The sequence below is a fragment of the Schistocerca nitens genome, chromosome 8 (assembly GCF_023898315.1).
Source record: "Schistocerca nitens isolate TAMUIC-IGC-003100 chromosome 8, iqSchNite1.1, whole genome shotgun sequence".
Lineage (NCBI taxonomy): Eukaryota > Metazoa > Arthropoda > Insecta > Orthoptera > Acrididae > Schistocerca > Schistocerca nitens.
In genome coordinates, this window is record NC_064621.1 from 215,482,095 (window position 1) to 215,554,183 (window position 72,089).

The 72,089-nt window shown below is 38.8% G+C and overlaps 1 protein-coding gene across 2 annotated transcripts; it reads right to left on the bottom strand.

Annotated features, from left to right (window-relative positions):
* Positions 1-4,814: 4,814 nt before the first annotated feature.
* LOC126199072 (uncharacterized) lies at positions 4,815-44,217 on the bottom strand. 2 transcript variants are annotated; one of them, XM_049935789.1, is made up of 8 exons: positions 42,926-44,204; positions 37,271-39,268; positions 30,553-30,679; positions 21,763-21,966; positions 20,804-20,918; positions 10,503-10,653; positions 6,856-6,935; positions 4,815-6,777 (listed from the first exon to the last, which is right to left on the bottom strand). In XM_049935789.1, the coding sequence occupies exons 1-8, from the start codon at positions 44,107-44,109 to the stop codon at positions 5,468-5,470; spliced, it is 5,169 nt and encodes a 1,722-aa protein (XP_049791746.1). In that variant the 5' UTR covers positions 44,110-44,204; the 3' UTR covers positions 4,815-5,467. The 2 variants fall into 2 exon arrangements, with proteins under 2 accessions (XP_049791746.1, XP_049791747.1); XM_049935790.1 differs by lacking the exon at positions 6,856-6,935 and having other exon boundaries at positions 6,633-6,777; positions 42,926-44,217.
* Positions 44,218-72,089: the final 27,872 nt, after the last annotated feature.

Below are 72,089 nucleotides of genomic sequence, written 5' to 3' on the forward strand. Positions count from 1 at the left end.
ATTCTGGCCGATCCAGACAGTAATTTTGCTTCAAACAAACCACTGGAACGGCTCAGAGTAACAGTACAGAGCATATTAGAAATGTCTGAATATTTGTGGAATAAAAGATTCAAACACATATTGACTGCCAATTTCAATCAGGATCCCCTAGAGTGACATTTTGGTATTATTTGATCAGTGACCTGTGATGACCACCCTTCACCAGTAAACTTTCTACATTTAGATATGCTCCAGTCCATACATGTGCCTGTCAAGAAAGTTTTATCTTAGGGAGGGAATTGTGAATGAGGGACAGAACCCGCTCTTACATCCTATGTCAGTCAGGTATGAATCTTGGCAAAGAAGACCAGAAAGGAATATACTGACATCAAAAAATCTGTACTACGGGGTATAGAAGAAAAATTGATTGTCATAAATGCCACTGACAATCATTGTAAGTGGAAAGCCAATAAGCCCTCAAACAGTGTTATTGATAACACAAAAAATAAATAAAAAAACACAACACAGCAGGTTATGTTGTACTTCAGGCCTCAAAAATCACTAAATGTTGTGCCAAAGAATTCTTCAATAGAAAATTGTCCTTTTTCACTTTGCAGTAACTTGAAGGACTATGGTGCTCATCAAGGACAAAGTTATTTACGTTACCGTTCAGAAGCATTGTTAAATGTCTTCCTACAGGCAGAATAAACTTTAAGTACTAATCTTTCTTCTCCATCTGCTTTCTGGAGTGACTTGTTCTATGATTGTTTGGAAAGCATAGCAAAAATACAAATGAAGACTTGTTCTATGATTGTTTGGAAAGCATTGCAAAAATACAAATGAAGATGATGTGATTCGACGATCTTTCAAAATGCCACCATGCAGTTACGCTCGTCCTCTACATGCGGCGCTGTCTGCCAACCATGCAGCAGCAGCGCCACCTAAGCAGCCAGCCAGCCAGCAGCCGCTAGACTTGGACTCGGTTATGATTTGACTGTTAAAGTGTACACACGTCTTACTCTGTTTACTTGATCTGTGATTTTCATGTATTGTGTCGTCCTTGAAATATATTTATTCAACTTGAAGTTATAACAATTGGCGACGAGGTAGTGAATTTTTCTTTTTCATCGTTGACCCAGAGGTTTCCATGGCTACTTTTGAGCAACTCTTGCAAGGTCTCATAGAACAGCAAACGCTTCTCACAATTGCGATTCGTGATTTCGTCGTGGCATCAAATGCCAGGCATCTCTTGTCGTCGTCTCTACCTCTTTTTCCTCCTTACGACGAGATGGCGGAAGACTGGTCTGATTACGAAAAACATCTTCGACAGCACTTCTTGGCATTTCATGTCGCGGACGACCAAACATGTAAGTCTCTTATCCTTTCATGGATTTCACCTCAAATGTATCGGTTGTTGGCGCAATTGGCTCCTTTGAAAGATCCTGCGTCTTTGCCTGCCTCGATCTTGCGCCTCCTTCACCAAGGGCACTGGGGTGTCTCTCGCACAAATCTCTGGTGCGTCGTCATGTGTACTGGCCCGGCATTGACTCTGAAATCGCACACATGGTCGCTGCCTGCGGCCCTTGTGCGTCATAGGCCCCCACCCCGAAGTCATCTTTGTCACTGTGGCCTTCGCCTGAGAAGCCCTGGGAGCGTATTCATGCTGACTTTGCAGGACTTTTTTTTGGGTACTTATTGGCTTCTCGTTATTGACACCTACTCTAACTTTCCTTTCATTGTCCATTGCACGTCGCCTACCACCGCGGCAACCACCAATGCTCTAGCTCGCATTTTCTCTTTGGAAGGCCTTCCCTCTACTCTTGTTACTGATAATGGTCCACAAATTGCCTCTTCCGATTTTGCGGATTTTTGTGCCCGTCACGGCGTCATGCATGTCACGGCCCCTCCATTCCATCCACAGTCAAACTGTGAGGCTGAACGACTGGTCCGCAAATTTAAGGCTCAGATGAGGAAACTCCTGACTTCTTCTGCTGCTGATGATGCACTTCTCCAATTTCAGGCTTCTTACCGTTTCACCCCCATGGGCGACCACAGCCCGTCTGAGCTCTTACATGGCCGACAGCCCCGCACGCTGCTTCATCTTCTGCGGCCTCCCATCTCACGGCCGCGGGTGCCTTCGCTTGTCCGGTTCACCGCCGCCGACCTTGTATGGGTACGGGGATATGACAGGCGGCCAAAATGGAGTCCTGGCCCCATCTTATGACACTGTGGCTGATGCCTGTATGAAATCCAGACGGACATGGGTGTTGCAGTGCATCATTCGGACCAGCTTCGGCCTCGTGTGCCGCCAACACCTGTTCCGGATGCCACTACACCACCTTCGGCTCTACCTGACGCTCGGGATACTGGAATCTCTCATTACTCACAACGCAGTCCTCTCACCATCATATCGGTGCCAGCACAAGAACTGACGCCACCAGGAGACGTGCCCATGCAGGAACCAGATGACCATCATCTGTCAGAGCAACTCTACTCGCTTCCTTCTCCTAAGGATGCCGACACATCGCCCATGTCTCCTGTTATAACAACTGGACTTGCCGCAACAGGCAGATTGGTGCATGGGGCCCCAGCAGATTCGACCCCCACGTCTCCTGTCACCTCGACCCATTATCATCGGGGACACTTCCGTCCATATGGGAAGCCTCCTCCTCGAGACTTTACGGCCAGTCAAACAACACCTATGGACGTTAGCAATCTACAGGCCACCTCCATCAAGACCTGTGCAAAAAATTCAAAGGGGGGGAAAATGTTGTGACTCGCCGATCTTTCTAAGTGCCACCGCGCAGTTACGCACATCCTCTACATGCAGCACTGTCTGCCAGCCATGCAGCAGCAGCGCCACCTAAGTGGCCAGACAGCCAGCGGCCGCTAGACTTGGACTCGGTTATGATTTGACTGTTAAAGTGTACACACGTCTTACTCTGTTTACTTGATCTGTGACTTTCATGTATTGCGTTGTCCTTGAAATATATTTGTTCAACTTCAAGTTATAACAGAAGACTTCCGGCTTGGCTTGTAGTGCAGAACATGCCTTGGAGACTGTACACAAACTAATTTCTCACTACATCAAATGTCAGTTCTGTTTCAAAATGAAAGAATTCAGCACGGAACTTGAGGGAAAAAAAGTAAATCAACAAGGAAACTTTCCAAAGTGTCCAGCAGTTTAAGGTGAGAAAAAATCTAGAAAAAATTTTTAATTTTTTATTTTAGTGTGTAGTAATTTTTATTCGTGGCCTAGTTTTGCTCTATGGTCTGGTAGACCTATGAGAATTTTCTTCTTTTCCACTGTACGCACAATCTATTATGCCACTTTTGGCCAAGCAGCATTTATTTAAAAGTACTCTTGTTGTGCCTTCTGCGCTATAGGTGCTGATACATTTTTGGTTGACTAGTGGCCAAGAAAATCTAAACCCTGACAGAAAGACTGGAGAGTAATAGTTGAAAACACAACATTGGAAGAGGATTAAAGACCGACAATGTTCTGCAATGTATATTACAGAATTGAAAACTTTTCATAAGAAATGACTTGTATTATTATAGCTCTAGATTATTCACAGCATTACTAAAAGCAAATTGCTAATGTGTTATATTTAGTAGTAGATTTCACAATCGTTATTTAGTTGGTCAGCCGTAGAAATACAAAGTTATGTTGTAAGAATAAATATTAGTATTGCCGTATAACATCCAGTGATTCCTTTTTTTCCCTTGCTACTTTAATACACTGACAATCCAAAAATTAATTATTGTGTGCAAAATCATGCAGTTTATGCATTGCCATGTTCTCCTATTTCCATGTCTGAACAATTAAAAAAACCAATTATCAGTATTGAACCAGGGCTTAAATAGTCTAGTTTAAGTATGTTCCCACAGCGCACATGAGAATGGTGACTCTGTAACACATAAAACAAAGGTACAGATGCATGGAAAGAGTAGTGCTAAACTGGAGCTAGTGCCGCCAAGCGGCGAAAAGTTGCTACTAATGAAATCACTTTGTCCAATTGTGATGCTTCAAGAGTAGCATACTTACACCCACAAGTATATGCACACTTTTTAATAGGAGGTTTGAAAAACTTTGTTTCAAGCATGTGAAATATTCTATGCTTAAAAAAATAGTATCCATGGAATCCTGCACTGATAACCTGTTTACAATACCTGAGAAGGAAATTTGCTACTCGCCATATAGCGGAGATGCTGAGTCGCGATAGGCACAATAAAAAGATTCACAAAATCATAGCTTTCGGCCATTGAGGCCTTTGTCAGCAGTAGACACACATACAAACAGGCACACACACACTCACGCAAACACAACTAGCACACACGTCTGCAGTCTCAGAGAGCTGAAACTGCACTGCCAACGTCTGCAGTCTCAGACAGCTGAAACTGAACTGCCATTGTTACATTCCATCCTGGGTTTTCCATTGTTTCATTTTAACCTGTTTACAACATATTTAAATACTTCTTGGAATTATACATTCCCATAAAAAAGCTGTATTACCAAGCAAATGATCCCAATTACATAAAATTATTATGCTGCTTTCAAAGAGCATGTTATTAAAGCCAAAAATCAACAACATTTTGTCCTCTCATTCTGTCAACACTTCTGAAAACAAGTGTGACTAAGATTCAACAAAACATTCATACATATTTTAATGAATTACTTCTACATAATTAAAACAACAAAATGCTTCATCTATTTACTATATGCAATGTTACATAAACATTAATGTTTTAACAAGTTCATAATTTTTGTTTATTATGTACAAAACTGTATACACATAAAATATTTGTAAGTCTCTGTGAATAATTAAATACAAAAATTGAGAAAGTAAAATACTTTGATATTTACAATCTATGTACACCCAAAACACAATTCACTCAAAACAATCTATCCGCACTAGCGAAAATCAGAAATTCACAAGAACTTGTTGCACATTTCCTCTATAAATATTTATGTACAATATCACAAAATTAGAAACAATTTTATCTGCTGAATGGAATAAATAAGATGCAGTTACTACCCTGCCATAAAGAGCAAGACTGTTTAATTACACTATTAAATTAGTTGCTCATGATGCTTCAAAATAAATAAAATTTATGATATACTCTTGCAGTATGTTGATGCCTGTAAATTTGTCTCCTTTGAAAGATACCATGATGGAATAAATTAAAAACAAACACAAGCACAAAATATAAAAAAGGCCAATTCACACAATAACAGGATAATATTCTGAAGCACATAAACATGTGTCTGAACAGATACCTTGAAGAAAAGATTAACAATCAAAATCCATATATTACAGACATCACAAAAATTTTCATTGCAGGTACCACACTGTACCACTTCTCTTTGTCATAGTGTTCACCTACTTGGGAATTGTATTCAACTGCAGCAATTTTGCTGGACAGTAGCATCACACTTCAGAAGAATGACGCAATGTACACAACACTTCAAAAGAAGCAAGATGCATTATTGTCTTTCACTGTGGTTTACAGCATCTGAATTACCAGTTGTAGCCAACATACTATCTGTTGTCCATCCAGCTTGTGCAAAAATAGAACCTTGTACTATTCCAGAACTTAAGGTTGACACACTATTTAAATTGAGATGTGGAAGTGTACTGTTCAACTTTAAACTTGCTGGTGACACAGGTTCACTCCCGGTCTCAGTAGATTTACATATCTGAGGTGAAGTATACACTGGGACAGGGGGTGGACTCAAATACTGTGTATCTGGGGACTGAGGTAATACATTGGACTGGACTGCATCAGATATCACAGGAGATTCACAAGGCACATGCCAGCTTGAAACATTGCTCACAGAAGAAGTTGCTTGGCACACTGTTGAAGATGGCACAAAATTATCATCACGACTTGCACAAGGTACAGAAAGGATTTGTCCATGTGCATCACTGTATGTTGGAGGTGATCCTGAATTATTTAGTGCAGGTGTAACAGTTTCAGGAAGTCTCAGAACAGGTGTTGGTATACTTCCAAACTGTCCTGGAACTATTGGTATTGTTTCTCCAGTTTTACCCTTCACATACAGTTTCCCTCCTTCGATCTTAAATATACACTGCCCAGAAGACCTATCCCGTGAAACACTGACTGGCACAATGGTTGGCGGATTCAAATCTTGCTGTACATCCACACCTGAACTACTGGAGGCAACTATTCCATTTAATAAGGAAGATGGCATTGGCTCACAGTTTACCACATTACTATGTAGTCCCAACGTATTCACTACCGACTTTGTTTGTACATCAGGATAAATTATGATATGCTTTTCTGCACTACTAACATTTGGCACTTCTTTGTGACAGGTTTGGTACGTTTCTGGAGTCACTTCGAGATTAGTGGAACAAGAATTTTTTATATCACCAAAGCCACTTTCCTCATCTGATAGACTGATTACTTCCACACCATTTCTTTGGTCCTGATTTAATGCACTTGGTGAGGTTTTATTTAAGGCACTCTTGATCTTGCTACTAAGATTACTGACACTCAGTGTAGTCTGTTCTAAATCTCCAAGCTTTCTTTCTTTAACACTGCTGGAAGCTTGGTCTATTGTCCTAAGATCTGGAGTGCTGCACTGTCTCTCTAATTTAACACTTATATTTTCTGAACGTGAACTATACAACTGCTGATCTTCACATGCACTAAAAGAGTGAGTTTGGAACTTTCCACTTCCCTTATTTTTGTTTGGATCAGAGTTTTTATTCTGCTCACTTTCATCATTTTGTCCAGTTTCTGGTGTCATCTGATCATCTGACAGGTAATCTGCAAAGAAATAGAAATGCTGTTAATTGTCTTTATATATTTTACATAAATTGTACCTTATAATTTCAAGGTACTAACCATCCAGATCACTGTCACTACTGGCAATGTCAATAACTGCATCATTTCTATCAGTTTTATCTGTTGAGCCTTCAGTATTGCTGATATGGAAGAAAAAGAGAACTTTAATAAATCTGAAGACAGAGAATTTGTATAAACTTGCTAACAACATGGCTCTTAAATCTGTACTTCACATAGAAATAATCACTGAAATTTTCGAAAATAAAATAATTTAGATTAAGCCAATGAGTAAATATGCAGCAAGAAATGCTGTTGTCTTAAACGAGAACAGAAACTTTTCAGATTCCCTTCATTTTCCACATAAATGAAGACACTGAAGATTGTAAAAGCATCTTAGTTTCATGACAAGAATTTTAAAACCTCATTGCAGTTGAAGAAGTATGATACCAGATGAACAACTGATCACCAATGACCTCAGAACTCAAACAGAAAACAATGAATCAAAATGGGTACTGAAGCAGGGATTTAATATCTACAAAGTAAAAATAATATAGATTCAATCCATTTAAAGATTATATTTCACTTATTGTTATTTGATAAATGTAAATATGATTAAGTAAATATTAAGCTAGTGGTATGAAATAAACAGCAGCCACTTAGTGTAACTGAAGCAGAAGCAACATTATTCAATGCAGTGGTTTTCCTGCCAATTTACTACGTTGATTTAGCAAGTGTAAGCACAAACAGTGTCAGCAATTCAGTGTTCCTTTATTGTTGAAACAGTCAACAGCTGCTTCTCTTTGTTAATGTATACTGTGATACATTCACAGGGTGTCCAGCGACTGATAATTTTCACATTAAAGGTTCTTTACAGGTTTCTCAAGACAAATTTTTTTCATGTTACCTTTTTTTTAAATCTGAGACTAAAACATCATTTTTCAAAACATTATATTGATAATTATTACAACATTAAGTTATTTCTTTAGTAGTATAAATTACAAGTAAAAAACTAAAATATTTTTAAAATATTAAATGCTGTATATTGATTTAAAGGCGATAAAAATGAACAAATCATTTCTTTAAATTTTCTATCTCTGCTGAAATCTTTGAGGCTTCACTCTTTTTGAATTCTTTCATTTCATCTTCTTTCGTTTGTTCAATAATCATTCCTCCTTCTCTCTTTCACTTTCCTTCATCTTAATGTTTCATACTGCCTTCATACAAACAACGTGCATTGCAAAAACAGTATATAAGACTTGAAACTGTCAACTCCATTTGCATCTTGCACTGCATCATATAAGTATCTTTGAAAAATAACTTTTTTCTGTTTGAATTTCAACTATAATTTTGAAGTTTGATGAAAAGCCTACATTAAAAAAAGGGGCGGGGGGTGAATACACTAATTACTTAATATCGATAATTGTGCAAATGCTGCAAAATGAGACATGATTATACATGTCTAAAATTTCATTTGTCTTGTCCTGTTTGAATAATTGTTTTACGACCAGCTTGATTTAATTTCATTACTACTCAAGGTTATTACTGCCACTCCGCTCGTCAAAATAGCCAATTTTTCATTACTACTGAAGTTATTATTGCCACTCCACTCATCAAAATGGCCAAGTAAGCATTCACAAGTTACAGATCTACCAACAAAAGATTGCAGATTGTTGTTGTTGTGGTCTTCAGTCCTGTGACTGGTTTGATGCAGCTCTCCATGCTACAGTAAAGCTGCATGCCCTCGGGAAAAATTACGGCTGTAGTTTCCCCTTGCTTTCAGCCGTTCGCAGTACCAGCACAGCAAGGCCATTTTGGTTAATGTTACAAGGCCAGATCAGGCAATCATCCAGACTGTTGCCCCTGCAGCTACTGAAAAGGCTGCTGCCCCTCTTCAGGAACCACATGTTTGTCTGGCCTCTCAACATATACCCCTCCGTTGTGGTTGCACCTACGGTACGGCCATCTGTATCGCTGAGGCGCGCAAGCCTCCCCACCAACGGCAAGGTCCATGGTTCATGGGGGAAGGATTGCAGATTACCCCACGACAAAATCGACGGCTAGCTTTAACTTCTTCACGTATGTCAGTCTGTCACCGTCGAGCAGTTGTTCAGCTACACAGACCTGTTCAATGCTTATCAGTAGAAGTCATTACTCTTTGTGACTATGATATCCTGTTCTCGACTGCTGCCAACTACAGTGATCTAACGGTTGATACAATAAGTGTTACTACAGGCTTAACGTAATTTCAAATATTGTACTTATTACTTCTGTGTATTTCTACAACCGTGGCTGATCTGTACTTTAACCCAGAATTCAAAGCAATGAATTCTCCTATCTCTCCCCACCTCTGACACATCAGCTTCCTTGGATTCCCACCTCATGTGGCAGCTCAACAAATATAAAACAGTTACGAATCACTGTGTAAACATTGGCTCACCAACAGATAGTATGTGCATAACATGTAGACCCCCTTTGAATATTTGAATGCTATTTGAAATATGAGAGACAGTTGAAACCGATAATATATCAATATGTGTATGTACCGAAACTTTTTTAAAATGTCAAAGTATTTAAATAAAATTCAGGTTTTTTGTAGTTTTTTCCAATTTTGAAAATTCTTGGCCTTTTTCGGGTTTTCAAGATTTCAAGGTTGCTGGACACACTGATTCCCTAACCATATTTCACTTTATGATGGTCTTTATGGAATATGTGAATGAGTTTAAATCAACTCTTTTTTAATCGTTAACTGACATCCAAATGATTCTGACAGAGAAGTGTAGGAACATGTTTAAAAAAGTTCTGCATTAAAGATTACACTCTTACGTACTAGATTAATTCTATGGTATTGGTGAACAGGTTTAAAAAACTAAAACAAAAAGTGATGCCGGACCAGAGACCATTAATGAGAGTCTTGGGAGGGATGTTCATGACTAGAGCTTCTTCTAAGTCTAATATAGAACTAAGCTCACAGGCCTCAAATAAAAAATTGAAGAAAGTACAGCCTGAATGGCATTTATCCTGAGGACTTCAAAAACGTTTGTGAATGCGTTACAAAATATTTCAAAGAAACCAATTTATACACCAGTTTACAGCATCAGTGTGACATAAATCTTTCTGTTTGGTGCAATAATATTTCTTGAGGTCATCTTATTGTTATATTTCCTTTAATGGTATTTTCTGAACACAGGCTCATGGAACATTGTGTACATGTTTAAGTTTATTTGGTTCTACTTGTTTAACTAGCTCCGAGTAATCAAATCCATCTTCTCACAAACTGTTAGATGCGCTATCAAGATTATGAATATACAGAAATGTATGCATTTTTATTTATTTGTTATGTACCATATCTGAAAGAAGATTCCTGGTAACATCCATCATTCTAATGCTGAGGTGCAAACAAAATACTCCAGTAATACATAAAAAAAATAGATGACATTATAAATCACAAGATAATCCCTTGCATTATCACTCTATAAATAGATTAACAGCTTCAATGTCAAAGAAGTAATAAATAATTCATTAATGAATCCAAAATATGAAAACACACAATTTAATAGATATTTAAAGAATTGGAAGAGAAACGATTTACTGGCAAAAAATGGGTACTAAAGTATTAAACAACGTTCTTTGATGAGTCACTTATGAGAATGCGACCTTTCATCAAACGATTCTGTCAGTGTCTTGCTAATGCCTTGACGGTTACTTACCGTGATAAAAACAATGGGACTTTGCAAATATTTTCTTTGTTATCAGCATCTTCACTTTCAGTTAACTCCACAACAGGTGGAGTGTCATTCACCTCCCACACTTTTTTCAATTCACTGACTATATTTTCTACATCTTCTTTGTATGACATGCCTAGAAATAAAATAATACACCTAAAAATCTGCAGTCACAAAACAAGATAACAGACATTTTTACAAGAAAGTGATGATAGACCAGCTGAATTATTCTTTGTTCCACATTTTATAAGCTACATAGCTAATGATATGAAGGAACACGATTAGTCACTGAGTACTGTGTGGAAGTAGTTATTTATGACAGTGAACATCTGGTTTCCTTTTAGACTTGTACAAGATCTGTTCAAAAAACTAACAGATATATTTTTTTTTTTCATGGAAATTTATAGCATTCTAATAACATCCTGCTAACAGCATTGTTTGACACAAAATATATGTCCTGCTACAGTCATGCAGATGAAGAGACAGAAAAATGTATGGGGAGGTAAAAGGATTTATTCAGTATGTTGAGGGAAACAAAAATTTGATTGTGATGAGTAGGGACCGTAAAATGTATCATCTATTTTTGGCAAAATTCACATCTACTTTTTGTGAAATTTGCATCTTTTTCTGTTGAAATTGGCATATTTATTTATTTTTTGTTTGTAAATGATTAGTCACACAAATTTAAAAGTGAAGACAAACAAAGCTTTGGTTCTTCGTTTTTCTTCTGAAATGGCTTATATTTTCTGCATGTGGCTGTATCTGAGCTTTCAAAAATTACTGTTTTGTTGAAAAGCAGCAGCATTTTGCTGCCGGTGAACTGAATATGTCTCTGATTCAAGATGTTTCTGGGCATTATTTGTCTTTGCCCGCACAAATTTGATGATTACAAAATCTGCAGACTATTAATTTCGACCTTTCATAGGCATTCATAGCATATGACTTGCATTTGACAACACTACAGATAGGAATGACAAGGCAGTTAGTATAAAAGTAGAACCAAACCTATGGTAACATTATTTTAACATTAGGGGAAGAATTCTGGCACAGTTGAAAAATGTTACAGATTTTGTTTTCCTATCACTATAGCAGAGTGCTGACACTATAGCTATTGTGGCAGATGGCCGTGAGTGTAAACAAACTAGAATTTTAACCAACAGGGGAGAGAGGAGTGGACCGGGGAAATGAGTCCTGCCTCCCTTTTGCAGGCCAGCAGCCTATAGCAGAACTGACACATTGTCACAGGAAAATTGATTAAATTTTCTATATTTATATGTTGAAAATAAATCTATTTCAAACTATCTCTGATAAAAGAGTTCATCTGTATACAATTCTCAATGAAATGGCATTTATTATGCAATTTCAAGTTTCCACATTTTGAGGCAGAATATCAAAAAATGGTTCAAATGGCTCTGGGCACTATGGGACTCAACATCTGAGGTCATCAGTCCCCTAGAACTTAGAACTACTTAAACCTAACTAAACTAAGGACATCACACACATCCATGCCCGAGGCAGGATTCGAACCTGCGACCGTGGCGGTCACGCGGTCCCAAACTGAAGCGCCTAGAACCTCATGGCCACACCGGCCGGCACAGAATCGCATCTATATTCACATTTACTACAGTTGTTTTTCTTTGTCCCCTTTGTCCCTGACAGTAGTGAAGACAGCAGTGGCAAAAACACACAAGTTATTGGGTAATACACACAATAATGAAATTATAACAGAACACACTGCTGCTTGCCACATAGGCATGGCGATAAGCATCAGACAGGCATGTTTAAGTATATTTAAAAGTAGACTAAGCTTTCGGACAAAGTCCTTCTGCAGAATCAGAAAAACACACTTACTCATAGACGTGCAACTCACAGACACACAGTTACTGTCATCTCCGGGCACTGAGATCCAACTGTATTAGCACCCAGGGTGACACACTGGCCACATGGGCACGCGTGCATATTGTGTGTGCATGAATGTGTGTGTGTGTGTTTTTTCTCCTTCCCCCCCCCCCCCCCCCCCACTCCTGCTTCTGAAGAATGATTTAGTTCGACAGCTTAGTCTGCTTTTAAAAATACTTAACATAGTTGAATAGATAAAAGAATCTATTCAACAAACAGCGACAGGAGCACACACGTATAAAAGGTACTACAGTTTGCTAGCTTTCAGAGCTATTGGCTCAGTCTTCTGGCAGAAGGGTTGAAGGGGAAGGAAGAAAAGGAAAAGGACTAGTGAGGGTTAGGAAAAGGGACAAAGTTCAGAAAAGATGCCCAGAGGAAAGAGGAATCTTTCCTTCTCACTCTATCCGGTAAGTCTCCCCTGAACCAGGGTACAGGGTGACTTTTCCAAACTCTACCCTTTTTCCTAAACCTCACCTGTCCTTTTTCTTCACCCCTCTTTCTTCCCCTTCAACCCTTCTGCCAGAAGAAGGAGCCACTGTCTCCGAAAGCTAGCAAACTTTATATGTGTGTTCTCCTACCATCACTTGATGAATAGATTTTTTTTTATCTATCGCATTACTTAAATGTACCTGCCTGCCACTCAGTGCCTTCTCTGTGTGGTGAGTAGCTATGTATCATATTTCATTTTGTTGTTACTACATCCTGGATAATCCACTGTTTGACAGCATCCAAAAATGTGATCCACAGAATTAAAGAAACTTCTGGAGAAAAGAGAAGCAGCTGTATAAATATTAAGAAGCTCTAATGGAAGAAGCTAGTAGTAAGTAAAGAGGAAAGACTGACAGGTGGAAGGAATATATAGGCCTATACAGAGGAAATAAACTTGAAGACAGTATTACAGGGAGAGAATAGAAAGTAGATGAAAACGAGGTGAAATGTACGATACTGCAAGAAGCATCTGACAGATAACTGAAAGACTTAAGTCATGGGGGGGAGAAGAAGGAAGCAGTTGAAGTAGACAGCGTTTTCTCAGAATTATTAAGATCTTTGGAACAATCACCCATGACAAAACTATTCAATCTGGTATGCACGATACATGTGACATTTAAAATATTCTCCAGCTTCTGGAAGAATGTAAAGGCAGTGAATTTGCTCAACCATCATTTGAATATGTCATTGTTAAAACACCCAAAGAATTACTTACAAAAGACTGGAAAGACTGTAAGAAGCTGACATATTGAAAAGTTTGGATCCCAGAGAAATGTAAGAACACATGAGCATTAGTGACATGATGATTTATCTTAGATGACAGACTGAAGAAAGGCAAAGCCACATTTACGTTAACTGTAGATTTAGAGAAAGCATTTGACAATGTTGACTTGAATACTCTCTTTGAAACTATGATGGTAGCAAGGATAATGTACTGGGAAAGAAAGGTTGTCAACAACTTGTACAGAAACCAGATTTAAGTTATAACAGTCAAAAGACATGAAAGGGAAGCAGTAACTGAGAACAAAGTAAGATAGGATTATAACGTATCCCCCATTAGTGCATACAGCAAGCTGTAACAGAAATGGAGGAAGAATTTGAAAAGGAAATTAAAGTTCAGGGAGAAGAAACAAATATGTTAAGACCTCCTGCCAAATTAAAACTATGTGTCTGATTGGGACTGGAACTTTGAATGTCTGCTTGTCACAGTTAAATGGTCTACAATTCAGGCATGACTCATGATCCGCCCTCACATATTCATCAGTACCTCCTACTTTCCAAACATCACAGAAATTCTCCTGCATGCCTTATGGAACTGGCAACCCTCGAAGAAAAGTTATTCCAGAGAACTGGCTTGGTGACAGCCTAAGGGATTGTTTCCAGAATAAAATACTGGAAAAGCTTTATCAGCGAGAGTGTGATTTCATCAGAGATGGCACAAGGCTTGGAAGATCAGTTGGTCAGAAGGGATAATGTGCTCTAAGAGATTATAAGATGAACATCATCAAAAACAAAAACAAGTGTACTGGAATAGAATCAAATTAAACCAGATGGTGCTGAGGGAATTAGATTAGGAAATGAGACACTGAAAGCAGTAGATGAATTTTATTATTTTGGGAACAAAATAACTGACATTGGCATAAATAGAGAGAATATAAAATGCAGACTTCCAGTAACAAGAAAAGCTTTTATGAAAAACAGAAGTATGTTAACACTTGACATAGATTTAAGTGTTAGTAAGTCTTTTCTGAAAGCATTTGTCTGGAATGTAGCATTAAACATGAAATGTGGGTAATAAACAGCACAAACCACAAGAGAATAGAAAGTTTGGAAATGTGGCACTACACAAGAATGCTGAAGGTTGGATGGGCAGATCATGTAAGTAATGAGGAGGTACTGAATAAAATTGGGGAAAAAGAAGGGATCACTTGATAGGACACATTATGAGGCATGAAGGAATAGTTAACTGGGTAATGGAAGAAAGTATGGGGTCAAAACTATTGAGGGAGACCAAGGACTGACTACAATCAGATGGTTTAAATGAATGTGGAGTGCAGTAGCTATTCAGAGATGCAGCCAGGAAGTCTTTGTGCTGAAGGTCACAACACATCAATATTCCCGTATATGCTGCAGCCTTCAGAGCAAACACACCTGCTTTAATTTCTGAACTACTGTTTGTTGAGTAAAATGAACAATATGGTCTTTGTCATGTTTTTTTGCAACATCTGATTTACAAGAGCAACAATGCAATGTGATATTGGGTGAATTTTTAACCTAACACTGCTGAGATGGTACTCTAGAGTGAAAGCAGTGTGTGAATAGTTTTCCCAGTTGATCATAAAACAGTTGTTTAGCTGAGAACCGTAAGGGCCTAAAGCACACAATCATCAATTTTGAGATTATAACACTTATGCGTGCTACTGTGATCTGTCAGTCTTATGTTGAACCTGTTTTATCTACATCTGTAGACCCACACTGAATATATATGAACATTTACAAAAAGCTGTCTCGCCAATTTCTCAGGTATTCACTGCCATATGGGACCAAAATGCAAAGCATGTTTTTTTGTTCTGCATTGCTCATCTGTCATCTACGGTTGGGAGCATAATTTGGTATCTACATCATGTGTTGTTGTGGTCTTCAGTCCAGTGACTGGTTTGATGCAGCTCTCCATGCTACTCTATCCTGTGCAAGCCTCTTCATCTCCAAATAACTACTGCAGTCTACATCCTTCTGAATCTGCTTAGAGTATTCATCTCTTGGTCTCCCTATATGATTTTTACCCTCCACCCTTCCCTCCAATACTAAATTGGTGTCCTACCAACCAATCCCTTCTTCTAGTCAAGTTGTGACACAAATTCCTCTTCTCCCCAATTCTATTCAATACCTCCTCATTAGTTATATGATCAACCCATCTAATCTTCAACATTCTTCTGTAGCACCACATTTTGAAAGCTTCTATTCTCTTCTTGTCTAAACTATTTATCGTCTATGTTTCACTTCCATACATGTCTACACACCATACAAATACTTTCAGAAACGACTTCTTGACACTTAAATCTATACTCGATGTTAACAAATTTCTCTTCTTCAGAAACGCTTTCCTTGCCATTGCCAGTCTACATTTTATATCCTCTCTACCTCGACCATCATCAGATATTTTGCTCCCCAAATAGCAAAACTCATTTACTACTTTAAGTGTTTCACTTTCTAATCTAATTCCCTCAGCATCACCCGATTTAATTCAACTACCTTCCATTATCCTCGTTTTGCTTTTGTTGAATTTCATCTTATAGCCTCCTTTCAAGACACTGTCCATTCAGTTCATCTGCTCTTCCAGGTCCTTTGCTGTCTCTCACAGAATTACAATGTCGTCGGCAAACCTCATGTCTTTATTTTTTCTCCATGGAGTTTAATTACTATTCCAAATTTTTCTTTTGTTTCCTGTACTGCTTGCTCAGTATACAGATTGAATAACATCAGGGAGAGGCTACAACCCTGTCTCACTCCCTTCCCAACCACTGCTTCCCTTTCATGCCCCTCGACTCATATCGGTTTCTGTACAAATTGGAAATAGCCTTTCGCTCCCTGTATTTTACACCTGTCACCTACATCATATACGTAGCAGTAATCAATACACATTATAAAAGTAAGTGTACACTGTGCATGCTGCTAAAAGTCAGAAGCGAGTCCCGTACAATTAAGGGAGTTATTATGATGTGATAGCCCTCTATCCCCCATCTATGAAGAAGGTTCCTTTTTTTCCCTGAAGGATGTGCTTTTGAAAATATAAGAGCTGGGAAGTTTCGTACACGAGAAAATTCTCGAACATTCGAGAGTACTCGAGAGCATTCCACAACATTCCAGAATGTTCCATAATGATCCAGGGAGTTCTGGAATGTTTGGGAATAGTCTGGAATATTTGGGAAGATTCCAGAATGTTTGGGAAAACCCGGAACATCCCGTATCATTGTGGAGCATTCCAGAATACTCTCAAATGTCGTGGAATGTTCTGGAACATCATGGACCATTCAAAGCCTTTTTGGTATGTTAAGGAATTCACCATTGGTAAAGATCAGTCGTGGATTCGAATATCAGTTCCTTATAAGTAAAAAAGGGAGGAACCAAAAAAGTAGCGCAGTGAGTGAATAAAAACGTGTCAGCAGCCAAAGTAATACAGTGACTGGAAATAAATCGAAAGTAAAGTGTGTAAAGTGTACTTAATGTATGTGTTAATAAAAATTTGATTTGATTTATCCTCAGATAATGCCTATAAGTAAAATAGGAGGTCTTGCCAATTCTGATGCAGAACGTCAAAAACATAAAGAACAGCGAAAAACAGACAGAGAGCATGAAGCACATTTAAGTTCCTAACAAACAACAATGAGCACCTTGAGAAGCGGAGGAACCGTAGAACAATGGAATAAACAGATTGAAGAATCAAGAATTGCAACACAATCTTATAAGACAGCAAACTCAAGCCAGCCAAGAAAATATCACCCTATGTGAAGTGCGGACAAGGACAATTAAACAGTGCAACCTAATAATTGAAGCATTCCACCATGACTTGATGAAAGAATATAACAAACACAAACACATCCTAATCAGAAGAATAGATAAAATCCGCCAATTATGCAACACAAAAAAATTCATTGAGAAACATCAGGATTCCATTTTCCCAACACAGCTTAAGACTTTAAACTAAGACTTTCACTAAACTAGACCCTTTAAGAACCAGAAAGGAATTTGTGTATCAGTACATAGCCACACAGAACACATAGATTGTACACTGACAAACATTCTGAATGCTATAGTTTTAGCTAACTCAGGGTGTATACGTCGACAAGGAAAAATAATTCCTAGATTTTTTCCCAGGTAAAAATACACTTTCTCCAAGGTGAAAATACACTTTTTCCGTTTTAAGTGATGTATACTTTCCATCAGAACTGTAAAACTTAGCAATCCTTTGAATGGTTATGGTTTCATAGACCGGTGTAGAATTTCCCGTCACTTTAGAAAACAAAACTCAAGGGAAAAAAACGTTTTGGAAAGATCTTTGATGTGCAGTAACAGTACACTGCATATTTTCGTATTACGATAGTTTAAATTCAAATTCCACTAAACACCGCATGTTATTTTCCCCATCTCCACTAAACACTGCATGTTATTTTCCCCAGCATCGAAAACGAGATTGCGATGTGCTTTTGTAAGCCAGTCATAGCTCATGTCACGCGGTCTCGCCAGCCGATGACAGCAGATATTCAGAGGACAGGACATGTGATGTAGTCAGCCAATAGTAACATCACTGTTAAGTAGCATGAACACACAAACAGGAAAAGTTAATGGTTTAAATTAATATGCATAGTGTTGCTACAAGAAAAGCAAAGCTTTCACATATAAATATTGGTCTCTAAGGTTAATAAGCTGCAAGAGAAGCTAAGCTTTCACATATAATGTGAATTGCTTGTGTTACTCTTTATGATACATCACACAAATGTGCCAGTAAAATTTTTAATAACAACATAAATGTCTGATCTTTTGAGTTTGAAATTCTTCTAAATGTCTCATCATCAAAGAGTTGATTTTTAAATGAGCGTAAAATGCTCTGTGGTTTAAGAAATTCATTGTACATTCTCATACATAGTTCATCTTGCGCAAAAGGAAATTTACTTCGAAAGTAACACTTTTCAAACCACCATTCACAATATTTTCCTGTGATCTGTTAGAAACAGGTTTGTTTCAGCAGTTGCTAGAGAGCGCCAGATATCAGGTGTCACTGTGCTTGCACATCTACGATGATATAGGAAGCCTGTATGTTCGTACGTGTAAAACATTGAAAGATCTTACATTATGTCATAAAGGAAAGTAGACATCAGAGGATAATCCAAAAGCATTGGAATTTCGTGAACAATACTAAAATGCATAATTCAGCTTAAAGTGCAAATCTGTATGTCCAGATTCCCAATGAAGTAGGCCTTGACCTGATATTAAGCTTTTCAGTGAGGTTATCTGGATGTAAATTTTCTTGGAGTACCAGTACTGTATTATCTCATGTTTGTTCTTGATTGTGGCATAATGCCATACATGCTACAGGATGAAAACATGCACTTGAAACAACAAACAGTTGAAACTAGCTAAATAGTATGGAATCACTTTGTTTCAAATAAATTGACCACCTCAGTGGAAAAGATTAATAAACGCTAAATTTCTGTAGCAAACTCACCAAAAGAACTTCAGTATTCTGCAAGGTGATTAGTGCAAATAACACATTTTAGCCTTCCATAATTATGTGAATATATTTTAATTCAACTGCTAGCTCCCGGCCACAGAAATCCGTTCTGCTTTTATTTGATATGAGAGCAGTAAACGAAGAGGAAACAGCAAAATCACTAAACATGGGTCACATGGAGACTACCCACCTCCCCACTACAACTCAGATTGCTCTGCACATCAGCCCCAGATTGACAGCATTTCCGAACTGGGGCAAAGAAAAGAAATGCTTGCAATAAGAATCAAAGCTTGAAGAAAACAGAATCTACAACATTGCCAAAAATATACCAGCATGAGAGTCGCATTAATCTAAGGCCACAAAATGTTTTGGTTATTTTTTCCTGAACTCTCTCCTTTTCCCTCATATGTAGATGTAGATAAACATGAATAAATTTTTTGCAACTTTACCTACTACTTCTATGTGCAAGATAAATGAAAGGCAAGCACTCGCCTATTGCTGACTGATGTGTGACACATATAAACACGCAACAGAAAATTATTATTTATACTAGCTTTTGAACTTTTTCTCTTTCTATAGTGGAAGTACACACATTTACATGCACAATGACACAAATACCCAAATGTACACACCTGTGGCCACAGTGAGACTGTTGATTACCTGATAGGGGCAGATGGAGGTGGGAAGGTGGTAGGGAAGGTCATGTGATGCAAAGAGGGGTAGTGGGATAGTGTAAGGCAGATCTTTCCACAGATGACTCAGCACCTGCATGAAAAGGCAAAAGGAGATCAGAAGGTACGGTATATAAGAGAAGGAGAGAGGTAAAAGAGAGGGAAGGAAAGAAAAGGAAGGTAGATATGAGGAGGGAGGGAAGAGAGAGAGATAGAGGGACAGAAAAGGGGACAGAGTGGGGAAGGAGAGAGGGAAGGAGACAGAGGGTCAAGATGGGGGGCGGGAAGGAGGTAGGGAGGTAGAGAGAGAGGGGGAGGGAGGGGGTGTAAGGGAGGGAGGGAGGGGAAGAGGGGAGAGAGAGAAAGAGAGAGAGAGAGAGAGAGAGAGAGAGAGAGGGAGAGAGAGAATGCCCACATGGGAAGAGGGTAAAAAGAGTGATGGTGAAGTCACTGTTTAAGCCATTTGTGTTATGATGTGCTGCATTTTTGGCAACTGGATGGTGGAGTTTTAGGTTTGCATTTTCCCTTCTGTCTTCTGTCAATACCATTCCTTCCCCCTCCAGATCATGTACTGCCTCCTCCCGACACACTTCCTATTCTCTCCACAAGTGGGCATTCTCTCTCCCTCACTCCCCCCCTTTTCCATATCTCTCCCTTTCTCTCTTCTCTCCCTGCCTCTTTCCTCATCTCTATCTTCCTCTCCTTCCCTCCCATCCCTTTTTTGTCTCCTCCCTGTCCCTACTTCTTTGATCTTGTTGTGCAGCCACTGAGTTGTCTGTGGATAGACACTATCCCACTACCCTCTCCTCGCCTTATGTATCCTTCTGCACCCCCTCCCAACCTCCATCTGTCCAGGCAGCTGCTATCAATAATCAGTTCTAATTGAATTTACAATTACTTTTCCAACTAAACAATCATTATTCACATGTCAGATCTCAAAACTAAAAATATAAATTCATTTATGTCAGATCACCCAAGCTAGATGAACGATTACTTACGCATCACATCCTTGTACATACGTTTCAATAAAGACTGTTTCTTGTTCTTCAATTGATTCTTTTCAAATGAAAGTTTCACAAAATCTGCCTCAAGTTGTCTAATTTCTTCTCTGGCCTAGTAAAACAGAAATAGTAAAATTAATGTAAAGTCATTCTTTTCAAATGAAAGTTTCACAAAATCTGCCTCAAGTTGTCTAATTTCTTCTCTGGCCCAGTAAAACAGAAATAGTAAAATTAATGTAAAGTCTTCTACTTGTATATTTTTCCTTCCTTTAAATTACTGGGATACTTCTGTCATATCTATTATTAAAGTTATATAATATATATTTATATAGTGCAGGCCCAAAACAATTTCATGACTGAAATAAGTTTTGAACTTTCTTCTTTGGAGATATGTATAACTTGTTCTAAAATGCAACAAATATGACAACACTTCATTAAACTACTACTCTGTGTCAGAAAAAGTTATTATCAACAATTAAGTACAAAATTAGATATAACAAAGTTACATATTTTCTTTTCACAATTCTTGTTACTTTGACAAAAGTTTTTCAGCTTTTATTTCTGTGTAGCATGTAAATTCAGTCTCAGGAATAACTGTAAACTGCCACAATAATTTATTGATGCACAAATATGATGCAGCTTCATAGCTCTAAGTGAACTACTTTTGAAGATATCACTTAAAGTCACATTATGGATGAAGACAAGACAAAATGTAATCTTACTAGTAACATGAAGAAGGTAACTTTATTTACGACAACATGTTAACAAAAGATAAATGGAATTCTTTAAGCCTTCAGGACACATGCCACATCATGAAAAATGAAGTTACACAAAAGTGAAAAATTCATTCTGTATTATTATTACCACGAAGGACAATGCAACAATGCTCAGACAGCATTCTTTTTTCTCTCTCTCTTTTTTTTTTAAGAGAAAAATAAATAAATGGAAGGACTTACTTTCCTGAGAAGCTGCAACTTTGACATATGGCCAGAATCACTTTGATCAAGAAGCACACGGCCAATAACATTGAAACCTTCCATAACATCTCGCCGACGAAGCTTCTCTTTCAGTTTGTGCAGAAGTGAATTCTTCAGCCCATATGCTGCAGCATTATTGTACTTCATTTCATACAAATCAAAGACGCCTACGACTGTCATCACCTGCAATAAATAAAATTCAAAGTTATATGAAAAAAAAGAAGAAGAAGAAGAAGAATGTAATTACAATGAACATATATAATGCTGCCCTCAGCAACAATTCAGGTGTTCCAATGTTCTACTTACTACTAGGCATGTCTGGAAAGGGAGTATCATGTTAGAAGAAACTTATAAAAACATTTTTTTAAACCAAAATTTATTTTTATAAGAAAGAGCATTTCTTAAACCATGTTTCTAGAAAGATGCCTACAGTGTTCAGACATCTGTCATAGTGGGAAACCAACTTTTCTATGCCTTCTTTATAAAAAGATGCCACACGTGGATAAAGCCAGTAATGAACTGCATTTTTTGCGTCGCCCAGATGCCAGAGTACCTTCCTCCAAAATCATGCTTCAAGTTCAGAAACAATTGGTAGTCAGAAGGTGCAACATTGGGGCTGTACAACAAGAGATTGCACTGCTCCCAACCAAATTGTTGAATAAGGTTTCGAGTGACAACAGCAGAATGGGAACGTACATTGTCATGAGCCAACACAATGTCTTGACTGAGCTTTCCATGCCTTTTGTTTTGAATAAGCACGCCATATGTCAAAGTTTTCTCGACATTTCATAGTATCGTACTGCACTGACTGTTTCACCTCTGGGAAGCATCTCAACAAGCAGAATGCCCTGTCTATCCCAGAACCCAGTGGACACGATTTTTTCGTGTTGACAATGTTGTTTTGATTCTGGAGTGACATAACAAACTCAAACTGTATTTATATAATAGAGGGAAACATTCCACGTGGGAAAAATATATCTAAAAACAAAGATGATGTGACTTACCGAACGAAAGCGCTGGCAGGTCGATAGACACACAAACAAACACAAACACACACACAAAATTCAAGATTTCGCAACAAACTGTGCCTCATCAGGAAAGAGGGAAGGAGACATATGTCTGCTTGGTCTGTATATGTGTGGATGGATATGTGTGTGTGTGCGAGTGTATACCTGTCCTTTTTCCCCCCTAAGGTAAGTCTTTCCGCTCCCTCCCGATTGGAATGACTCCTTACCCTCTCCCTTAAAGCCCACATCCTTTCGTCTTTCCCTCTCCTTCCCTCTTTCCTGATGAGGCAACAGTTTGTTGCGAAAGCTTGAATTTTGTGTGTGTGTTTGTGTTTGTTTGTGTGTCTATCGACCTGCCAGCGCTTTCGTTCAGTAAGTCACATCATCTTTGTTTTCAAACTGTATTTAAGAATTTATCTGCCTTATCATTGTATAGAGTAAGAGGTGTCAAAGCACTGCCAAGTTGCTTCATTTTGCAGACATCTGTAAGCATTTTCGGAACCCACCAGGAATAGTATTTGGAAAAATTTAAGTGATTTGTTATGGTCTCAAGCAAAATAATTTTTGAAATTTGTGGAAACTCATCACAAAGCATTCTTATTGTTAGCCATCTGTTTTCTCGAATTTCTTCATTCACTTTCTCAACCAAACCACCACTGACAACCGAAGACTGCCCACTGTGTGCTTGGTCACGAACATTGGTTCATCCATCATTAAACTGTCTCGTCCACTTTCTCACTATGCCATCAGTCATTATATTTTCACCATAAATCCCTACAAGTTGACAATGAATTTCAGCTGGCTTAACATTCTTTGCATTTAAATACCATATAACAGTGCGCACTTCACAGTTGACAGGCTCAGATAAACAGTGCGCACTTCACAGTCGATAGGTTCAGATAATGTCTTACACATTTTGAACAATCACTAAAAAATGTGAACACAATCCAGCTGTAATGGCATCAGTGAAAAAACAAAGGACCAGAGAGACATGTGTGAATGTGCAGCTTTGCGACACTAGTGCTGTGGTGGTGATAGAACAAAATGGTACTTACTTTCCAGGTTAATGCTAACGTCTTCCTATCTGAGAGTCTCAGGCTATCTCAAGCTAGGTGTCTTTGAATTTTGCTTGTTCTTTGGTGTGGATTCTGCCTTTTGCAATAGTGATGTAGAGTGTCTCCAAAGGATTGAACTACTTTGGGCATATAGCTTTGCGATAAGGGTTGTCTCTATAATTTTTTGGCAACCTCTGCTGGAAATGTGTTATGACTAGCCAAAGGCTTCGTAACAAGGGCATTGTTGTAGATAAATCTACACATATACAAGTCTAAGCCAATATCTATTGCCTTTGTCTGTATAGTAGCCATGACCTTTACTACAGTTTTTCTTGAAGTGATAGTAAAAGCAATTGAGAAAACAGTAGCCTGCAATTCTTTATATTCTTTACTTTCTTGGAATATGAAAGTTTCTTGGTCACTTCAATTTTCTCTCTTTTGGAAAATACCTGCTCCAAGCAGTGTGACTCCATAAGCAATTTTCACAACAGTCTTTCACTGAACACAATGGCCCTGCTTCTTGGACATCTTTAGCATTTATAACATACGGTCTTTTTCGCTCTGTAAGGATAGACAAACTGAATGTTAGGATGAATGTGGCAGACTTCTAAAGCTAACCACTCACTCTCTTCTTCATATTTCTAACTTCTATTTCATCTTCCATTTCCCATACTTTTTGCAGTTCAGCACTGTCCATATCAATGATGACTTGGCAACATATGATACCCTTACTGAATTTGACAGTGCTGTACTTCACTACTTGATATGGCATATTAACTAAAATTCTTTGATGCACAATTGTCGCTTGGCAAGACAGCAGTTTCGACCAATAGTGTTCTGCTGCAAAGTCATTCAACAGATTTTACAGTTCCATCAATGATGAAGAAAGGGGGGTTCTTTCTCAATTGACCCCTGTTTTCTCTTTGCCACACAAATGTTCTGACACTGATGTGCCCTTTTCGAATTATCAAAGTTTGATTTTGGTAATGCAGTTCTGGGGAGGGTACAGAAGCTGATGCACTTTATTTGCATGAGGAAGGAGTGGGGTTCTAATCCGTGTCCAGATTTAGATTTAAAGATGTTTTCCTAAATCAATTACGGCAAATGATGGGATGGTTCTTTCCCCATCTTTGCTCTTTCTGAGATAATTCTCCGTCTCTAATGATCTCATTGTCTACTAGACGTTAAGCCCTAACAAACTCAACTTTTATTTCTTTTATTCCTTATCTTATTCTTGTGGTCCCTACAAGGTATTTTTGATTGAAGTAATACTCTCTTCCTCTTTTTCTAAATTAATCCCTAAGTGATATATATGACTGAAGTTAATACTGTCTTCCTTTGAAAAGATTTTCTAAATTAATCCAAACACATTTTCAAGGGAACAATGTCACCTTTCTTCCAGTTTCCATTATAAATTCCCTGAGAATTTTTGTTATAATTTATCATGGACTATAACAACCTGTTACAACTCTAGTGGCTGTATCTCAATTCCTTGTATGTCTGTTGTCATGTCCACTATAAACGGACTTTAAAAATTGGATGGTGCTATGGAATAGGTCACACTACAATTTTGCACATTTTTCTTACAATCCACCAGATAAAGTTAAGTACGCCATTCACATTTCCTGATGTCAATTTCAAGTGTTCTTTCCATTTCCATTTAGTGTTATCTTCAGTTACTTGGACAATGTGACTAGCTTTAGAAGTTTACCACTATTCTTATAATGATGTGCTACATGTGCTACCCTTTTCTTTGCTATGAGAATTACCTTGCATTTATACACATTTAATGAGAACCACTATTCAGTAGACCTAGAGGAAATAACATCTACATAACTCCGTATTTTATCATAAACATACAGGCACAACACTGTTCTTTAAAGAACAGCATTGTCAGTAATGGTGACTCAATCACATAAATTATTTATGTGAACAATCCTTCTCTTACACTTCCTTTGGGTGCATCTGATAATAATTGTTTTTCTGTCAAAGGTTTGCAGTATAGTATACCTTGTTCTACCATGCAAAATTATTTGAAGCAACTGTATAACTGTGAACTGCTTTTGTATGACAGTATGTTGGTCATCAGTTGACAATATGGTGCAGTGTTAGACATGTTTAAGAAATCGAAGAATATTATGTATTCTTAGATAATATAATACAGATGTTCACCTACATCTACTATTTGAAGAAGAGAAAAAAGTGAAAAAGCTAACTGTCTTCAATTTATTTTCCTGATTCTTTGAGAAAGCTTATTTTCCACCATGGATGTTATATAAAACTGGAATTATTTTTAAAAGCTAAATATTTTCAAATTGTTTTCAAAACAACCTTATTCCCTTCAAAGAACTCTCCATAACAACTAATACATTTGTCCCATTGGTGCTTCCACTATTCGAATCATTTTTTGTATGCTTCCACTGTTCTAATCATTTTTTGTAGTCGTCCTTAGAAATGGCTAACAGTTCCTCCCTCATTTTTATTGACTTCTTAAATGTTGTCAAATCAGTGTCCTCTAATGCCCCTTTTCATGTGTGAAAATAAGAAAAGTCACACAGAGCCAGGACAGGCGAATAAGGTCCATGGGGCAGTGGAACCATGCCATTTTTAGCCAAAAACTGTCTACCAGAAAGAAACAGAACATCAGAGGATATTCGAAAAGCATCAGAATTTCGTAAACCATACTAAAATGCATAATTTGACTTGAAGTGCACATTGGTTTTTTCAAGATTCACAATGAAGTAGGTCCCATCTGATATTAAGCTTTTCACTGTGGTTTTTGGGATGTAAATTTTCTTGGAGTACCAGTACTGTACTACTTCATATTTGGTTCTCTATTATGGCATAATGCCATGCATGGCAGAAAATGAAAATGTGCACTTGAAATTCAGCGAACAGTTGGAAACAGCCAATACTGTGGAACGAAACACTTCGTTTCGAATAAATTGATTGCCTCAGTGGAAAGTTTAATGAAGCCAAATTTCTTTAGCAAACTGACAAAAAAAAAACTTCATTGTTCTGCAAGGCGATTAATGCTTGACTGCTAATAATTTGGAAATAAAATAAAATCAGAAAACTGAAACTAATAATGCCCTCCATAATTATGTGAATGTATTATATAAGTCCCTTGATAGCTCCCGGCTGCAGAAACCGTGGGACATGGGAGCTGTAAACAAAGAGGAAATAGCGAAATCACTTAACGCAAACAGGAGTCAGCTGGAGACTAACCCCCTCCCCACAACAACTCAGAGAACTCTGCTATTGCGCGAATCTGGCAGCTAGGGCACACGAGAAAAATTTTTCTCATTAGCATCTGGCTGCTTGCTGCCGATACAACTAACAGCCACACTTCAAGTAGCGGGAAGCGGGACAAGATACTGCTCATAGTGAGTCAACTGCGCATGCGCATGTGTCCGCTGGCAACTGGTCAAACATGCCTAATGTAAACAGTTGTGACGTCATGCTCATAGAAAACAGTTTATTTTTACGAAGTATTACATAGTCTTCGCCCTAAGGCCTTCGACATATTTTTGCTGTTTGCAGACGCTTGTGTGTGCACAGTGTTTTGTTGTTGTAAATGGTGCATTTCCTTTGCCACTAAAGTTTTATTTTTTTCCCTCACGTTTATATTTTATTGCTGCAGTATCATTAACATTCTTTCCTAGAGAATCAATTCTTACCAGTCAAAATTACAAAAATTTAACTGAAAGCTAAAACAATGAAAAATTTCCGGAATTCCTAAAAATTCCCGGGTTTTTCCCGGTTTTCTCCCAGATGAAAAAATTCCCGGGTTTTTCCCGAATTTCCCTGGTCATATACCCCCTGCATGTGGAAGATCCTGGTGCCAGACCTGCTCAATCCACTCACCCAGCACATCCTATTCCGCCCACGTCACAGGTTTATCATACTTCATCAGGGGCTGGGCAACTGGTGAAAGCAGCCATGTCAAATACCAGCTCTGCTGCAATCACTGCACAGGTTTTTATATAATTGGTACGAATACCAACCAGCCGTGCGCCCAGATGAATGGCTACCGCCAAACTGTGGCCAAGAGCAAAATAGACCACCCCGAGGCACAACATACAGCTGAACATAATGTGCTTGATTTCAATGGCTGCTTCACTACCTGAGCCATCTGGATCCTTCAATCCACCACTAACTTTTCTGAACTGTGCAGGTGGGCACATTCTCCACTCTCATAATTATCCTGGCCGCAACCTATGGTAACATACTGTCCACACACCCTCCAGCCAACTGTTTCTACCTCTTTGTCCTATCACCTCCTCCCCATTCTCATCTTCCATCCTCTTTGTTTGCTGCTTCCTGCCAATGTACCCTCCCATCTTTCCCTACTCCTCTCCTTTCTCACTACCTTTTACCCACCTCCCTGCCCCACAACCTCCTGATGCTGCATCTGTTGGCAACCTAGTTCCTCCGTCAGACAGCACTCCTCTGTCCACTGCTATCCCTTCCCCTTCCCTGCCCCCTCCTGATTGCTGCTTCCATTCCACATGATAGTTGTAGTCTGGTCCAAGCTGGGGGGGGGGGGGGGGGGGGGGAAATCTGTCGTGTGCGTGCGGTGTGCTTGCTTGTGTGAATGAATGTTGTGTTTCTGTTTCTCTTTCTTTTTCTGACGAAGACTGTGGCCAAAAGCTTAAGGGCAATTGTCTTTTAACTGTGCCTGTCTGCAACTATGTATCATCCTTGTGATAAGTAGCAATCTATCTTTTCATTGTTGACATCCCAATCTGGAGTTTTCATTGTTTGAAAATCTATGTTGCCATATGCACAGACCTCTAGCAGGTCCTGTATTCTCCTACTCTTAAGCATTCTGCAATATTCTGTCAACATCAGCTGCCAATTTACAATAAAACAACACACTACATTTGTGACAATGAGTATGGGTGTAAGTATGGCCAGAAATGAGGCCAGATGGGGATCAGCGGAAATTACCTCTCGCCTCCTGAATGTTCAGTACTAAAACTCAGTGAAGAAAGAATTTTAGTGGTGTGATCAGATCGGTGCATAGGACAGAACGATAACTGGAAAACGTTTTGTATCAATATCGCTAAACTTGAAGTACTTCACATCTGTGTATCAAACATTTCTAAGCACAAGGCACAGCTTTCTGCTTTGTGATCGAGATTTTGCATTAATCAAGAGAAACGAGAAGAACCACCTAGTGTATGAGTCATTTCAATGGGTGAAAATAATAGCAACTGCTAGACCAAATAACTCATTTTTGGTATGTTTCATTCAACAAGACTATTTCATTTAATTAAACACTATTGAAAAGCAAATCCACAAAGATCTAAAATGGAAAACAATGGATTACGTTTGGATGAAGATATCCTCAGACTCCCCAACAGTATGTTGGTACCACAAGAGTCATAACTACTTGCAACCTTGGTAATCTGCAAACTTAGCAAAACTGTTCAGAGGTAAATACCGCATTACAGTTCTACCTGTGATAATTAGCTTGAGTAGCCTACTCAGACAGCATAGAGAGCCCCTGACTGTATCTACAGAAAAGAAAGCTAGTCTGATAGACATATGGAGATATGTTCCTGAACAACATCGACCCTTTTATGAGAATCTAAAGAAAAAGTGAAGTGGTGTGATGCTTAAGCATTGCAGAACATTCATTTGCAACAGTATTTCTAGTGTTCAGTGAATTCTGTTAAACAGAATGCAGATTGCAAGTATGGTTTCTCAATCATTATCTTTATACAGAATCAAACCAAGACATACTATTAAATACTTTCAATAGCGTGTAAGTGTCGTAACCAGCAAAAATGTGCTACTTTCTTTATAGAGTTACATTTTTTCACATATGTTACACAACCATATTTTGATTATTATGTCAAACACTGTCACAATTATTGTCCATTAATAGCTAGCAAACTCATTTATACTGATTACCAATTGCAGAATAATCATTCACAAACATTTTGCTTGTTTATTTGTTTTTCTTCTCTCCTACAAAATATCTGCATTTTGAGTGTTTAAATGTTTTTGCAGGCAGGTATTCAATTAGGCTCGTTGGATTTTCTACGACTTATCTGAAACACTCCAGTGGTAATATAATCTAAGATTAAAGTGTTACTGCCTTCCACTTCCATTACAAGTTCAGTTTTAAACATTCTGAAATCTTCTTTACTCTGCTTTAGAACTAGCTAAGCAATAAACTTAAATTTTATATTCTTTAACACTGCTCCGCTAGTGGGGAAGTACCCCTGAAATATCATTTGTCTGCTTCCTTCCCCAGTGTTGCTCAATACGAAACTGCTTATGTTAATTGGTAAGTGTGTATTTTATAAAAGTATGGATTACTTTACCGGTGTTACTTTTGTCCTGGAATAAACATCATTTCACTTGAATCAGAAGTATTTGCATTTTAAAGTTTCACAGTGTGTCAGAAAATTTTGTTACTTGTGATAGGTCTGTGAAATTTTTCATCTCCTCACCCTTAATTTGATTTTATGTGCTCTTTTCCAATTTACCTTAACCATTAATTGTGTCAATACAAATAGTACAGGTTGGACAATGTGTAATTAAGTATAAGTTAACAGCACTTGCGAATTTGTAGTAAGCACTAAGATCAGAATGGTGACTCATTAAGCACCTGTCTAAAGTGCGTGTATAACACTAAAAAGCCTACCTAATTCTTCCCATATTTTAAAAACCGAAGTAACATAAATACGTACATGATTGCCATTGAGGATTTTTGTGTCAAAAACTTTCTTGGCAGCTGGATCAAAACATTCAAGAGGAACACATTTCCATTTTACTCTTAATTGCTTAGGTACATACAAAATCCTAGACTGCAGGAACCTATGAGAAAAGGACAAAACATATTAAATAATTGAAACAAAAGATGCTTTCATACACAGGAAAAAATTCAGTGCTTCACTAAACAAGAGAACACAAGTATTTCAAATGAACATAAAACCAGATGATTAAATTCATAATAAAATAATGATGTGAATAATGTTTGTCACAGATTGTGCCAAAGAACTGCATTTCAGAAGTTATACGTACAATGATAAATGTAAATAATTCAGAATGAATTTTTCCCTCTGTAGTGCAACGCACACGGATATGAAACTTCTTAGCACATTAAAATCGTGTGCTGGTCTGAGACTAAACTTGGGACCTCTTCCTTTCACAGGCTAATGCTCTACCAACTGAGCTACCCAAGCATAAATCATGACCCGCTCCTCACAGCTTTACTTCTGCTAGTAACCTCATCTCCTTCCTTCCAAACTTCACAGAATTTCTTCTGCGAAATTTGTGCAACTAGCTCTCCTGGAAGAAAGGATATTGCAGAGACACAGCTCATCTGCTGCAAAGTGAAGAATTCATTGTGGAAACATCACCATGGCCGTCGCTAAGTTGTGCCTCTGCAATGTACTTTCGTCCGTGAGACCTAGTCCCTTTAAGTTTCACAGGAGAACTTCTGTGAAGTCTGGAATGTCAGAAGTAAAGTTATGAGGACAGGTCATGAGTCATGCTTTGGGTAGCTCATTTGGTATAGCACCTGCCCATGGAAGGCAAAGGTATAGAGATCAAGTCTTGATCTGGCACACAGTTTTGATCTGCCACGAAGTTTCAGTATAAATCACCATAGCATACAATTTACCTGAAATACTTGAGAAGTAATTTAAGTTACATGAATAAGCAAATGCAGCAGCAGTGAGCAACTTGAATGGCACACAAAAATAAATTTGTGACCATAAAGGGACAGGCAGGATGGGTAGGGTGGTGATACGAGTGGGGAGAGGCAGAAAGAAAAAAAAAAATATTGAGCGTGTACAAAATAATACAAAATAGCTCATTTTTGAAGACTGCTTTTTAATTTACTTGTTACATACTTTTCCCCTCTAATATAACACATTAGGAAGAATTCTGGGACACTGATATGGATGTAATCACTGTTATTATGTCAGACCTCACAGTCTCCCAACAAGGAAAAAAACTGCTTAGTTGGAGCAGTCTAGTAGGGTTATCTACAGTATTGCATCTTTTATGTTGCAAGCACATACTTTACATGAGAACTGCATATGCAATGCCTGTTACTAACGAAGATAAGACACTAGACATGACTTTTACCTCTCATAAAACGATCATTGTCCAAAAGAAGCTGTTGAACTTAATATTTGTCTACAGCACAGTGTTTAGCTAAAGAGTATGGTAGGAATAGCATAAATAATATGAAACTTCCTGGCAGATTAAGAAACTTCCTGGCAGATTAAAACTATGTGCCGGACCGAGACTCGAACTTGGGACCTTTGCCTTTCACGGGCAAATGCTCTACCAACTGAGCTACCCAAGCACGACTCACGCCCTGTCCTCACAGCTTTACTTCTGCCAGTAATAATATGTTCATGATATGGTAGCAATTGATAAAACCTCTCATCAGCTGGATTTCGGTTGTGAAAAGATCACAAAATCTATGTTACTGACCAATGAATACATGCACTGTGGTGCACCAAGTCTATTCCCAATTGTTGTCTGTAGCAATATACACTGTTGTCAAATTAATGTGGCCACCTGTCAAAAGCCCGAATAACTACCTTTTGCAGTGTGGAATTGAGTCAGTGAGGTTCTGGAAGGTACTGACAGGGATGTGGAGCTATGCCAACTCCACTGCAGTGGCCAGCTGTGGTAGGTTTTTTAGTGAAATCCATGGCACGATGAGCCAGATTGAGGTGGTCCCACAGATTCTCGATTGGACTGAAATCTGAACAGTTTGGTGGCCAGGGAGTAAGGTAAATTCATTATGGTGCTCTGTGAGCTGCGTGACACTTAGCATTGTCCTGCTGGCAGATACCATTCTGAAAAGGAGAAAAAAAAAATGCATGTAGGGATGGACACGGTCTCCAAGGGCAGATGCATATCTGTGACGATCCATTGTGCCTTCCAGTATGATGAGATACTCAGGGAATGCCACGAAAACTTTCCCCAGACCATAACATTCTCTCTTCCAGCTTGGAACCTTGCAATGATTGTTGCAGAGTGTTTGCTTTCAGACATTTCAAGCTGATGGAACATAAAACACGATTCATCAGAAAGTGTCATCTGTTCCACTCAGTGGATGTCCAGTTGCAGTACTAGTGTGCAAATTCCAGCTTTCGTTGCTGATGAACAGCAGTCAGCATGGGTGCATGAAGCAGGCACCTGCTGCAGAGGCCTTTACGCAACAACATTTGCTGAACTGTCACAGAGGAGACACTGTTGGTAGCCTCTTGGTTCATCTGGGCAGCTAGCTGCTCAACAATTGCATGTTTGTTCACCAGAATATATCCCCACAACTGTTGTTTACCCCTGTCATCTTCAGCCAGTGATGCACCACAGTTGCCTTGGCGCCAATTTTAGATAGCACATTTCCTCATGCACGGTGTACTTTAACCACGGTGGCACTCAAACAGTTTACGAACATACCTGTTTTGAAAATGCTTCCGCCCTTGGCCTGAAAGCCGATGATCGTGCCATTCTGGATGTCAGGTAAATTGCTGATTTCCACATTGTGACAAAGAGTGCACTGTTTTCTACATCCCCTGGATGCACTTTACACACCTTCCACTGCTAGTGCTGCCACCTACCATGTGTGAGTGGTTATTGCACACTGATGTGAAACACATGCAGTAGTCACATTGCTGTGACTGGACCGTGTATATCATCAGCCTGAATTTCACGTTTCCTTTAGTTTTGTGTGTATATTAACACATCCTGCAATAGATAACAATACAGAAGTAGACTTGCTGCACCATGTTGCATATGTCCATTCGTTTGCAGTCCATGCTCTGTGCCCTTCCCCACTGAATCCCAGTTTGTGAGAGGTACATATCAATGTTTTGACTGTTTTCCATAGAACTACTTCTCTATAGAATGTGTTCCATATTTTTGTGGCATTTGTGGCCACACGTTGTTCATCACTGTAGAATTTATCATTTGGAAATATGTGATGAATCTAGGAATATACTACAACCCCCTACATACCAATCTGATAGGGATCACAAAGATAAGATCAGGCTAATTACAGCACAAACAGAGGTGTTTAAGCAAACACTTTTCCTGCGCTCGATACATTAATGGAATGGGAAAAAGCCTTAATAATCGATACAATTGAATATATGATCTGCCATGCACTTCACAGTGGTTTGCAGACTATAGATGTAGATGTAAGAGGAGCTGAACTGTCTTAGTCAAACAAACAATAGTTGGAAATTTGGACTGGCACATTACTGTCTTTTGGAGTTCTGTTTCCATGTAACTTCATAAAAGAGACAGAATTCTTTTAATAGAACTTAGGCCATCACTTTTGTAGTCTATGGAAATATTCGAAGTGTGCAAAGTCGAAGTACAGTTGCAAAGTGAACTGACAATGCAACACGTTCATTTCATTCTTAAGAACTATAAATTATATCCTGAAGACATAATTTTATCTTTACTGCACCAAAATCTCAATCTCAAGAAAAAAGTGTCATACTTTGTCAAATCTCTTTGATGAAATAAAAGCCAACCAAAATTCCACCAAAGTATTAGTTCTGTGCACAGACATTTAAAAACATATGAAGTTTCCTGTCACTTTCTGGAACATTTGTTTTTGTACTAGGTGTTTTTTCCTAAAAGTCGTCTTGCCGTATTTTCTATGGTGTTTTGACAGATATTTGCAATTTCATTTTTGCAATGTGTATCGGGAATCAGTTCAAACAAACACTGGTCATAACCTCTTTATGTGATGCTGCTGGAAATCAGAATGGTCATCTTCACCCCAGGTACACTTCTCGTCAGTCAAAAACACAACTATCAAATGCCTAGACTTCAACTTCTCTTGTGTCACCTGGCAAAAACTGAATCAAGATATATGTGGGATACGAGAACAGCTACCACTCTCTGCAGTTGGAGATGGCAAGACTCTCCAAACTGTGACTGTGGCACAGCCAATGGCCACATAGTGTTCAAAGACTGTCCCTTCCATTCTTTTGCCAGATTCCTGGAAGAACTACACCAACCAGCTTCTAAAGCAAAAGAGTAGTTGTAAAATCATTAATTTTTTTCTTTCAGTTTATGTAACTAGTTATCATAAAATGCTAGGTAAATAAATAATTGGATATTTCAAAGCATTTACAGAGGCACCCATATTGACATGTGGAGCTTCTGATACAAAGGACAGTTACCATGAAGCTTAGGCTTTTTTATTGTAAAGTGTTTATATGACTCTTCTCTTCATATCCTTCTCTCCCTTTTTTTTTTAGACAAATCAATAGATACTCTTGAAGGTAAAGCATTGCTAGTACTAACTGGAGACATTATGTCAATACAACATTAATGTATGACAACAATGTGTACAAATACTTGGTACTAAACATTGCAAATAGTACTCTCAAAACAATAAAACATTGAACCATCCTTGGTAACCATGACATTCAAGTCACAGTTCCTGTACCTCTAACCAGAGGGCAGATATTTGCCTTTTTCTCATAAAGGATATGAGTCAGTGACTTGTGTATCAAAATAAATGTAATACTTTGTGATAAAAGGGGCAGACTCTGCATAGATTGAATTTCTGTATTTTCATACAATAGCGTCTATTTACTTATGTATGTCACATTAAACAATGTAACTCCATTTTGCTAATTTAGTGTCTTATCCCCTTTCAAAATAATCAATTTACCTACTCATAGAATTGAAACATTATTTAAAACAGCTGAAGATCACTAGTGTGTTTAATAAAGGATATGGATCCTTTCCAATTGTTATGTTCGTCTTCTCCCAAAATTATTATTGTTATCATTGTTATTATTTTCAAATCTTGTGACATTTTTAAGACTGCCATTTACAAGACACGCACAATACCTAAAATCTTAGAATAATGACTCAGGTCTTATTCAACTTAACTTTATTGTCTATTTCCTTCTTTTAGTTATTAAGAATCCATTAGTATGATTACTTTGCCGAAAACTGTGCTAATACAGAGAATCAGTAATTTCAGGTATTGTTCATATGTAAACACACACACAAATACTAACTTACTGATAAAATAGATGAAAAAGCTACATAAATAACGAAAGCATTCATACAATCAGTGACGAAAATATGTTACATCAGTGATGTAAATATGTTACCAACACTTGCATTCATTTAGTTTCAGTTTTAATTATTGTAAACTTATAAAAGAGATATGTTGGAAGTCATTTTAAATCGGTCTGTGAAAGGCTACTAAATGTATGAGATCTATGTCCACCAATGCATGGAAATATACTGCAGATGAGTTAGTACACATTACAAGTCATAAAATGTCTCGAGTTTCTAAAATTATTTTTCATATCCAGATCGTTCTATAATTTACCACCTGCTCTGAATGACTGATTGGACAGTGAATGTGTAATTATTATGGACAATATCCAACTCAAACTGCAACATTAGCACCGGTCTGTGAACTCTGTTATTTCCAAATGATAATTACTGTGCACATCATGTTCAAACCTATTTGAATATTGGATCTGAAAAACAGTGTTTTAAGTGTATAATTCTGTGACTTTGTTAAATATTTGTTTACTGCACATGATATTTTGTGAATACTTATGTTAGTGGTAGGTTACTGCATTTGAACAATCATATTATAGCATGTCAACCGAATGTAGTATGTGGCTATTCATTTATCCATGCATCATTTCAATAGCTAAGACTTGATATGGTCATAAACAGTAATTCATTCAACATCAAAGTGCAATTAGTGTTTGAATTGTAATCTTGGTGTAGACTAAAGCATTGACAATAGCCTAGTTTCGAAAACTACTTTTTCAGCCAGCACAGCAACCATGGGCACACCTGCACTAATAACGGATAAGCTGCATCTGCTGCACCAAAAAAGATCGATATTTTTTAAATAAATAAGAATGGTCACTGTGTCATTTTAATTTTCAAAGTATAGTGCTTGGTAAAAGACTAAACAATAAGTGGGGCCTACGTGCTTCATTGCTGGATCATATGAAACATTAATTCAGTTGAACAGGATCAAAACATAAAGGACAAAACAGCATATGATCCCAAGTATCATCTGCCAGATGGGCTATAGTATGATACATGACACTGATCACACTTACTTTGAATATTAGTGTTTCACATAGAAAATATTTTAAACTGGTCATTGTTGTAAAACTTTGTTTGAAATCATTAACTTAGTTGTGTCATAATGTGTTTGTTTATCATTGCATTCACTGCTCATTGTCTAGTTTCATTGTGTAAAAGAATTGTAAACTGTGAAATAATACATGTAGATGCAAAAGCACATGTTTCATTGTTTTTCTCTTTCTTTACTGTTCTATAATACATGCAACTTTAGATCTAAACCAGCCAGCTGTTCTTTACTATGTTGATAAATACCCTTGTTTCATCACAAGGAAAACTACTACTTACTTATCGAGCCATGTGTCGACAGCATCCATGTTGGGAAACATGAGTTCTTGATCCTTGATGAAAAAGTGACGGAAAGTGATCTCACCAGTGTGTAGACGCACAGCAGGAATGTAACCTAGACTAGGCATCATTGGATACAACACACAGGGCACTTTACGAGTTCGATGTATGACATTTGTGCGAGATGACTTCTGCAACGAAGAAAGAATGGTGCCTCCCACACTTTGCGCTGGTCCTGGATTAGGAGGCATGACAAGTCGGTGCAGCGATATCCGATGTTGCTCAGTTGCTGTGAATGGGCCAAACAACAATTTCTGCGGGGCTTCAAACGTGGCATAAACTCCAAATTTTGGACACGAAAGATCATTAACCAGGACGTATCCTTCACGTCGTTCTAGCAGAGGCTTACAAAGTGCCACTTTATCCCGCATGGACTTGTAAACCATGTCTAGCATTTCTTCATATTCGACACCACACCTTTTGGATGCCACATACACCATATCGTACTTCTTCACAAGAGGTACAGAAAACCAGTGAAATTTGTCAGCTCCTCGAGGCAAAGTGTACAAACCCTGAGTGACACAATATGTTTCTTCATTCACATTTACGTCTGCCAGTTCAAATCGCATTTCTGCATCAGTCGATTCTCCTGCCGCCAGCAATTCTAACATCTTTGCTTTGAAGCGAGCTGGCGATATCTTAGAACGAAGTTCAGCAAACGGCCCCCCATCGGGAATTCTGTCATTGGGCACAGAAACTCCAGAACCTGCCCATGCCTCAGGAGACAAATGCTCAGTCTCAGATGGCTGCAAATCTTCTTCAAGTTCTGGGTCTGCCTGAATCCCGGCTTGTTCTCCCTGTGTACCTTTAACACGGTTTGTTATCGTACCGGCAATTTGCCAGCATGAACCATCACACCTCAAGATTGCATATTTGGAATTCTCAATACGACCTGGGATAACAAGATTTTGCACAACAGATGGGAAACCTTGCAGCTTACGCATTTTTTTAAGATTGATAAACTGAGGTGATGGTTGTCTATTAGTTGGTGTGATGATAAGTTTCATTCCAGTATCAAGGACACGCAACCACACAAAAACGTTGTTCATTTCGAAAAGTTGCTTGAGGAAGTTCCAGTTTACCACTTGTATATGACCTTTAGGGAATGTATTCAAGTCTGGAAAACTATTACCCTCACTGATAATTGATGCCCTAGAGTCATTGCTGCTGCCTTGGAGAAGACTTATTAGCTTCGAACCTAGCTGCTGTTTCTTCCTAGACTCACTTTTAGAAGGAGACTGTTGTGATGGAGATTGTCGTGGTGGAGACAATTGCGATGGAGATTGTTGCAATGGAGACTGCTGTGCTGGAGACAGTGGAGTTGGAGACTGTTGAGTTAGAGACTGTTGTGTGTCCACTGCATTTGGGAACTGTTCTTTGATCACACTTCCTTGCTGTTGATAAGTAGTAGCACACTCTGCATCCTCACTGGGCTTCTGTCCACAGAATTCTTCTAAGGTGAGGGTAGTGACAGCTGCAATCTGAATTCCAGCTTCTGAACCCTTCTCAGATTTCGCAGTGACCTTTCCTACATTGTTCTGGCACTGATTTGGTTCCCGTCGATTTAGACGTATCACACTGCTGCGAACACGTCTAGAAAGGTAGGTGTGAGAAATGCCTGCTGTCCTTGCTGAATCACGCTGTAGATTATGCACGTGAACTGTGTTGAGAGGAGTTGTGCGCTTCACAGCCACATTGCGTGATTTTGTCTGCTGCTCTGATGCTTGCATGGCCAACTGTCGACGCTGCTCTGCAGACAAAGGAGGGGAACATAGTCTTTTAATAGCAGTGTTTAATTTAATAAGCTCACACAATGGACTGGGAGGGATTCTCCTCTTGATACAATCACAACCATATTCATCATGCTCCATACAGTATGGTCTTTTCTTTATACCTTTCACCTTGTTTATGGACACAAAAGACTGTTCTATTCCATACCTGTAAAATAAATTAGACATTACTGTAAGATAGACAAATACAAAACTTAATTTCAATAACAATAGGCATTCAGAAAAATAATCACTAAGCATACTAGGAATGTTAGATCCTAAAACTGTATCTGTTTATCGTAAATCATGATGAAACTGTTTAATTAAGGTAGGTCTCCCCTATGATATTAAAGACTACATACAATACATGTGCAAAATCCTGAAGAACTATACTATAGTTTAAAAAATGACACAGTGAATGTTGCAGCCACATTAAAAAATGACAGTGTATTATAGTTTATGTATTGTGTGAAAACGGAACACGACTGTAAGAAAAACAACACACACACAAACACACACCACGCATAAAATAAAAAATATGCACGGAGTGTGTGTGATCAGAGGCCAAGATGTGCACGTACGCACTGTTTACAATCAAGCCTGCTTAATATGCTACTGTTGTTTCACACACCACCAGTCAGCCAGTATCTACTCAAGTTCGGTGCAGTGTGTATGCATTTCAGGTCGTGTTACATATGTATTATTGTTCCTGCCATTTTTTGCCAATATGAGTCATGCCTCTTTAAAACAGAAGAGGATATTTGTTTCTTTGGTGATAGAGGTTTCAGCACTAGTAAGATTGGACAGTGATGAGACTATAAAAGAGGCAGAGGCAGAGTTGAGCTTAAATGAAGTAACAGTAGGTGACTAGCAGCGAAGCAGAACCAAACTAGAACAGTGTATTCAACCACAGTGTCTTGTTTTTCTCCTAAATGACATCAAAATTCACAGATCATAAAACCATCAAAACATCAGATTATGAAAAGACTAATTAAGGTCTTTTGTTGTGATTTACTCAACAGCAAGCTAAAGGAAGTCCAATAAGTGATCCGATGATTCAGAAGAAGATGCTTTTATTTCGAACAGAATTAGAAGCAGGAGAAGAAAGTTCTTCCACTAGCTCTAGCTGGCTGGATGGAAGAGAAGGTATGGGGTACACCAGCTTGAATTCTGTGATGAAAAGTTATCCGCTGACAGTGGAGCTGTCAAAGTGATACATGAAAAAACAAAAAACTATGGTAAATGAAGAAAATCTGCCACTGGATCAAGTTTATAATTGTAATGAGACAGGGCTCAATTATAGAATGCTTCCAACAAAAATTCTAGCAGCTAGAAATGGAGCTTATGCTATGGTTTATAAGAAATCAAAAGATGGATAACAATTCTAGCTTGCAGCAATGACTCTTGAGATCATAAATTGCTGAAATTGCCACTTTTGATCAATTGCTAAGTCTGCCAAACCAAGAGCATTCACAAACATACAGTTGTCAGCCTTACCAGTTTTATATAAAAATAAAAAAAGTACCTGGATGGGTATCTCAATTTTTTAGAGATGGCTTTTTGACACATTTGTACCACCCTCCCCCCTCCCCTCCCAACAAAAGGGACTTTAATGAGCAAAAAATTACCACTCAAGGAGTCCTTACTCTATACAATGCAGGAATTCCCTCAAAAGCTATAGACATTTACCCTTTTTTACCTCCAAATACTACTAACCTTGTCCAAGCAACGAACCAAGGAACACTGGCACGTTTGAGGGAGGGGGGAGGGGGGGGGGGATGTGTTGCTACCACTTCTGCACTCAACGGTAAATGTGCCCCCAACAATAGAAGTTGCCCTGCAAAAATTAAAATGAAGGATGTTGTAAACAGGGTTGCAGAATCTTGGCACTACTTAAAATCAGAAATACTAAAAAAGTGTTTGGAAATTCTCTCAGAAGAACATAATAAAAATGAAAAAAAAAGAAAGAAAAGAAAGCAATAATGACACTCTCCCAGAAGAAAACAAAAATGAACTGTTGTTACATATTGTTTGTCATCTTTCTGGGTCTGAAAATGGAGACAATGAAGTGCAGACGTGGTAGAACCAAGACGATCAGTATGTAGTGATGGAACGACACCATTAAAATTAGCACTGCACTAAATGGAGCAACAGATCGTGGCAACACCAGCTGACATTATGCTTCTTTGAAGACAATGGGACTACGCTACTAAGAACAAATTTTCTTTACAAAAACAGACTACTGATTCTTTTTTCTGACATTAAAATATGCACAGTACCATTAGTTGTACAGTACTTCAAGTAATATGTATGTGCTGAAAATACAATGTTTGAGTTTTTACTAGAATATTATCTCTATAACAAACTCTAAGTAATGTGTTAACTGATGAAACAACTGTGTTACTGTAATAATACTGTGAACATGAAGTTCTGAACCTATTTTTACATAAAGTTTCTAAAATTGTCCCGTATTGTATAACTAGAGTTTTCCCAAATTCAAGCTCTTCTTGGTCCCAATTACCTTCAATTACCAAGGTTTCACTGTAAATCCCAATGTCAGCTGATGGAACAGGAAGCAGCTGCAGTAACAGTGCGATACACAAACCTATTCTCATTTCCCAGACATTCACTCCTAATCCCGCATTCTATGACCATGGACTGCTTAGGATTTGTACCACATACTACTGTTGAAATTGAATTTAACAGCAACAAGGTGCAATTTCATTCCATTCAATATTTCCTTGATGTTTTCCTAGACAGATTTTAGTTTGCTGTTGTAGTGCTCATAGGCAGAAAGAAAATTGACTGCAATAATTTTTAACTTCCTAACAATGATTCCAAATTTACCTAGGACTGAAAAGATAAATACACCAAAAATTTTTAAAATATTTCATCCTAACAAGGTATACAATCTGCATTGCTCAGGCTATATCAAATTCTGGCTAAGTTAATTCAGAAGAAAAATTATGACATACATTTTTTCATAATTCTACAAACAGAAATAGAAATTTCTCTCTTCCATATTTTTTGGGACTGATGATTTAGCAGTTTGGTCTCCCCCCCCCCCCCCCCCTTCTAAACCAACCCACCTTCCATATTTTACCTCTTTCCTGTTTCACAAAAATTCACCATACTTGTCCAAATCTCAAACTGTTAATCTAAAACCCTTGGCATGTTATTCAGCATAAAATCAGGAGACAGCAATACCCTATGGGTAATTAGAACATATTTACTTTACAGCATGGTTATGGAAAATCAACAAAGGAAACACCACACAAAAATGAAACGGGCAACCATCCAACAAAAGGTGAACAATGAGTACCATTTAGACACACTAACAGCCCAGAAAATAGAACTAGTCTTGGGAGATTTTGCTTTTCTCCAACCTGAGCATAAATATTGTATAAGAACCGCTCCCCCCCCCCCCCCCCCCAATACAAGCTTATACAGGTTGTTGTGTCTTTGTAAGCTACAGCTGATGGTAGAGCAAAAGCATGTAGGTTAGTGAGATTTTAAGTGTGCCTGCACCACCAATCATTTATCTGTAGGTGATTTGTTGTCTGCTCTCACGGTTTGTCTGATTTTATTTGTTTTCTACATTGTCCTATCTCCCACACGATAAGTCATTTCATTGTATAGGTTGCCAAAAAAGGAATGATGAAGTGCTCTTTCTTAAATTGATAACTGGAATTATGATAATGTAAAATATTTTTCCATATATAGGTATCATACATGCAATTGTATAAAATAAATTATTATCAGTTGTTACTGAGCATGTGTTATTTAAGTATAATACTTCATGGTAATAATTAAAAATATGACTTACCTTTCTTTTAATGCATTGTGAAGCTTCTCAATCACACCAGACTCCGAATCTGCAGCTGCATCAGGAGCAATTGTTTCAGAATTCGCTGACTTCTTAATCACTGACACTTCTGCAGCTTTGCCTTGTACTGCAGGTTCCAATGTGGTGTTTGCGGTGGAGGATGGAACAGCAGTGGAGTCACAAGCTATTACTTTGATCTCAACATCATTTTGAGGTTCCTGGACAGCTGGCTGTGCAGTTGACTCTCCCTCACTCACAACTTTAGTTATTTCTAAATCTTTGATGCAGATGTTGTTCAATATCTGTGACCTAATGGGTACAGTACCATTTTTCGTTTTGGTACCAGGCTCTGAATTGTTGGCGATCACTGATTTCTTGGGTGTCCATAGCTGGGGAGGAGGAGGACGACCTGGGGTAGCCACTTTTTCTAATTCTAAAATAGGTGCATTTGAATTCACAAGCTTTGGGTTGCATGGAGCTAATATCCCTCCTTCCTCAACAATGCGAGCCTCAATATCGGTTGGCAACTGAATAATCACTGGCGAATTTGGCAATGGTGCTTTGGCAGAAGTATTAACTTTTTCTGACGGAATTCTATGCGAACGAAGTTTGCCACTCACTGTTCTTTCAATTTTTATCTTATCTATGGGATATTTCTCTTGAGAGGGCTTTTCTTCTCTCGAGCCAACTACTTTAATTTCTGAAGAATCAGATTTGTAACGTGATTTAGTTCTCTCATCTTCATTTTTTGCAAGTGCTTTAATCTGAGGAACGGTAAGATGAGAAATCAATACAGAGTCCCTATATCTCCCTGGAAGTTTCCTGTCCCTCTTCTTTCTGATATTACCATCTCCACCAACAACAATAACACCTTCATCCCCCTTTATTACTGTCTGGTGAAATTCTCTCTCTTTCTTTGCCAGGTTTCGCCCTACTTCATTCTGCAGCCTAAGTAACATGTCGGGTGACAAAAGTCTATTGTTTGTGACTTCCTCTTTGTTGAAAGATGTTGCCGAAATGCACTTACAATCAAACATACACGATACTTCTCCACAGTGGCCTCTGGGTAGAGATTTGCAGGTTTTAAGACTTTTGCAAACACAACCAAGTCTGCAAAAATCTTCTTCACATATAGTTTCCTGACCAGCATTCATCTCAATAACATTAACACCTAGTCGCTCCATCTCACGGACCAAATGCACAGTCTTCTTTTTCTTGCTTGCCAGGTTACTTTCAATTTTCTTTTCACAGTTTCGCACAAGTCGAACAGTACGATGAAAACCAGTACAGGTATCACTGTAAGAGGTGTCTGGGTCATTATGCACTCGATCTCCCTTTTCTTTATTAGCCACATAAGTCAATATATTTCTGACAACTTCACAAACCTCCTGACTTACACTGCTATCACTCTTTACATTGCTGATCTGCAGTGCACTGCCAATGAAGTTCAGCTGTGTCTCTTTACATAATGGCTTGTTTGCTGTTTTTTCTTCTTTTTCTTTTTTCTGAAATTCCTCTATAATTATGCAGTCAGGATCTGGAGATGTGGAGCGATTATTATTCATTGGGAAACGTGTTTTTTCTTTCAAAAGTGTTAGTTTCCTTGGTGATGTTTCAACGGCAGCTTTAGAAATCTTGGTTGCAATTCTGTGTGGTACTAGCTGTTTTAGTTTCTGTTCGGGTTCAGAACAACTAGCCTTCATTTGGTGTCCTAGGCTATGATCTGTCTCCTTCAGTGTCTCTTCAAATATAAACTGAGTTTTTCTTGCTGGTAAAATAATACGCTGTTTTGGTAAATTAACACCATCCCATTTGGCAGGGAGTAGTACAGAAACTGCAAAATTAGCCCAGTTTGCATCCATTTGGTACGTGTCTGATCGAATTTTATTTAACTGTTGTATAACAGGTTCTGGTAATTTTTTACCAATTCCAGCAATGAATGAAAATGAAATATCACAAGTTTCACCAACATTATTAAGTAATCCAGTGACAGTATTTTTGTTGCAGTTACTTGGTGGTTTTGAAATACATACTTTTTCTGTTTTAACTACATTTTTCAAATTACTACTAGGTTTACTACTGACACCTGTCTCTTTCAGAGAGGATAAGCTATCAGTATGTGAATCCCTTTCAGACTCACTCGTTGTCATTCGGTTGTCCTTCTTATTTCGTCTACTGCTTCTGAGATAAGGTACCTTTTTAGTCTTCCTGTGTGGCTGTCGCCTACGAGATTCACCTTCAGAATCACTGTCCACGGAATCTTCATTATAATTTGGAACTTCAGTTGGCCTCAAGCGTCTCAGTCTTCTACGTGGTGGTTCAGCTTCCATTTCATCCAGATCACTTATATCAGCATCATCTATTCCTCTTTCTGTCCTATCTGCCGACCTGTAGAAACTGTGTCCATCAAAAGTACTTCGAGAATCTGAATCGCCAGCATCTAATTTTACTTTACTCTCACTTATCAACTTTTTATCTGCTTTTCTTAATTTCTCTCCGGTAAATTTCCTTTTGTCAGGAAGTGACACATTCTTCAAGTGCTTGGACTCCAACTGTTCTGGTACATTATGTCTCTGTTCCACAGCATTTTCTTTGCTTTTGCAAGAGATGGCTTCTTCTGCTGCAAGACTTGGCACTTCAAAACTGATTTTTAATTCAGACTGGGTGGTAAGAAAGTTGTCCAAGACATCACTGATAAATGCAGATTTCTCACAATCCTGCGAAATTTCCATGGATGCACCATCAAATGGTCTGAAAACATCATTCTCAGCTGCAGAGTATTGACTGTTAGTTTTTTCTGCAAGATAACAATTGCTTTGTCTTCCACTCTGTAATTCCAGAGATAACTCACTCACTGTATCATTTCCATGCATATTAATTTCTGTAACACTTCTGTTAACAGGAGATTCCTCGAAGTCTAGAGATGTTCCAGAAATACTAAATGTAGGAGTACACATTCTCTTCTGCATGTGTTCATCACATTCAGGTTCATCTAGATTCTTTGGCTGGTCCTTCTGTGACTCTTTCACATCTCCTGTTACAGATTTTACACTACTGCTCCCGTATTTATCCTCCCAGTCAAATGCACTACTGCAACTGCTACTTCGACTAGCATGTGGAGGGTTGTTATTGACAAGAAACTGTTTTGTTCTCCATCCCTTAATCTTGGTAATATCTTTCGTTTTTGTTGGCACAATGGCCTGACTAGCTCCTTGTGATTCATTGTCAGTGTAGCCCTCATACATTACATCCAGGCCTGTGTCGCTCTGAAAGTGGTTTTCATCATTTAAAGTTATGCCTTTAAAATCTAGTTCTATTTTCGTGAATTCCACCATGTCATGCTCAGTTTCAAATGACAGGAACTCATATCCATCTATTGTATCACGTTCTTCTTTCCCTGTACTAACACACTTTGGAGTTTTAAAAAAATTTTCATCATCATACTCTTCCTCACTCCAAAGGCATTCTAAATCTGAAGAGTGTAGATCAGGGACTTCACTGCTGAAATCTGAATGGAGAGCTTCTTCTAGCACAGGGGGTTCTCCATTACTATGGGCATCATTACTTAATGTGTCCTCAGCTATGGTCTGTTTCGATTCATTGTTGAAACAATGTGCTGTTCCATGTTGCTCCTTTTCTGTGGTATCACATGAAGCCTTCATGGCATCATCTTGTGGTTCCTGCAGTTCTGGTTCATTAGGAGCACAAAGTTCTTTTGAGTTCAGTTGTGGCATTTCCATTGCATCCTCTGTATCATGAGACACTGGTGAACATTCTTCAGCAACTGAAGAAAGCTTGTCTTCTGCGGGCAGACTGTCACCAGAAATTGCCTCTTTCAGAGACTCATGCCGCTGTTGTACATTTTCATCCAAGTCCTCATTGTTAGTTTGTCTGCTCCCAGCTAATGCGCTATAATTATCTGGTGCTGAACTGCATCGAAGTATATACTTATTTGGCAGGTACTTTCTCTTTAGTTTTTGTGAAAATTTTAGATTCTTGAATGCAACATTTTGTACACGTCGTCTCTTTATTGGAATAGGCACGTCACACTGTTGCTTCCTTCGTTTTGTTCGTGTTACTATTACCTCTGGCAGCAGTTCAGGTGGGCTGACATCATCTGTTATTTTGGCTTCATGCCTATCTTTCAAGTAATGTACAAGTTCTGGTGGACTGCTACACATTGTTGTGTCACATTTCACAGTAATTACTATTGTTCAACCAATTCACATATAATTAAGTATTCTATCTACAAGTCTACCTTCAATGGGACCTTTCTTCCATGGCATCTAATTACATAACACCATTTCGTACCGCTGAGCTGAAATCATAAGAGAAAAATTTACAATATTTCAATTATTACAGTTAGGAGTGTCATTTGATCTATTTAATATTACAAATGTAATGAAAGTAAGTGATATTAAGCAGCAGTCAGAGGATGTATTTGGTATTTAAACAAGAGATTTGAATGGTTGGCTAATTAAAATGAATACACAAGAATACTGGCAAGCATTTAGAACCGGCTAATTGCACACTACAAACCATGCTATATAGTCACAAATTAATCTAATCTGCATTTGATTCATAGTCAAGGAATTGTTTTCTGTGCACACAATTCAGAAACCATTTTCAAATTACAGATACGACTAGTAACTAAATGCAACAACTGAATTCACTGTAGAAATTATGTTCAGTGCTAAGGGATGTCAAACAGCATCAATGAGTACAGCTACCAAACTGTGCTACACATTAGGAAAAATAATGATAATTACACAACGGAAAGTTACATTCACATCAGCAAGAAAATTGATCTGATAATTCAAAGCATCAAATCCTGTCACAAAAATAAAATCACCCAATAACCTTCTACAAAGAATTAAGACATCAATAAAGTCCTCTATGTGTATACAATATAAACTATTATAATAATCAAAACAGAAGTTAAAAAAAGAAACAATGTTATCAAAAGGAGAGATTGCTACTCAACATATGGGGGAGGTACTGAGTTGCACACAGACACATCAAAAAGACTGAACTACCCATTTAAACTTTCAGATAGCAGTCTTTTCACTGTGCCGGTCTGCGACCCAGTCTCTCCTATATACAGCGAGCAGCAATCTATCCTTTCTTAATACTGTTGTTATTCCATCTTGGACTTTCCATTCTTTAAAGTAAGAAAACTACTTTCAGTGAAGTTTTTCATATAGTGTCATGGCACCATAACTTTAAAAGTTGTCTGTACACATGAGTCAATCATGAATCTCTGTTTTAAATTATGTGAAAATTAATAAATGGCAAGCTGTACAACTGTTTCTTTTATAGAAGTATCCGATAGTACTATTGCCATCAATGACTACTTCTGTTGTTACTCAAAAATTGGCAACAATAAAAAAATTTAATTGTTACATGGAAAATTCAGGACAATATTCAACATTATTTACAAGCAAGCTTTTCTTATTGTTGTACTGAATAACATATTTTATATTAGGATCCATTCCTAGCAAAGGGACACCAAAAAATGGCAATGACTCACAGTGCCACAAACAGCAATAAGCAACATGAAAGACAGCTGCAGTAAAAGTCGCCCATCTCAAAAAGCTGTATATTTTAGAGCCTTCCTTTTTATCCTTTCTTTTCGATGAGAAAAATTTATGTGGTGAGTACTTCAATCTTCGGTGCAGTCTTACTGGACCATCTGGTCTGGGAGACATAACACTGTCAAATACAATGTTTGTAAAAGAAATCTGCAAGGGTTTGAACACTTCATGTGCATACCAGACACATATTAGTCACCCCTTAAAGCAGCACACTGGTCGCTACTGAGCATTGTAGATGGTTTAGAATTGGTACCGGCAGTCACATGATCCTCAACCATTGACAAGTCACAGCAGTGAAATGGTGCATAAGTGTCAGTCAGGTGTATACAGGTCAGTGCAGATATGATGGGCCAATGTGGAAGCTTGACAGAATGGCAGAAAGGAACTATCAAGTTTGTGCATGCTCACGATCACACCACGAATGACGTCATCAACTTGTTGGTATATCAATAAGATGTGTCCAGCACGTCTACAAGGAACGGTGTAGTACTTGCAGCATGCAGAGTAACAACAGCGGTTGTTAAACAGGTCCTATTTCATAGGGACGGGACACTAGTGTTACACCATCTCAATGACGATTAGTTTCAAACTTGACAACAACAGCTGCTGTCAGTGAATGCAGATACATCTCAACCAATTTCTGAGTGAACATTGTGAAGGGGCTGCAAGCAGTGGACATTTGGAGTTGGGTACCTCACAAAAGCAATTTCTTCACAGCAGCACATAAGGCTGTTTGACTTCAATTGGCCAAACAAACAGAGACTGGACAGTACCTGTCTGGACACCTGTAGTGAGAGGTCTGTTGAGTTGCAATTTTTGCCTTTTTACAAAAGATACGAGGTATGGACTGCACTGCTGGCATTTAACCCATAGTGTGTAGTTCAGACCAGAGTTGGTTCTGTGGTGTTTTTGTACCATAGCTCTGACCCACTAATTCAGGTTACCATGAACATGTATCAGGGTACTTGTTTGTTACAACATTCTGAGTGGTCAATAGCTGCCATTCTTTCAAATCTTCATAAAAAATGTGCTGTGAACACCCCCAAGACGAAAAAAGCTTGTTCACAGGTCTGCACACACGTTTCTAGAGTGACAATATTTATGCACCATATCCTACCTCAACTGGTGCACAAAAAATGTGTGGAACTACAGTGGGGTGAAATGTAGCTATCAACATCCCCCCCCCCCCAATCTGGTAGCTCTACAGAAAGCAATCATCAACGAACAGCTTCAGCTGCATAGGACATACCTGAATACACTTTTGGAGTGTCTTCTTTGCTGAACTGAGACCATTACTAAGGCTAGAGATGGTGTTATACAGTACTGGCATGACGTCTCCTCATAGTGACTAATTTGTCTAGTGTGCTGCTTTATTGTTTGATTATCAAACAAAATTTATGTAATTTGCTGCTTTGGGTGTCATGTTTTTTATTTGTTACTGTTGTGTACACAACTTTCCCCCTAGAGCGCACCCCGCTAAGCACAACAGCGCAGGCGCAGCGCTCTTCCGTCTCCGCACTATGAGATGGCGCTGCCTTAGAGACGGACCAAATTCTGCTTCCGCTGATCCGCGTATTAATATGTAACGCAGCCAAGGAGATTGCTGCTAATGTAGAACCTTTTCTCCTCGCGGATCGCATCTGCGCAGTGATACATGAACGCACGAGGTATTATAACAAGTGTACAGACCTCTGATTAGTCAGTCTGAATTAGTCTGTACGAGTCTGCATTTATCTGCACCTGCCAGTACCAGTCTACATTAGTCTGTACCAGTCTATAGTCAAGTTTCAGTCTGCGCCTAATAAGATTACCATATTCCTGTACATAGCCATGAAGATAAATCAATAGACACTTTGTCAAGTATCAGAGGTATGTGAGAATAAGATTAACGTACCAAGACCAAAGGAACTTCAGATTGTCAATTGTAAACAGCATGCAGAATCAAGTTACGTAATGTCTATGCTTTTTATTATTTTAATAAATGTGTGTGAAAATTAATCAAGTTCTGTTTAAAGTTGGTCACCGTCAATCTGCTACTCTAAGCGTGCAAGTGGCATTTCTATCGTCTGACCTAACAGCAGAAGATAAACACGCCACGATAAGACCACGAGACATATTGCTGACACTCGCCTACTTCGTTAGAGCGACAAATCAAATAATCTGATGGTGTGTGTGCCGAAGGTCTTACAGTACGCACACCACAGTTACCTATACAATTACCAAGCAGTCTTCTTCATTTTCTACTTCAACATCTTCAAATCCTCATATGCCTACAAGTGTGTTAATGCCAATGTGGGTATAACTGCTTCCACGATGAATTTTTTACTTTGCAGTGGAGTGTGAGCCTTTGAAAGTTCTTAACAGACTCGGTGTGCTGGATCATGACTCAAACTAGAACAATCCTCTTACTGAATTATCAACACGAGACTCATCGCAAATACTCGCAGCTTCAATTATGCCAGTATTTCTCTCTTATTTCCCCAAAACTTACGCCTATACTGGTACTCCACAAGTCGCTATATAACCTATGGGACAAGAGAACAATAACTGTCAGTACTTTTTTGTATCAGCCCACATTTCTCTAATTTTAACGTTCCAACCATTACACAATCTATATGCTAAAGGAAGTAAGACATATCCTGGGCACCTGAATGAGAGTTTTGTACATAACCTCTTTAATATGTAAATAACATCCCCCCACCCCCTCCCACTCAATGAATCAGTCTGGCACCTGCCTGCACCACTACTAGATTTGTGTGTTCATTCCTGCTTAACTCACTCTGAATAGAATAGATACTTATAGATACTTGGATGTTGTGTAACTAACTGCTGGTCACTTATCAAAAAATGCGAGATAATTTCATGTTCCTATGCAAAATACTATACATTCATTTGGGTTTAGATGAGATACCCATCTTTGCACCTGACCACCTGCAAGTCTCTCTGAAATTTGTAACATGTTTCTAACAATGTCATTACTCTGTACAGAAGTGAGTCAACAGCAAATAGCCCCATAAGGTTATAGGTGTTATCTGCCATGTTATTTACACTGACAAGCATAAACATTGAGATTGCAGACTACTGCAGGACTGAATGCCACCTGGTGGCATTGCAGACATGGGTCCTAGTAAGGAAAATATATGAGCAAAGCAAGAGATGAACTGGCAATCATTCTAATGGCAATACAGGTCACAAATGGGGAAATCCACTGACGATTTTGACAAATGACAGGGTTATGTCCATGAGCCTTGGAAACAGCAGAGCTGGTCAGCTGTTCACATGCTACTGTCATGACTATCTACGGAAAGTAGTTAAAGGATGATGAAACACAAGTAAGTGACAAGGTGTTGGACATCTTGTCTCATTACAGAATGTGGAGGCTTTCCCGCTCTGTAAAACAGGACAGGTCTGAATCTGTGACAGATTTGATGACAGAGTATAATGCTGGTGCAGGCACAAGTTTTTCAGTGCACACCCTCCAGTACACACTGTTTAACACGGGGCTCCACAGCTGGTGACACCTACGAGTTCCCATGTTAACCCAACGACATCATCAATTATAACAGTGGCAAGCATGGCAAGACTGGATTGTACATCAATGGAAATGTGTTGTCTGGTCAGATAAGTCACATTTCTCATTACACCAGGCTCATGATCATGTTCAGATACACCATCCTCCAGGTGAACAGCTGTTCAAAACATGCACCACAACATGAACGCAGGCCAGCGGTGGCAGTATTACACTATAGGGTCATTTACATGAGCTTCATGGGGCTTGCAGTAGTAATCAAAAGCACCATTGTAGACCACACCAAAGTGTGGTCTACAAGAACATTACTATGGACCACCTGCATCCCTTCATACTTGGTGTCTTGCTGGCAGTGTCTGCAACTTTGAGAAGAATAAGTGATGTCTCACAAGGCTAGAATTGTACTACAGTGGTTTGCAATAACTGTCCATCTCTCAAGGCCAAAACTGTACTACAGTGGTTTGAGGGGCATGATGGTGAAATGACAGTGATGTCTAGGCCACAAAAATCATCTGATTTGAACCCACTGAATACATATGGAATGCTAGCAGGTGCCAGATTCCCGCCCATACACCACTAGTCCATTATCTGTGGGAACTGCATGACGTGCGTAGATGTCAGGTACCGTAAAGGCAAGTAAACATGTAAAGGATCTGTTGAACCCATGACATGCAGAACTGCTGCTGTACTGTGTTTCTAAGGTCAACCAGCTCATTCTCAAGCAAGTGGTCACAAGGATTTGGCTCATCGGTGTATGTTCTGTATACTATAAAAAGCAAGAACCCTACAGACGATCTTGAGATGGGCCAGATGTTACAGCGAAGCTCTCCATTAAGACTTCACTTGTACTTTAATAAAGTTGTGATAACTTCTCATCAGCTATACAACTTCTTTCTTAGCTTATGATGATATTTTATACTGGTCAGGTGATGTGCAACATTTGCTGCCTACTTTTGCTTTTGTTACATACACAAATGACTAATGCAGTCAGACTGCATACACTTCATTCTCTAGGCTCTTTTAATTCTGACACACACACAAGAAAGACACCAAAATATTTTCCATATTTTCATTGGATCTTTGCATGTTGTGATGATGTTTCCAGTCTGTCAGAATTGATCGTAAACATTTTGTACCATCCAGTATTTTTAAATTATTGTGTTCAATTCCCCTAACATGTACTGAAGCTTTATTCATTTTACTTTTAGTTACAACTAACGTTCAGGATTTATTTAGTCTCATCAGAGTTTTGGTTTCCCATGTAAATTGTATCCAGACTCTCATTAAGAACCGTTGTTGCTCTTGCTTTTTATCCCATTAAGTGTTGTATCTTAGCAGGCAGTGTAATGAACAAGCAGCCCCACAGACACTCTTGGATGCAACGAAGAATGTATTCAAACCACTCCCAATTCAACAGTACTATCTGGTTTAGACTATTTCTCAAGATGTATGGAATCAAACAGAATCTTGCTTGTTATATTGACCAAAGAGCAAATAATTAAGAGAAGATTAAGAGGAGATTATGCTGGTTGCAATACTGATACAAAGATACCTGTGAAGCACCTATTTGATAAGAGATGAAAGACTATACAAGAAACATGATGGGTCTGTAATGAAGACAATGCTTATAAACTTCACAATTTCAGACTCAGCTTAATAAAGCAGGCAGTGATAAAGTTTCATTTTACTCTGTATATTTTCTCATATTTCACTGCTTATCAAGTGCTGTTACTATAAAAAAATTGCCAATTTTGTATGTTCAAACAAATTATAACATCTCTTTATTTTAGATTAATCATAGATCAGCTGGTAACATTTACATAAGAACATTACCAAACTTACTGAATGTCCTCTCCTTAATACTCTCAATAGAGATCCACTGCGCAATACAGCCTAACAGCTTGAAACATGCAAAGGATGAGAGGGAGCAATAAGGGTTTCCAGTTGCATGTTCCCTATTTAAGAAACAAAGCGGACAAAGGAAAGCTGTAGAAAACTGGCATAAGTTGTTTTGATTGAAATATGTTACCCCATGTTCTGAGTCAAGGGACATCACATGACTAAAAATAGGAAATGGTGTAGAAACTTAAAAAATTAAAAATTCTTTCAAACAGATCACTGGAAATTAGTTATAACAGAACATAAAGAAGTTCTGCAAAAAAAAAAAAAAAAAAAAAAAAAAAAAAAAAAAAAAAAAAAAAAAGAAATATGATGACACTGATGGAGACATTATAATGGGATGCGGGGAGGAGCAAGCTTCAGAAGGAATACTCATACCAATGCAAGTATCAGTGTCCGCAGAGGCTTTCAAAGTGACGTACATCAATAAAATCTTCTCAGTTTACAATCCGCATCACTTCAAATAAAACACTAAAGCTTTGGATAGCTGTCTGCGCCATCATCATCAGGAGTTAAAATCAACGACTGCTGCAGCTGGCACGGTGTTCTTCTGATACAGGGTAGTTAGGGAGCTGCCTGCCTGCCCTGAGGGACCATTGCGGGCTTTTCAGACAATTTCTGTTTATGTTGTTTAAGTTGAACACCACGCCACCCCCTGCAGTCAGTGATTTTAACTCCTGATGTCGTTGGTGGAGACAACTATAAAAAGTTCCAAGTGTTTTATTCAAAGTGACGCCACTTGGTAACCAGGAAGATTTTACTGAATGAAAGTATGGAAAGGTGCAATATTTGCACCTCCTACTGTAGTTGTCTGTCTGTTGGATGAACCTTGAACACAAAGATCTATTTAAAGTTAAATCTGGCAATGGTTGTCTGGAAACAACTTGTTTAAACAGATACAGACAGGAAAGAAAGAAAGGATAAACACACACAGAAAACAAAGCAAGAATAGAACACAATCTGTCATCTTGTTTCTCAAACAGACCCAGACACTTTGTACAGTATTTTAGACTGGTCACTGGTCATAGTATTGGCTAGCAAGTCACAGCAAGTCACATACTATCTTGGCATCAAAAGGTGGTAAGTCTACACAAGGCAGAAAATAAGAAAGATCTGGATGGATGTACGGGAAAGTCAAATAAACTATAAAAAATGAGTAATAAATCTAGTGGTGCATAGAATGACAATTTTTCATGCTGGTTAGGACCTGCACCAGGAAAACCACACTAATCCGAACAGACAGCTACCCCTGGAGTTACAATTTCACACGGAAATGAAGTTTACATTTTCAGTTGTTCTCTTAACTCTAATGCGGGAGGTAACAAGAATGGCAGTGTGTGTGAATGTCATGTTGTAAGATCAATATGCAAGAAATTTCTGCCAGGTGAAGCTGATGTTCTATGTGACTGTGGAAAGGTGCAATGTTAGGGCCTCCTGCTGCAGTCAGTCTGCTGGATGAATCTCGAACACAGAAAAAACTTTTTAAAGTTAGGAACAAGCAGAATGTAAGTTTGAAATTTCTCCAAAAAATTGATCTCAAATGAATTCAAAAGCCAATAACTTTGGCCATCAATATGTACAGTAAAAGAATCCATATGAAGAATTGCAGCATATGAAAGCATGTTACCTTGCAGAATTGTGTTCAATTTCAGATACAAAGCCTTTATAAATTTATTGTTATTCTGTCTACTTTCTATATCAAATGTTTAATCTCTGATATTTTCGTTGTCAGCATCTGCTTACCTGAAAATTATGAAAAAAAACTATGTATATGAACTATGTAGTGCAAACAGAATCACATAAAACTGATTACAAGGGAAGTAAATCTTAAAGATGTGAGGCTCGACATAAAAATAATGTGCAAATAAACACCAGTATTCTTAAGTTCTCTAATGCTAATCACTAAGATACTTGAATAAAATTTCAACAAATGTCCATCTGAAATTATTTTAAGGACTACTTAGTGGATGTGTTCTGGCTCCATATAAGTGAAATTACAGTGCCCAGATCATGGAAACAAATGATAACACGGGGCTATGAGCTTTTGAAATGACACAGAAAATTGGCCTGAGATACTACGGCTAGAATATATCACGAGAAAATCCTAGGCAAAGGAAACCACAGGAATTTTAATATGAAATGACATGGCAATTAAAATTCCAAACCGTGCAAGCTATTAATCTGAAAGAAAAAATTAACAGGCTAGGAGCAGTGAAATTTTTAAGAGGAAAAATGGGAGGCACCATGAGTGAGAAGGATTATTTTGAGCTAAAATCATAATTTTTTTACCACAATTTGCAGCTTTCAGTGGAAATAGGGAGCATGGCAATACGAAAACTGAATACAAATGCAAACAAATAGGATCAGGTTATGTTTCGACAAATGCCTATCTGATTGACCGATCATGATCTGGCTTAACAGCATTCAACATAATTTTTCTGGACTCCATAGTCCAGCCCAGAATGTAATGCATTTATACACCACATACATAAACATTGCAACCCAAATGGCTTAAATTAGAGAAAAGGTGTTTTATACCAGAGATTTAATTAGTTAAAATTCCTCATGCTTCATACTCTTTAGAAATATTTACACAGTGACAAGATGTATGTAGCACGAGCAGTGAGTTTTTGTATGTATTTACTAGGGCACTCCTTAGGAGAAGAATGCTGCCATAATTAGCACTGCTGTTGTTGCTACTACTTGACTAGTACTCTCATTATTTTTAAGTAGTCATAATGTTACTCATATCAGTGAGCTTCACAATTGCCTGTGAACACTAGCAACAACAGAAAAACAACATCTCTGTATGGAAAAGAGAGATGTATGAAGCCATTCAAATAAAATTTCAGAGCTAGATGAACAATGTGAGCAATGTAAGCACAGCAGTCTTTTCATTTATTTATTTTAAAATGAATTTGACATAGCACAGGCAGTTCATCAGTTTTCCTCTGCAGTTGATTATTCACAAAAGAGGCACACCTTATGTGCAACAATGAGACAGTGTTTTATAGTAGTACGAGTACAATATAACTTTTAGTTTACCTGAAAAATCTCCCAAAAATATAAAAATACAAAATTAGTAATTAATTATTTTATGGTAACAGATGTGAGTGAGGTCACAGTAGGGCAAGAAAATAACATTAATTACAGCATATGGAGGCTAACAACAGCTGAATAAAATTCCAACAGTGGCAGAACCGCGGAATTGTTGCAGTGCACATCTGAAAGCTTGATGTGTCATTACTTATTTGACAGATGATAGTACAATTCAAAATTAAGGAAAACCAAAGAAATAATAAAAGAACACCCTTTCACTACATTGTTGTATTTTAGTTTTCCCTGGTTTCTGCTTTATTCGTTTAATGCGGACACAATCCTAAAAGCTTTCAATTATGTGGAGCTGCAGAATTAATCAACTTTGATGTTTCCTATATTCTCTAATTTCAATACCCATCTTAGTCTTCATCTATTCACTGTACATCTTGTTAAGCATCACCAAATGGATGTGAACTTTTCTTCATCCACAGTGGATGTAGGGAGTCCTGTGATTGAAGCGGATTTGTGCAGCATTATACCTATACACAAGCTGTGAATATGGATTATCACATATAATTTACACGGCACATTTAACTCTTAAGTGATGTGCATTTTTCTGGTCTTTCATATTTTCTGCAACAACCAAAACTTACAAAAATGATCTTAAGTCAATATAATTACTGAATTGCACAACAAACGTAACTGCAATATAATGTTCCTTCCATGTTGTTCATTCCATAACAATGGAAGAGATGGGGTCATAACTTGCCAAAGCTGTGGTACTGCAGTCTATTAATTGCAATCATGTTAATAGCCACAACACTTAATCCTCAGGCATAATGTGGGAATTGATGGATTATATATCTGCACGTGTATCATGTCACTACCATGTAGTACCTCCCCATCACTGGGTATGGCTCACACTTTAACCAATACAGCCTACATACCGACGCGTAATACACTGACTCCCACGCTATATGAGGATGGCCATGAGGCAGCATGTATCCATCTGTGGCTATGGCTGCAACTGAGTTGAGGTGTAGTTGTATCCACTACTGATGCTGTCTCATGGTAGCAAGATATACTTGTCGATGTGTAATTCCATGATTCCAGATTATCACTATAGCCGACATATTCATCACAAGAGAACACCAACTGTATTGATATTTAAAACAATTATAATACATTGCCTATTTTTCAGTCACAGTTGCACATTCTTTTAATGTTTCGATCCCTCTGAATCATCTTTAGATTTCTGTAGTTGCGTCAGCAGTCTATCATGTCTACAACGCAACCACCTTGAAGCGTGGTTCTGACACAGACATGACAGGTTGCCAATACGACGACATAGATCTGCAAATGATCTATGAAGCCTTGTAACATCTGAATCAATTGCAACTAGTGGTAAGCAAATAAATACAGCTATTTGGACATAGGGAATAAATAGTATGTATTTTCCATAGTAAAATTATTTTTTCATGACACCAGCTGGGTTGCACCGGACTAAACATTTCAATCAGCTACCAGTGATGGAAAACAGCCTTTAAAATGTATTTGACATTTCATTATTTTAATGCTTTGCTTATCTTTAGTGGTATTTGGGGCTATTGCCCTTTTAATATTACTTGGACAGCAAAGATATAACTTCCTGCACAATGAACGACGATAGAGACGTCATTCAGTAAATTGCAAAAATACAAAATGATTTTAAAATGACATAAACAAAACGCAATATTAAAGCTACTACATGTTTGAAATACTTTGATACCATACATGGCAATATAAAATCTGGCACTCATTGTTCAACAGTTCATACAAAATCCGTTCCCAATACATAGGCAAGTTTATCAACGTAGAAGCACTGAGTTGAAACACAGTACACTATCAACAATTCAACACGCTATATACTAAGCTTTGAATGCAGTCTTTGGCATTTGTGTGTTTCCTGTGCTGTAGGCCATTCATGATGGAAAGCAGGAAAAGTGTCTCGATTTTGTTTTTACTTTATTCATAAAATTACCGACCTGACGAGTTCCTTATATACAGAATAACATTGTGTATGTAGAGAATGTGTTTGTGTGTATATTATTGTAATAGTTACAAATTATGTGTATGGATAATTTAAATGACGTAGTTTCCAACTGGGTAATTTCAGTAACAATTGCTTATCTGATAAAAATGACAAACTCGTAGCATTATTCAAATATGAATAGCACAGTTTGGCCTGAAACAGCTTCAGTAACATGTGAGCTCACTATTTCACATTTCATAATGCAATATGTCATAAGAATTATACTTTTATCCGACAATAACATGCCTGAATCGCCTGTGAAAATGTATCATAATCTTGAATTAAAAATATTCTTGAACCCACGACTTTTATCATATTTCAGACAAGTGTGCCTCATGACCTGTCAAGGCAGGCCTACATCTGTCACCTATCTTCATAAAAAGAAACACGAGTATATATGTATTTATATTACCAATCTTAATCAAATGAGTTAATAAATGGCTTCCAATATTGCTAGTAAAGTTTCCAAATGCAGTATCAAATGTAAGAAATTTCCAAAAATATCGTACTTCTACTTTAAGATATTGCTACAACTCGTCCACAAAACTGTACGAATACTGCAAAAGCGGAGAATTGTACTGCGTTGTATAATATTATTGCGTTTTTTCACAATAATGTGATCAACAACTCATCGCTGCCATCTTTAAAGTTGGTTCGTTACAATTGTCAGACCATTGTTGCATACGCTGCACATTTCATACCAACTTCATAGACCTAACAACAAAACACTGCCGCTAGCACCTCAACAATCTTCATCATAATTACTAACGTATTCTCACAATCAATTCCTTCTGCATCTATTGAAGAATAAAAGTTTACTCCAACGATTTCAAATGAAGGCCAAAGGTACAAGCTGACGCCTACCTGACGAGACAGTTTGTTTTGAAGTTATTACTGACTTACCTGTAGAGTATATGACGCAATCGATACTAGTTCCTGTTTTCGTATAATTCTAAATGAACACAGTCGCTGTATTAATGCAAATGCAAGCTTTCTTCCGTAAGAACACAACCTTGCATCTCGTCATCCGCTCACACACGTACTGCACGCCGACATGTTTACCCACAGTGCTGAGCGGCCAGCAAGTACTGGCGCGTAGCAGGAACTCAACCAACGCAACGTCAAAATGGCGGACGGATGTAAAACACGAAAGTAAGTATTCTTATTTAGCTCGTAATGCTTTGTTACGCCGTAAAGCTCGTAACAACAATAAAATAGCACTTAGTTTTGCTTCATTACATAGGAAGAGACTATTCACTACACCTTTAATTTAAGTTATCGGAAATCCTTGATAATCTAGTCTCCTCACTATGTAACGCTTGTTACAGAGAAATGGCTTCCGATAGCCTGGGGAAACACGGGAAAGGACGTTGTTGTAATCGTTAGTGTGTTATATTTGCTTTCAACTACGACTATGCTTTTAGCTTCAAACACGAAGGTAAATGTGTTTCCTTAGTCCCGTTTGTTGACATAATATGGCATATTATGAAAAACGCACTCTGGTAACCTTCAAATGGAGGCTGACAAGAATGCTTTTTTGAGTTACGTGTGTATCAGAAGGCGTGAACATACTGTATTCTACTTGGAAAAAGAATTTCTAAGTAAAATGCTTTCTAAGTGCTTTCTTATGAGTTTCCAGAGGCCGTGAGTTTATGATCGTTTTCAAGAAATATTAACAATGAACTTCAACAGAAACAACCAGTTAACGGGCAACCATTGCTATATTTTTTTATATATGTTGCAGTAAAATGAATTCGTTAGTAACGGTTATTGATATCATACATTATATCTTTCCTAAATTTAAAGTGATTTCATCGTACTCAGTGGTCATACAGTAGCCTCAAAAATAGAAGCAAATACGAAAATGCACTCACTTAATATCGTTAATCTGTTTCAGGCAAAGTCTTTTGTCCGTTAAAAGTCGAAATCTCTAAAGTCTCTGGTAATGAAACGAAGTTGAATGGCCACTAACAGCATTGATTCACCTTCCATTTTCTATCAGTCAAACGTGCTGAGTCAAAATGATAGTCCAGGCTGTGAAAGAAAATATTTTTAATGTTTCAAAGCAGGTTCAAACTTACGTGTATCTCCATAAAAGCGAAAATAAGATCACAAAGAGCACACGAGGGAAATAATCCATCCTGAACGATATAAATATAGGAGAAATAATGCTAACACTTATTTCATTTCAAATATATATGTATTTGTGTTTGTTCTGAGATACATGCAAGATATAGCAGTTATATAAGGATACTTCCAGATTATTTCCTGTTAAAAGGTCTCAGTGAAAATATTCAAAGTGACAGGTAACTGAATCACATTTATCGAGGGAATCTTCACAATAATCGACTAAAAAAATTTATGCTGTGTTATTGACTCGGTCTGTCTTTATGTTACCGGCGCTGCATTTATGTTATTACTTCAGAGCACAACTTTGCTTACCAAAATAAAGAGGTTCACAAAAAGTGATCTACAAATGACGATGTCATTGACGTCCATCTGTTGTAGAATCCTAGAACATATTCTGCAGTTAAATGTGATTAGGTAAATCGAACAGAATGACTTCGTTTATAGCAACCACCACATACTTCGAAAAACCTGTCAATCATATGTATGAAACTCGTGGTTTGAGAGACCAGTCACTGTATAAATTGTGGATTGTATGCTGAAAACATGCCCTACGTGTGATGTGGCTGCTGTGAAACAAAAATTAGAGGTACAGTATCGAAATGCCTACATTAACTAATACATTAATGTTCTAAAAATCTTATTTATATGCCAGTTGTTGGTTGATTTGCCGTAGCAGAAAGCATTTTCGTCTTCCATTGTTAATTCTTTTATATAGTGATATGTGTCTCTTTCCCCTGTTTTATTTCTGTGTGAAATCTATTTTCGGATCTAACATCTGCGTTTCGTTTTCCTCGTCACAGGTCTCATGCCATAACCTGCACTGCAGCATCTGTCCAGAATCATTTGTACGATGACACAGATGCAAAATAAATAAATACGAATTCATTTGACGCCATATTGGAAACTGTACAAGTACGTAGCGTTTATTGCGTCTTGTGTGAACGGTAGCTCATGGTGGCAGCACAGAATGCCACGAGGTGTGGCGCCACTTTAGTTGCATGTATGAATTTTATTACTTTATTACTAGATCCGCGTCGTTTACTACTCATGACTGGAGAGGCTGCATCAGGATTATATATGCATATGTATTATATACAATTTTTCATATGTGTAGAGAAACACTAACCAAAACAGCCTTGCTGTGCTGGTACTGCAAACGGCTGAAAGCAGGGGGAAACTACAGCTGTAATTTTTTCCGAGGGCATGCAGCTTTACTGTGTGGATATTCACCATACATATATAAAAAATGAAACAGTAGTACTTTGTCCTTTCATTTTTGTCGCTATTGAAGACTTCTCCAATGGGTACTCTTTCAGGTCCTGTGCAGTTTTCCTTCTGAATGGTCCTGGTAACAGAGACCTCACTTCTCGGGTCGATGAGGTCAACATGTTTAAAGCAACCATTGGGACCTGGCTTAATGAAGTAATATCCGAGCAAAGCTGCGGAAATATTACATCAGATCTTAATACGATTCAAAGTGATGCAGGGATTTTAAATATAGACGAAATGTAATATTATCTGAAACACAAAACAAAACAAAAAAGACCTAGAAACCTGTGACTGGAATATCAGTAATTCTCGGTTGTAACCTTCAACACATACAAACACCTGGGCGAAACAATTTAAAGGGATATGAAATGGAATGATCACAAAGGCTCAGATGTAGGTAGGGCTGGTGGCAGTTTTTGGTTAACTGACAGGAAACTAGGGAAATCAATCAGCGTACAAAGAAGATTGCTTACAAATCACTTGTATGCCTAATCTTGAAATACTGCTCAAGAGTGTGGGACCCATATCAAGAAGGATTAGTAGGGGATATTGAACTATGCAAATGAGGCGGCACGAATGGTCACAGGTTTGTTTGATACAAGGTAGAGCGTCATGGAAATGTTAAAAAAACTGAATTGCATGCTCTTGTAATTAAAAGAAAAAAAACGCGTAAATTGCCTAGATGTAAACTTATAGTAAATCTGGATCAGTTAACCAAGTTTCATTGTCTTGACTGTGACATTGGACGAAATTTCGACAGTGAAATTGAAAACAAGATTCTGGAAGAAGAAGTTTAATGGAGCAACCAAAAGGGTTTGTTTTAGAGGACTCAAATATTGTTTGCAAATTGGAGTCAAACTATCATCACCCTATGGAATCAAAAACGTGCGCCGTTTCTGACAGTGTTTGAATCTGAGCAACCGAATGCTAACAAGTTTTCCGTGCTTTGACAGATGGCGCTGACGTCTACCTGTCTCATTATGTGGATGACGGCTTGGCTGTCTGTAAGTATCCAGAAATATTGGGAAACATTTTGACCGTACTGGGAAATTTCAAGTGGAAATATTACATCAGATCTTAATAAGATTCAAAGTGGTGCAGGGATTTTAAATATAGACAAAATGTAATATTATCTGCCACACAAAACAAAACAAAAAAAGCCTATAATGCTGTGACTACAATATCAGTGATTCTCGGTTGCAACCATTCAACACATACAAATACTTAGGCGAAACAGTTAAATGGGATATGAAATGGAATGATTACAAAGGCTCAGATGTAGGTAGGGCTGATGGCAGTTTTTGGTTAACTGGCAGGAAACTAGGGAAATTACTGTGGGCAATGGGAAATACTTCTGTGGATTGAAAATAAAAACACAACCGCTCTGAAAAAGAAATCTGATAGTTCATCAAGGGTACATCAATCTGCTACAGCCAATCATTTTACCACATACTACTTTTGTTTCAAATGGCTGCTGCTCCCCTGTTAGGATTATTTTGTACTAAAAGTAACCCCTTTATTACATCTGTGGCTTCTAGTTAGTATTTCAGTTGTCTTTCCACATTTGTACAAGTTCCCAGGCTTATGATTATCCTTTAATTGCAGTAGTTTGAAGAGAGCTTCTGGCGACAGTGATTTAGGTTGAACAATGCCAGGTCTATACAAATATCTTCATATTTCAAAGTAAACCTGAAATACAGAAGTGACACTGTTGTTCTTATTTCTCAAAAAAACCTGATTTACTTCTGGCATGATCTAAATCTACCCATGGCATCAGATGTAGGAAAAATATTATGTTTTTAGAAATGGTCTAAAGCTATCCTAAATGACAGTTGTATCAGTATTAAAATAGAAATTTTACTCTAATACAATATAGCTAGTGCGTATCTTCACTTTTCCAAGCAGTCAGTAACTATAGATGTAAAATGTTACAATTTCTGTTGTGATGAGTGACTTATTTTGTGTCCAGTATTTTCAAAAAAATTGAAAAAAAGTCATACGAATTTATCCCGATTGACTGTACTTCAAAAGTTCAGCATGGACGAGACAAAAAGAAATTCCACTACTTTTGATCCTGGAACCATTAGCACAGTAGACAATCTTCTAGATAATAATATGAGGTAATGGAGATAGCCGGCCGAAGTGGCCGTGCGGTTAAAGGCGCTGCAGTCTGGAACCGCAAGACCGCTACGGTCGCAGGTTCGAATCCTGCCTCGGGCATGGATGTTTGTGATGTCCTTAGGTTAGTTAGGTTTAACTAGTTCTAAGTTCTAGGGGACTAATGACCTCAGCAGTTGAGTCCCATAGTGCTCAGAGCCATTTGAGCCATTTTTTTAATGGAGATAGTCAACAAGTTCTATCGATAGGCGTTGCCAGCTTAACAACTGTCTCGCTGCCAGAAGTCGTTTTTTCGGTGAGCATGGCGAATAGTTTTCCACGCAACTCAGGTCTTCATCATTGGCACGCTTTTAAAAGGACTGTGAAGTATCTACTGGGGACCAAGCACGTGACCATAAAGGTGGGTTCATTTATGCAAGTAATGTGGCGCCACAGCTTGTGCCTTTCTGTAGTTACATCGTGAGCTACCGTTCACACAGGACACAACAAATTCTACACAGTTGCACAACTTTCAGTATGGCGTCAATTGAAATCATATGGGTATGAACGTTATACTGCAGGTTGTGGCATCAGAGCTGTGACAGGAGTTAAATACAAGGAAGAGAAACCAAAACGTTGGATCCGAAAATAGATTTCTTACGGGGATAAATTAGCAGCCACAAACACATTTATAAAACAAATAGCACTCGGAGACGAAAATGCTATGAGCAATGGCCAACTAAAGATTCTTATTGTATTCGTTTATATAGGCAATTCGAATACCTAATTTTTAGTTTAACAGCTGCCACATCACGCTCAGGATTTATTTCCTGCATATAATATACAATTCCTACAATGAAACTTCCTGGCAGATTAAAACTGTGTGCCCGACCGAGACTCGAACTCGGGACCTTTGCCTTTCGCGGGCAAGTGCTCTACCAACTGAGCTACCGAAGCACGACTCACGCCCGGTACTCAAAACTTTACTTCTGCCAGTACCTCGTCTCCTACCTTCCAAACTTTACAGAAGCTCTCCTGCGAACCTGGCAGAACTAGCACTCCTGAAAGAAAGGATAATGCGGAGACATGGCTTAGCCACAGCCTGGGGGATGTTCCCAGAATGAGATTTTCACTCTGCAGCGGAGTGTGCGCTGATATGAAACTTCCTGGCAGATTAAAACTGTGTGCCCGACCGAGACTCGAACTCGGGACCTTTGCCTTTCGCGGGCAAGTGCTCTACCATCTGAGCTACCGAAGCACGACTCACGCCCGGTACTCACAAATTTACTTCTGCCAGTACCTCGTCTCCTACCTTCCAAACTTTACAGAAGCTCTCCTGCGAACCTGGCAGAACTAGCACTCCTGAAAGAAAGGATATTGCGGAGACATGGCTTAGCCACAGCCTGGGGGATGTTTCCAGAATGAGATTTTCACTCTGCAGCGGAGTGGGCGCTGATATGAAACTTCCTGGCAGATTAAAACTGTGTGCCCGACCGAGACTCGAACTCGGGACCTTTGCCTTTCGCGGGCAAGTGCTCTACCAACTGAGCTACCGAAGCACGACTCACGCCCGGTACTCACAAATTTACTTCTGCCAGTACCTCGTCTCCTACCTTCCAAACTTTACAGAAGATCTCCTGCGAACGTGGCAGAACTAGCACTCCTGAAAGAAAGGATATCAGCGCACACTCCGCTGCAGAGTGAATATCTCATTCTAGAAACATCCCCCAGGCTGTGGCTAAGCCATGTCTCCGCAATATCCTTTCTTTCAGGAGTGCTAGTTCTGCCAGGTTCGCAGGAGAGCTTCTGTAAAGTTTGGAAGGTAGGAGACGAGGTACTGGCAGAAGTAAATTTGTGAGTACCGGCCGTGAGTCGTGCTTCGGTAGCTCAGTTGGTAGAGCACTTGCCCGCGAAAGGCAAAGGTCCCGAGTTCGAGTCTCGGTCGGGCACACAGTTTTAATCTGCCAGGAAGTTTCATATCAGCGCCCACTCCGCTGCAGAGTGAAAATCTCATTCTAATTCCTACAATGTTTCGTCTCATATGACTCGCTTCTTTGGTTACATATATTTAGTTTATTTATTTCTTCATCCGAAAATCTTTTAACGTTGTGGAATACGTCTCTGGTTTGCACACACACACACACACACACACACACACACACACACACACACACACATAGGGCTGCAGAAAATCAACCATAGTTTGCTGTTCTTGTAGTTCCAGAAGCCGCGAAAATGTACCTGTCGACCACTGTTATTACTTTTTTCAGTAATAAAAAAAAGTATTGAAATCGAATGGACTACAATAGCAGTTACTGCTCGATAACTGCGACAGAATACTTGTGTTTCGAAATACTGCCACCATGGGGCAGTGGTGGGAGGAAAAGTGGCGCCACAAAGTACAACCAATTTGAATTTTTTGTGGTATGACAAAAAGGGGCATCTCTTAAGTCGCTCCACTAAAAACTGGGAGTTCACACGTGCTACTGCAGTATGACACTAGTCGTGACGATACTTTTGTTTCGTGTGTCCGGCTTAAAGTACAAAGCTGACTGTACTGGACTGGTGGCCTACTCCGATGTCAATTTTACCGGTTACTGTGAAACTCGTCGTCAACAACAGACTATGTGAGCTTGCCAGCGGCTGAGTCTATGTCATGGTGTCACGTCAGCAGAAATGTGTAATCAGATCAACAACGGGGCCGAATATATAGCGTCAGACGCTGTTAGTTAAGCTGTTTGGTTGCTTGTTTATCTCAGTGAACATGGTTTATAGTTGGAAACACCAACCACACTATATGTCAATAATCAGGGTGCTATTCGCTTGATTAAAAATGCAGAAAATTCACAAACGTACCAAACATACAGGCATTATATACCATTATACACATGGACATACTGAATGCAATGAGACCGAAGTTTGTTACGTTTTTATTCTGGTACAGAGTTGGCAGATTTAGAGACAAATTCATATCAAATATGGAATCTGCGATATGGAAATCAGATAGTTTGAAGGTAAGAGCGCATTTCTCAACGGGGATTTGAAAGAAGAAGTTTACATGGATCAACCAAAAGCGATTGTTTTAGAAGACACACACACAGACGCACGCAGGAACGCACGAAAGAAGGGTCGGAACGAATAGGATACACGCTACAACACGCTACAAAAATAAAGCAGACACAGATGAAATTTTATAAGTAATGGCAATTCCTACTATGCTGAATGGACCTGAAACCTGGTTCCCACATGAAACGATATGAGCGGGACCCAGGCTGCGGAAATGGGATTTCTCTGTAGTGTTTGACGGCCAACCAGAGAAGATCGCTTCACAAATGAACCACAAGATGATTAAAAGTAAAATAAAATAGACCTAAACAGATCGTTGGAACATACAGCTAGAATGCATGGAAATAGACGTCCAAAACAAACCTAGGGGGACAAGACAGAGGAGAAGACCATGGAAGAGATGGCTGGACTCTGTTGACAGGAACAGGTAAAATACCTAATCCATGAAGGGAGAAGAAGAAGCCTACTTACAAAATTTAGAGGACCAGAATTAGGTAAAAGTCTGGAGATATTTTTCACTCCCCTTTGTACACTACTGGCCATTAAAATTGCTACACCAAGAAGAAATGCAGATGATAAACGGCTATTCATTGGACAAACTGACATGTGATTACATTTTCACGCAATTTGGGTGCATAGATCCTGAGAAATCAGTACCCAGAACAACCACCTCTGGCCGTAATAGCGGCCTTGATACGCCTGGGCATTGAGTCAAACAGCAAACGTGATGGTACGCATTTCTCCTCCTTACACGAGGCATCACAACAACGTTTCACCAGGCAACGCCGCTCAACTGCTGTTTGTGTATGAGAAATCGGTTGGAAACTTTCCTCATGTCAGCACGTTGTAGGTGTCGCCACCGGCGCCAAGCTTGTGTGAATGTTCTGAAAAGCTAATCATTTGCATATCACAGCATCTTCTTCCTGTCGGTTAAATTTCACGCGTGTAGCACGTCATCTTCGTGGTGCAGCAATTTTAATGGCCAGTAGTGTATGTTCCATAACTTCCGGAAGGCATTCGGTACAGTTCTGCACTGCCGCCTAGTGAACAAAATATGAGCGTGCGGAATGTCAGTTGTATGATTGGATTTTAGAGTTTCTAGCAAAGAACATCTACCAAGCGAGGTGGCGCAGTGGTTAGACACTGGACTCGCATTCGGGAGGACGACGGTTCAATCCCGCGCCCGGCGATCCTGATTTAGGTTTTCCGTGATTTCCCTAAATCGCTCCAGGCAAATGCCGGGATGGTTCCTTTCAAAGGGCACGGCCGACTTCCTTCCCCGTCCTTCTCTAACCCGATGAGACCGATGACCTCGCTGTCTGGTCTCCTTCCCCAAAACAACCAACCAAAGAAACTCTTCTTTTCACAATAAATAGGATGACTCAGAAGTCATATCTAGTAGGACCAAATCTACAGTGGTAATTCAATGGCGTTGGCCCATAGGACAAAGTCGTATTCAGGGATACAAACACGATCATTCGAAGCTAAAAAGTGTGATAAACATGGGCTCCAAATTGCATACCTTGAGAGCTGTGACTACTTGTTCATCTTCGATGCTGTGAAAAACACATCGCTTCTTCCGAACAAGTGCTCATAGCTCTAAGGTATGTACAGTATTTTACGAGGGTAATCCCAAATGTAAGGTCTCCTATTTTTTATAAGTACATAGACCTGTTTATTTCTACAATGATTAACATCAGTTTACAAAATGGTTCAAATGGCTCTGAGCACTATGGGACTCAACATCTGAGGTCATCAGTCCCCTAGAACTTAGAACTAGTTAAACCTAACTAACCTAAGGACATCACACACATCCATGCCCGAGGCAGGATTCGAACCTGCGACCGTAGCGGTCACGCGGTTCCAAACTGAAGCGCCTAGAACCGCACGGCCATACCGGCCGGCCATCAGTTTACAGCTTGAACATTTAGCTATTTAGCTATTTTTCGACATAATCACCATTTCTGTCGATGCATTTTTGTAGGCGCTGTGGCAGTTTTTGTATGCCCATGTCATACCATATCGCCGCCATGCTGTTCAGAAAGTTATGGACCTCTTCTTTCACCTCGTCGTCGGAGCTGTATCGTTTTCCGGCCAAAAGTTCTTTTAACCTAGGAACAGGTGATAGTCACTGGGCGCTAAGTCAGGACTATAGAGTGGGTGGGTGATCATGTTCCGCTGAAACTGTTGCAGGAGAGCAACTGTTTGCCGAGCGATGTGTGGGCGAGCATTGCCATGGAGAATGTGTACGCCCTTGCTCAACATTCCTCTTCTCCGGTTCTGAATTGCCCGTTTGAGTTTTTTCAGAGTCTCACAGTACCTGTCACCGTTAACTGTGGTCCCAGCGATTCAGCTTCGACGACGAGGTGAAAGAAGAGGTTCATAACTTTATGAACAGCATGGCGGCGAGCTGGTATGACACGGGCATACAAAAACTGCCACAGCGCCTACAAAATTGCATCGACAGAAATGGTAATTATGTCGAAAAATAGCTAAATGTTCAAGCTGTAAACTGGTGTAAACCATTGTAGAAATAAACAGGTCTATGTACTTCTAAAAAATAGGAGACCTTACCCTCGTAGAGCCCATGTTTACTGGTCATTTTTTACTTGTTTTGGTCTATACTGCGCCTTCTCAAAACATGAAAAGCAAAGAGCCTGCAAAAGAAGAGATGCGTTTCACAGTGTCTAAGATGAAGAAGTGCTTATAGCTCTAAGGTATGAATTTTAGAGCCCATGTTTACTCACCATTTTGTTTCGAACGATCGTTCCTGCCATATCCTTGAACATGACTTTGTCCTGGACCAACACTATTGAATCACCAATGTACGCTTTGTCCTAACGGACATAACTTTTGAATCGCCCTGTATTTAAATGAACCCGTAAATGACGTCGGAGGTTCCATGAGGCGTTACTCTGATGATGCTGTAGTATACGGAGAAGCTGCAAGACTAGAATACTGTAGCGAAATGCAGGAAGATCTGCAGAGGATCAGTGCTCGGTGCAGGCTGTTAGGCGTAAAGTCAAACGCCGCACGCCAGTGGGGAACAATAGAGAAGAGGTGGCTGTGAAGACAACGCGGCAGCAGCGGCCCCTATATGAAGCGTCGCGACCGACTGGCGACGCCCCAGTTGTATAGCAGCTTCAAGATTAAACACTTGCATAGCAGCATGAACGCTTGTTACTTCGCTTGTACTGTCTATGTATCACAGACTTGTGATTGTTTATATTGATAAGACTGTTCATTTTGTGTGTCGCCCTTCCCTTGCGACACTTCTGTGTCGACAATTTGTCGGCCTGGAAGAAGTGTACGACACTGAAAATGGTGCAACATGTTCCAAATCCTGAGAAAAATAGGGATCAGCTATAGGGAAAAAAATGGCTCTGAGCACTATGGGACTCAACTGCTGAGGTCATTAGTCCCCTAGAACTTAGAACTAGTTAAACCTAACTAACCTAAGGACATCACACACATCCATGCCCGAGGCAGGATTCGAACCTGCGACCGTAGCGGTCTCGCGGTTCCAGGCTGCAGCGCCTAGAACCGCACGGCTACTTCGGCCGGCAGCTATAGGGAAAGACGGGTAAAATGCAAATGTACAAGAACCGAGGGGGAACAATAAGAGTGGAACACCAAGAACGGAGTGCTCGGATTAAAAAAGGTGTAAGACAGGGATGTAGTCTCCCGTCTCTAGTGTTCAATCTAAACACCGAAGTAGCAAAGAGGGACTACGTAAATAAAAGAAAGGTTCAAAAGTGGAATTAAAATCAAATGTGAAAGAATATCAATAACGTTCGCTGATGACATTGCTATTCCCAGTGGAAGTGAAGAAGAATTACAGGATCTGCTGTATGGAATGAATAAAATAACTCATGACGGACACAGCAAATAGGACATAAAAAACAGACTAGCAATGGCAAAAAGGCATTCTCGGTCAACAGAAGTCTACTAGTGTTAAACATAGGTGTTAATTTGAGGAAGAGATTTTTGAGAATGTACGTTTGGAGCGCAGTATTGTATGATAGTAAACGTGGAGTGCGGGAAATCCGGAAAGAAAAGAATCGGAGCGTTTAAGATGTGGTGCTACAGAGAACGTTGAAAATTAGGTGGACTGATCAGGTAAGGAATGAGGAGGTTCTCTAAAGAATCGGCGAGGAAAGGTATATGTTGTTGTTGTTGTTGTGGTCTTCAGTCCTGAGACTGGTTTGATGCAGCTCTCCATGCTACTCTATCCTGTGCAAGCTTCTTCATCTCCCAGTACCTACTGCAACCTACATCCTTCTGAATCTGCTTAGTGTATGCATCTCTTGGTCTCCCCCTACGATTTTTACCTTCCACGCTGCCCTCCAATACTAAATTGGTGATCCCTTGATGCCTCAGAACATGTCCTACCAACCGATCCCTTCTTCTGGTCAAGTTGTGCCACAAACTCCTCTTCTCCCCAATCCTATTCAGTACCTCCTCATTAGT

What these genes read in the sequence shown, in the direction of transcription:
- LOC126199072 (XM_049935789.1), bottom strand. Translation starts at nt 44,109, where the DNA reads ATGGAGCGACTAGGTGTTAATGTTATTGAGATGAATGCTGGTCAGGAA. An exon ending in AAATCCTCAATGGCAATCAT is followed by an intron (nt 21,967 to 30,552) that starts GTACGTATTTAT and finishes TATTTATTGCAG; the next exon opens with GTGATGACAGTCGTAGGCGT. An exon ending in TAGTGACAGTGATCTGGATG is followed by an intron (nt 6,778 to 6,855) that starts GTTAGTACCTTG and finishes ATTTCTTTGCAG; the next exon opens with ATTACCTGTCAGATGATCAG.